General features: G+C 31.1%; 2 protein-coding genes across 2 annotated transcripts; both read right to left on the bottom strand.

Annotated features, from left to right (window-relative positions):
* Nucleotides 1-9,362: 9,362 nt before the first annotated feature.
* LOC136975713 (piggyBac transposable element-derived protein 4-like) lies at nucleotides 9,363-11,174 on the bottom strand. The gene has a single exon (XM_067270813.1). It carries the CDS (start codon nucleotides 11,172-11,174, stop codon nucleotides 9,363-9,365), a length of 1,812 nt encoding a protein of 603 aa, XP_067126914.1.
* Nucleotides 11,175-36,730: 25,556 nt separating this feature from the next.
* Nucleotides 36,731-63,636, bottom strand: LOC136975712 (nose resistant to fluoxetine protein 6-like). Its single transcript, XM_067270812.1, has 13 exons — nucleotides 63,471-63,636; nucleotides 63,312-63,399; nucleotides 61,909-62,003; nucleotides 61,190-61,357; nucleotides 58,885-58,978; nucleotides 58,236-58,319; nucleotides 51,937-52,108; nucleotides 51,779-51,858; nucleotides 48,548-48,667; nucleotides 47,253-47,376; nucleotides 39,497-39,683; nucleotides 39,246-39,388; nucleotides 36,731-37,139 (listed from the first exon to the last, which is right to left on the bottom strand). Exons 1-13 carry the CDS (start codon nucleotides 63,634-63,636, stop codon nucleotides 36,942-36,944), a joined length of 1,719 nt encoding a protein of 572 aa, XP_067126913.1. The 3' UTR covers nucleotides 36,731-36,941.
* Nucleotides 63,637-72,089: the final 8,453 nt, after the last annotated feature.

The raw sequence follows: 72,089 nt of genomic DNA, 5'->3' as shown, positions 1-72,089 counted from the left end.
GCCCTGCCGCGGGTTGGGGATTGGGTTCCATTATCGCTATTTATTTTTAAGTCCCGAATTCGAATATGGCCCTTTTTCTCCCTTATCGAACCCCACTCCTGTAAACTAATTTGTGGGTGCCGGGAGGCGGCCAAAGTCTCGTTCCTTTTTTTTGTCGGCTAACAGGTCCGTGAGACCTGCCCACGTCAAGATGGCGGTTCGGATGAGTTACGTGTTACGCGTTACGCGAGTAGAGGAAGTGAATGGGGTCGACGGTAGAGCGGCAAATGATAACATTCGAATAAAAGACATAGCCAACAGATAATAACAACAACAAGAATTTATTTAAGCTAGCAAGATAATTACAAAAAGGGGCGCGCGACGGTCGCCTCTTTCTGGATTCGCGGAGGGAGAGTTTACAAAAATTCGGGTCATACCTCGTGATCCGGGTCGGTCCTCGTAGTCGACAATATTTCGTTGATTTCGGGCGGTTCCCCTCGATTTTTGTTCGCACACGCACAGTCTAAAGGAAAACGTAACCGACCCCCCTTTTCTCTGTCGTCGCCCTTTTATTCTCTCGGTCACGAGTTCCAGTTTCGCCAACCGGCGTTTTTCGACTCTTGTTTTTCCTGATTAATTTTTTCTTTTTTTTGACTCATATCCCTTTTCCTTCTACTCGCGCAGAAAGGGATGTATCATTACCAGCTTAATTCCGGTGGGTTCGAACTCTCACAAACCAATTACACTGTAAAAGAAGTTTACTATCGATGTTATCTGCCAATAATCTGCTTTTTTACTTCTAGTTGCTGTAGAATTTTTGGGGTGTATTTTTGGAAATACTAAAATATTTTTCCCCAAGGTTTCTGACAAAGCATTTAATAGTTGGGACACTTAAAAACACACACGGGAAGACAATTCAACAATTAGATCTCAACACAACTGTTTACAGTTTGAAAAATAGACTTTTGAAGTTGACAATTTTTTTATGAAAAATTTTTGAAACGTAATACTTTTTTGTTTTCGTTGTAAACCAACAAAAAGGATATCTTTTGAGTGATTTTTTATTAATACATCAAAAACACAATCCCACAAACATCCAAACAATAAAACCGCGAAAATAACTATGATTTTTTAAAAATTGATTTTTGAAAATATGGTGCAGGTGAACCCCCGCGCTGAACTATGCGTGAAACGCTCGCGCGCTTGACAAAGGCTTAATTAGTATTAAGATATCAGAAAACCGTTTACACTCATAATAAACCTGTTAGAGTATCTATTGTATCCTAAAAATTGAAGAAACAGAATCTCAAACTGAAGAAAAAAACTGTTGATGATGAAATTATTGAACTAAAAATTTTATCTGTACCTTAATTATATAAAAATATATACCACATTTAATTAAAAAATTGAATAGAAGTTATTATGGATAGAATTTTAATGGCTAAATAACAATCGATGCTGAACCCGTTTTTGAAAATCACATAGTAGACTTAATTTTTCGTATGTAATGAGGAAAAAAATGAATTAGCTCCTGATAGCTTTAACGTATTTTTGGTCGGTTTAAAGAAAATAAAGATTCATAAAATGAGGATCTGAAACAGATGTTTAGCAATATCACTTGAAAAACTACGGTATCAACCTGCATTAATCGAGACTTTCAAAAGAAATTTTTTCTTCTAGACCAGCGTTTCTCAAAGTGGGCGATAACGTTCCTTGAGAGCTATGAGTAAATCTTGGGGGCGCTGAAGGCAGGGTACTGAACGGTGACCAAAGGCAAAAGTTGGGGTCACTGACAGCCGTTCCCTTTCCTCTGTTAAACAAATAAGAGGAAACATTGCATTTAATGGCTTCCGGATGTTGAGAACAATGTACGGTAAGGGCACAAAGTGTGAGATTCATAGAAAAATTTTCCTAAGAATATTTCCAATCCTTTCTCACACAAGAGAAAATGGGCTAGGGGCGTTGGGTATAGCTTTATGGAACAAAGGGGGCAGTGAATCGAAAAAGTTTGGGAATCACTGTTCTAGACTATTTCACCAGTAACAAATCCTAATAGTAAAATGAAGAAAAAAAATCCCGAATGAAAAACTTTTGAAATAGATATACTAGAAACCTAAATCCCTGGCATTTTTGGTGGTGTGACTAAATTAGTTAAAGAATCTAATTTACCGCGATGTGTCGTTAAACAAGCTTGGTCAGGCCGATCTGATAGCACTCTCCACAAAAGCTAATCAAATATTAATTTTGTTTAAAATAAATTTTATATATTCTTGGAATTGCATGCGCAAGGACACCGAACAGACAGGCAAACGAAAGTCATAACATAAAACAGTACAGTAGAGTGTGCTAGAAATGGTAATTTTTTCAACTGGTTTTTACGCTCTATATATCTGTAAAAATTAAATATTCACGAAGAAAAACTAAAAGTTTTTAGTTTAATGTCTTATGACAACTGATTTAAATGTACTAAAACAATTTTCTAGATTTAATAATGAACTAAAATACTTAATAAGTGTAATCGATGAGTTTCATCATTTTTTCTGAATATTCTAAAGATCGTATGCCTTAGACCTACAAGTGAAGTAACGTTTTCCATCATCCACACCTATTACATGGAATTATAATAGCAAGATTGTGAACTACGTAATGGAGTATAAACACGAATTAAAACTTTTGTTGTGGAATATGGTTGATACTACAATTGCTACAAAGGGATTAATTGTTCATCAAATATTTGCGCAGTCAGGTATCCTATTTGTAATATACCAAGGAAAGAATTTTAATATAATATATTTTATTACTAAAATAAATCAGTTTATCGATTTATTATGACAAAAAAAATTATTTTAATTTGATTCGAGACGCTTCAGGAAAGAAACAAAAATATTTCTAAAATTCAACCGAAAAAACGAATAAAACTTATTAATATTTGGTTTAAAAAGGAGTCATATAAAGTTTGTTTTATAAAATAATAGATACATTAATAACAAATTGTGTTGACAGATTTTCAGACAAAAATCTTTAGAATTTTTATCACTTTTAGACGTAAATACAGTAATTTTAAATATTACGAAAAACAATTTTTCGAAGCAAGATTAATTCTTCAGGTAAACTGCACGGAAAATTTTTTGATTTATCTAAATTACGTAATGAATTACAATATTCCTGTTCATGACCAGATTATATTGGCATGTCATTCTTAGACATAAAAAATATTATAATTAATGACGATCTGAACAAAAATGTACTAAAAAATTTTATAATGTAATATTCATTTTTACGTTACTAATTACCAGTGCGTTTGTTAAGTGCAGTTTTTCAACCATGAAGCATAGATTAATGTATGAAAATTAATACAAATGGAATATACGTTTATACATACATACGTACATACGGAATATGTCATACGTGGAATATACGTACATACGGAATATGTCATACGAAAATTGACAAGAATTTTCATATGAAAACATAAGTTATTTGTTAAATATATTACTATATTATGAATGAATTGAAAATAATAAATAATCCCACAGCAACTACCAATACTTAGTAAGTCATTTCACCAGAAGTATTTTTTGCCTGCTCAAGCTACACATACGCAATAGTAATTTCCGCCATTACCTTCGATACCGCCAATCAACACAAAGAGAATCAGTAATAAAAATTCTAATAATTATTCTACTATTGTAAAACACAACATTTAAATAAAATGATCTTATATGCAATATAATAAATTCTACGCCAGTTTTTTTTTATAAATTTACTCATATTAATATTCATATCAATCCTAAAAATTTTAAATAGCATGAAGTATTTACTTACAAGTAATTTTAATTATTTTAAATATATAATTGAAAAACTGAAAAATTATGAGCATTTAAGAAATTTATTAACTCAAAATTACTTTAAAGTTTCGTATACGAAATATACAGTATAGTCCTACGATGTTTCATTCCCGTTAGACAAAATAAAAATTTCTAAATATTCATTGTCAGTACAATGTAAATACATTTTAATATATTATATGAGGAAAGTTAATACATAAGTACTTAAAAAATCGGATACAGACATTTCAATATAATCAATAACCTCCCTTTTATAATTTCTGCATATCAATCGGATTGAAGCCGCATACTTATGGTTTTCAATTGACAATTTTCGACTGAAGCTTTCTTCTTTGATCTTGACCGTAACAATTTCAAAGCTATAAAGTCTAGAGGAGCTTGAATAAAGATGTAATAGAAGAAAGATACTATCAGCGAAAACGACACCAGCGTGAACATCATCCTCTGAAAAGTTTGAAAGTATCAAAAATAGTTAACTATTACGATTCAAATTGTTTAATTTCTGAATTACTGTATTTGCTGTACTTGTTACTTTTATAGCAAATTATCTGTCATTTTAACTTGAAATATGCAGTGTTTATTCAATAAATCCTAAACCATTGGACACTTATAATAAGAGTTTGAATTTTATTCAGCAATTTCCAATTTTTACAGCTAATTCAAGATTTTTTAAATGTTTTTTTTTTATTTGAACGAGAAAGTGTTTATCCTGATATCATCAGAATGCCGGGTTATTTATCAGCAATCTTCGAACAATTGTAAACTGTCACTTGCTTGTTTAAATGGTGTTATTTTTTTTTATTGCAAAACATAATCAATAAATATGTTATATGTTGTGAGGTATATGACTTTAAATCTACTTTCTACATAATACACTCACGCTAATCTTAGCCTTAATTATCCGTCACGCATAACATCCTGTCACAAAGACTAAGTTGGATATGTATGAAAGCTTATTTATCGGTATTATTCCATACTCGCTTATCGTGTAAACAATTTTAACATCTGTTAAAGAAAAACATTACTAATATAATTATATTTCATTTTTGATCAGTAATTTTTTTTTATACTACTTAAAACATTTGTATAACATTATGCATAATCTTAAGTCAAAATATTTTACAGATGTAATTTAAAAATATATAAGTTAATATGACAGAATAAAACATGTTTATTTATATGTAATATGTTATTATAAGTAAATTCATTAATTATTATTACTCTTACTTTAAAAAGAATATGAAATTACCATATTTATTTCATTGAACGTTATATCCTTTCTAAGCTGAACGTAAATATAAAGAATAATCAAGGGATGAAGCAGGTAAATCCATACATTCAAACTATCTAAAATGGTGAAGACTTTCAAAGACAGGAGTCTGTTAAAAAGCATTATTTACTTTCTGTAATATGTATCATAACCAGTAACTTCTTCTTTCGTCTCGTGGTTGAGTGTCAAGTGATTTATTTGTGGATAACAAATGTAAAACCACTAACGAAAATAATATGATAAAAAGTGGGGAAAGTTTGTTTGTCCTCATCTTGTAAGTGTGCAAAATCAATTAAATATTGTTTACGTAAAAGTATTCATTGTCATAAAACACAAGGAAACTTATAGGAAAAATATTAATGACGTTGATTATTAATAAGAAAAAAAAATCATATTTAGTATTTTAAACAATGGAATATTTAGACAAATTTTCGGAAATAAAAACTACTATTATATGTAAATAAGAGTGCATAAATTGCCGATAGATTAAAAAATGTTAATAATAATTATTAAATGCATTATTATGTTATACATAATAAATAGTAAAGTAGTAAATTTCTGGCATAGTTTTTAATTGTTCAGTCAAATGTATTCATATTTAAAACTTTTATTGAATTTAAGTGACAATTAAATTTTTTATTCAATTTTGAAATTATTATTAAAGAGTATTTAATTTATTTACTGTATAAATTTCGTGATTTCAGTTTGTTACAGCTAACATTAAAAAAAAAAGGTTAATGTTACCTTAGGTATCCAAGATGGCGGCGCTTCCGGTAACCTCGATGGTAAGTGCTTTTAGAAATGAAATGTAGATAGCACTGATTGTTAATGTTGGTTTCGTATGCAAATATTCATAAAAACTTCCGTTCTGGAAACATGAGTAATCTGAATTTCGAATTTAGTTATGATGTAGACGGATGAAGCAAGTTGTTAATTTTTTAAAGGTGTTCGTGTTTTTTTAAACTTTGTACAATTTTCTCTAATTTTTTAAAGGTATCGAGTAGGAAAGTTTGTCAATGGTAATTACCATGTTAAATGTGTTAAAAGTGTGTTAATGTTGTGTAAATCTGTTAAATGTGTGTTAAACCTGTTGTGTCATAACCAAGGATATTTAATCGTGATTTCCGACGCCAAGAGACAACGCGACCGACACACGGATGGCAAGGTGGGCGTGGATCGCAGGTGCCACCCTCTATGGAGACGCTGCCTCTCGTACATGAAAAGGCGACAGATGTGAATCATAAGGCTGCAGTTCTTAAGAAGAATAAAATTTTACGTAAAATCCAGGCAAATTTCGTTCGAACCACAGATGATCGAATCACGTAAATAACTACGTCAAGATATCGAATGATTTTATAGGTAGTATGATGACTTTTTTACTTTTCGTTTCTGGTCCAAGAGTAGCAAATGTAACCAAAAGCACGGGAGAAAGTAAGTAGCAAATTTACGTTTTAAAAATGTTTTAGTTTTAAAAGAAAGTTTAAATATAGAAGCGTTTAGGTTATTGTCGATGGTCGCCATCTTGTATGCACATTTGCGTGTGCAAACAAGATGGCGACCGAAAGCGCCGCCATCTTGGATACCTAGGATAACATTAACCGAAAATGATGTGTAAAGAATTTAAGATATGGTATTCTCAATTGATGTCCACTTCACCAATAAAACTGTGCAATTTTATACCATCCGAGTATTGCGATAAAAGTGACAATAAGCTGAAGTAACGAAACTACAGTAGAGAGTCGTTGTCCGAATCGATTGGGGACTGGGGTTGTTCGTATAAACCGATTATGTACGAAAAAATATATTAACCTGTCTGATGTTGAAATTTTTCTCCGTTGTGTGTCGATCGTCGATTTTAAGCCAAACGAAAATTTTTATAATAACAATCGTAACAATAGTATCGATAAAAATTATTTTTTTACTTTGTACAAACAAAATAAATATATTGAAAAATATAAAAACAAAAAAATTATACTATAGAAATTAATCTAGTATCAAAAACGTTCGATTCAGAACGACACAGTCCGACTGAAAAGCGTTCGGATAACAGGTGTCCGGATAACCAGTGTTCGGATAAATGACTCTCTACTGTATATAGTTCCGTTTTGATGTTTGTTACATTATAGTATTTAATTTACATAACTACAAACGTTATCCTGTGTACAGAATTATCAAACAGTATGACGAATCTAAAACATTTTAAATAAAAATTATTCATTCCTTTACTGTACACAATTAAATAAAACTTTTTAATGTGTTAGGTTAGTCACTTGGTGCGCCAAGTGAACAATCTAACATATTGAAAAATTTCCTTGTGATAAATTCTTATGTAAGATAACTCTTGTCATTATATAAATCAAATACTGTAATGTAATATAATAGAAGGATTAAAAGTACAAAATAACCTTAATTTTTATTGTTTTATTTACTTTGGGAAACGCCGGCTTACCTGCTAGTTTGTCTATAAAATTAAAGCATGTTATTAGTGAGTTCAAGGTCGAAGTTTTAAACGCGGAAACGTGTACGTCGGACGTTCAGCGCCACTTTCCTGTAAGCCTAGAAGTTTGACATTGGCGTTTAGAATATAGAGCATGGTTTCACTGACTTTCCAAACGCCATTCTCAAACTTCTAGGCTGACAGGAAAGCGGCGCTGAACGTCCGACATACATGTTTTCCGCGTTTAACCCTTCGTCACGCGCGCGCTCAGTCAAATCGAAATCACGCGCGCTCGGTCAATTCGGCACCAATTTAAAAAATTAATTAATAAAAATTTAACATCGGAAAACGGGTATTTTTACTTTAATCCAGTTTACTAATATGTTTGTAATCGAATTCAGTCAAAAAAGTTTTAATTTCATCATAATTTATTGATGATTTTAATTTTTTAATATTAGAAGGTAATTAGCATAAATTACAAAGTGTCGTGTTTCATCTTCGCTCCCGTTCAAGTTTATTGCTCTAGGCACGCGCCGATGTTTGTTTTTAGTTCTACTGGTGATTAGGCTTTTATTTCAACCTCGTCCGTTTTGGTTACAGAAGATGGGGAGACGGGCGTCACGTGATCGCTTACCTCACATTTTACCACAGAAATTACCTTACCTTGAAAGTTTTATTTTTTTTCTCAATTTTAATTATTATTAACTATCTTTTTTTGATGGATTCTCATACTTATATGTGTTATGAAGTTGTAGATATTTTTTTTATTAAGTTTTACAAATTTATGTTTTTTTCTTCGATTTTTATATATAAAATATACGAAAATTCAGATATTTATTAAAATTTATCAGAAATGCTAAACTATAAGTACAGTGTGTTTTACAATACTATTACGAACAGATATCGTCAATTATTTTATAAACATATTTATAATTTTAATTTTTATAAATTATTTAAATTGATGCAACGCGAAGCGCTCAGAATCAATTAATTACTGTCGCGCGTTATTAAAGATGGCGATGGGACTCGATTCAATTACTTCTTCATTTCAGATGTTAATTAAAAAGTGTTATTTTCATATAATATTAAATAGTGTATGTTTATTATAATTAATAAATCTATATAGGAATAATATATATTAATTACTGAGTGTATTTAAAAAATAAAAAAAACGGAACAAAAATATAATAGAAAAAAAATGTTTATACTATACCAAAATGTTTTTTACATCTATTCTATTAGATCTATAATAATCCTAACGATGGTGGACTTCACGCCGATCTCTGAATAAGCAAGAGACGAGAAAATTGACATCCAGGCGACACTTAACGCCTAGATGTCAATTATCTCGTCTCTTGCTTACATCTATTCTACTTTCAATACAAGAGTTATATAAATAATAATTAAGATAAACAGCATAAATTGGTAATACAGATAAAATTATATTATATATTATTTATTTATACATTTAAATATTCATTTCTATTATTCGTTTATACATTTTACATTATACAATGCTAAAATTTTATGTACATCTTGTATTGCAAGAATTATAATTAACGTATGCAAAAAAAGTTAATTTTTTATTTTCTGGGTTAGGCATAAGGGGTTGCTTTCAGTGACTTGCAAACAGGATTTTTTAGATGCAGTATTCAACAAATAAACAATTTTTATTGATATATATATCTATAAATATCGTTCATTTGTTGGACACTATTCAAAAGGTCCTGTTTGCAAGTCACTGAAAGCAACCCCTTATGCCTAACCCAGAAAATAAAAGAAATACAGAAAAATAGGTAATATAAAAAATGAATACGTTCATATAGTATTAACTTTCTAATTCTATTGTTCTTTCTGAACTTTCTATACATGACTTACATAAATTATGTGAGTGCTCACCACAAATGTATTTATTACATCGAAAACATTTATTTGTCGTCTTTCTGCCCTTTTTATAACCGCAATCAGAACAGGATGATCGCTTCCGTGATGTTGATGCTGCAGATGTGGATGCCGCAGATGTGGATGCTACTGATGTTGATGCCGGTGATGTCCCTGTTGATGCTGTTGTTGATTCTGATTCCGATTCTGATGTTTCATGTTGCAATTTAGAGAATTGAAGGGCTGCCGTTCTAATGTTTCTGGGTAAATTTTCTTTTTGTGCACGTAATTTTAATTGCGGAGTCATTAGTTCGATCGATAGCAGTTTCATGAAGTGTCTTCTGCGTTGATTTTGTGGAAGTTTATTATTCAGATAATAAATGACATGAGAATTTACGGCCGAAATATTTAGCAAACTATAAAAAATAACAAGGGGCCAGCGTCGGCAGTATCTTGCGCAATTATAACGTGACGCCAGTTTATCAACAACGTCGACGCCTCCCTTTGTAAGATTGTAAAACGTTACGATTTCGGGTTTGTTTTTTTCCTCGGTTGAAGAATCAATGCTATTGTTGTGGTGTAAAGTTGATAGTAAGAGAGTTACTTTATTTCTTTTGGGAGAATATGAAACTAAAGTACACTTTTTTTGGAATCCAAACATGCTACTGAATACAGTTCTGTTTCTCGAAGTAATGAACTCTGGCGGTATTTCTCTTTTATTTTTTTTTAAAGTACCGACTGACGTCAGCTTTATGTCTAATAATTTTAATGCAAGTTCGTAACTCGTAAACCAATTATCAAATGTTATATTCCTTCCAGAGCCTGCTACGGGTTTACATAATCTTAACACAACATCTTTAGGAGAATTACTTGTGAAATATTGGCCCTGCGGTTGCATTCCCGCATATACTTCTAAGTTGCTACTATAAAAAGTCCTTGAATCTGTCAAGGCAAAAATTTTTATCCCATATTTTGACGGCTTGCTTGGAATATATTGCCGGAATTGGCATCTGCCCTTAAATGCCTCCAACATCTCGTCTATAGTTAAATATTCCGATGGGCAATAATTCTTTTGGCAATTAGTAACAAATTTCTCAAAAAAATCTCGCACCGCAGCGAGTTTGTCAGTATTACGACGATCATTTCTAGTAGCTTTATCGTCAAATCTTAACGCTCTTATTAGAAAACTAAATCTTTTCTCTGACATCACAGGTTTTATAATTTCTATTCCGAAACCATCGGAGGTCCAAATATCTCGTAAATTTACTGTATTTAATTTCATCACCGCACATGCAAACAATATTCCTATAAAAGCTTTTATTTCACAAATATTTGTTGAGATGGCATCACGCTCGCGGCTAAATTTTTCTTTTATTCTCTCTATATACTTATTTGTATTTTCGACAATATGATTTAATATATCGTCATCAAAAAATAACTTCCAGCATTCCGAAGGTGTTTTGACGAACTTTGCTCTTCCATTTGGGCCAGGCAAATGAGTTATAATATTTTCTTTCTCTCTCCTCTGAGTTTGAAGGGGCATTTCCTTATTCCACCTAGTTACACGGTCTTTACCCATAAAAAATGAACCAGAAGTACTAACCTCGTCTAGGTCTGAACAAGATTGTTCAGATTCAGAGTCCGATTTTCGCTGCTCCAAAATATCATCCTCTTCCTCCGAAGAAAAAACATCATCATCATCTTCAATCATCTCTGTTATCTCCGAAGATGAAAGCAAGTAAAAATTACTTTTATCCATAGCGCTGTTTTAACACAATCGTAAAAAAGAAGAACTATACTCGAAACCAACAACAGCAACAAAAACAATGACGAGCTAATGCGAAAAAACTGCACTTATATAGTATCAGAGTAAAAAGTCACGTGACAGAGAAGGGAGAGGACTAAAATTTACCAAATATGGAAATATGTGAATAGGGTTCCTTATTTGGTAAATTTTTTGTAAGCTCCCTTTTCTGTCACGTGACTCAATAATTACTGCCCTAGACCAAGCCTAACCTTGTTTGGGAATCGAAGTTTTAATTTAAAAAAATACAATTTGACAGGAGATTGATTTATTTTATTTATTTGTAGTTTGGTATCATCTTACGAAGTTTTATGACAGTAGTTCCAATAAAATTTTTATTTATTTAAGTAATTATAATTATTATTTTACCTATCATTCAGTGTTTTTACGGCAAAAATTGAAAATTTTAAAACATTCCATTTCTGGATTCATCTGAAGACAGGTACTAGAGTTATACCATTTATTTGAAAGTTTATTTACATTCTTAGAACAATAATACATATTTGAAAAGACGGCAAACAAAAAAAAAACCCTCATAAAACCCATATGATCTATAAGTATTAAACCAACAGCAATAAAAGAATATTCCAATTCATGAAAGACAAAATATAGGGGAAAAAATGTATTTTATAAAACTTAACATTTTCGATGCTACATTTTTATGTGCATAGTTCATATGTATTTTACAAGCGATTTTTTATATCGTCTATTGAAATGTGTACTATTGTACATGTGAGATTCCAGACAGGGTCCAAATACCTCGCAAAACGTAAGAGAAATAGAAAAATTTCTCTAGAAAAAGGACTGTGTAACATCAATATGTCGTGAAGGTACGAAATAAACAACGTAAGTCGCAGGTGTGACTTGATCATAGGTGTTAAATGTCAAACAGAAAGATTGAACTTCGACTTGGACGCTTGTATCAACGACAAAATTTATATAAAACGCAAAAACAGCATGGCCGGGGAGAAGAAAAAACAATCGCGTGATGGTCATAAAAATGTCATTACATCCTCGATTTCTCTACTATCTAACAGAATAAAATACTCGTTGGTGTAATAAAAAATGAAATTTTTATTATATTTTCTGTAATTTGATTTGTAAATGCAAAAATTAAACTTAAAAAACATCAACTCACTATAAATAATTTTATTTATTGACATCAGATTTATTAAATTTCACGAAATTGTATTATTTTTAACCTCAGAGTAGTAAAGCTTGTTTTTTCTAGCAAAAATAATAGACTCGCTAGTCCTCAACTGTCAAAAAGAAGAAACTACTAATCGCTTTATTACTTTGTTTTCAAAAACTCCCCTTTCTATCAGCTGATAGTAAAATGGCTAACAAATTGTTTACTTTCACTTAGAAAAATGTGATGATGTCATAAAACTTTATAAAAACATTTAAAAATACCAATGGAAAAATTTAAATTATTTCTGATCAAATTTCAGTTTATTAGAAGTAATTCACTTTAAAATAACGCCATTATAAACAAAGAAGCGCGCGCGCGCGCCACCGCTGCGGCTATTTTTAGTAACAACAACTGGCGGGAAATTTGAAAATTGAAATCCGAGATAACGCGCGCCATAGTGCCGATTTGGCACCAATAATTAATTAAAAATAACGGAACGCTTTAAGCAAAAAATGAATAGCGCATCATAAAATTGAAGAAAAATTAGACAGGTAATAATTTTTTCAGATTTTTCGGACAATTAGAATTTTTTACCGACTAATCTCAAACGTCGATTGGCTGCCAGGAAAGCGGCGCTGAACGTCCGACATACATGTTTCCGCGTTTAAAACTTCGACCTCAACCTCGCTATTATTACTATTTGGCATTCTACGACAGAATTCTTACGACAGTGTTTTTGCAAAGATATTAATTCATTAAGTTTAGTTTTATTCGTAAAATAAAGCAATTAAACAAACTTTACATAAAATTTCAATAAAACATTATAAATGAGAAACCAAGCCGTTGCAGTAATTAATGTCACGGAATAATAAATAGTTTTATTGTTCGATTTATAAAATATAATTACATGCCCTTTACGAAATTTTCCCGAAATCTGAAAAGATTATATTAGTTTGATTGAACAAACAATTCTTAGAATATTATGTAAATCCATTGTCTTTTCTCTCCCAATAATTCTATACATTTTATAGATTATTTTTCTTAATTGATAATATTCATATCAGTCGTTTATACTATTGTTTGATGGTAAAATTAATTATACAAATCCAAACATATTTATGCTCATACTGTTCAGGCAAAATTTATACTTTGAGTTGTCTATCTTCAGTATTGATGTTAAATTATAATCAATCAAAAAAGTTCAGCATAATGTTGAGAGATAGGTTATTTGAGACAGATTCAAGGATGTGCTTTATCTTACAATGCAAATCCAGAAAAGTCATGTACAAAAAACAATCTCTGAACCTAAGTTATCTTATAAATGAATTACCAGCTCCTATTTCGTTGTAGATAAAAGCTGAAACAACCCCAAGATGTTATGATGGAGAATAGAAGACGTCCGTACATCACCAGTTCCTGTTTTTTAAAATGTTCGTATTTTTAATTGGATATATTCTTGTGTTTTTAAAAGACATTTTCGCGTCTAGTAGCCTAAAAAGAAAGGTCAGTCGCCAAGAGTGTAATGTCTGGAAAACAAAGTTAATAAATGGTGGTTCCTCTTTTTGGAAAGGACTTTGTCTTCAAATAATTAATTATAAATGAATTATTTTAATGAACATTTTTTAGAATATACATTTTATAAGTTGAGTGCATTTTCAACATTCTTCTTTCCATGATTTTGTAATGTCAATAGTGAAGTTTTTATTCACGATAAAAGGTTTTCTGTAAGAGTCATTTGCTACATTGTTAAAGTGTTTTTAATTATTCACAAATAACCCTTCTCAAGTCTCGTTGTATAAACTTGTCAAAATAGATAAGAAAATATCATTTATTTTTGTTATATATTTAACCGTATTTTAGATATAAATATTTTCTCATCTGCATTGTGCTAAGTGTATTGAAGTTGTGACAATTAACGTTAGGAAATTACGGTTATAATTATTACGATAAGAATATAACGGTAATTTAATAACTGCGTTAAAAACAAACATTAATTAACTCAAATCATTTAAGATGCTATAGATTAAACACATTTTACGATATAATTTTGCAGGAACACCGGGAGGTGGACCTAGGTCGTACCTCTTTATTTCGTTATACAGGTCAGTAATAGACCCGCCCACCGTCACGGATGGCTAAATTCGTCTATAATTGATCGTTCCGAGTTGTCGGGATTAATTGTTAGGAGGGTCGAGTGGAGGAGAGTGAGTGGGTTCGTCGATAAGATCGTGGCGATATTCGAATAAACAACACCATTAAAACAAAGAAACAGCGGTTTATGTAGACATAAGTAACAAATACAAGTAAGATCGCGAGTCTATTACTTCCGGTTCCTACTATAGAGGGTTAACACCGATAAAGAGTTCACAAGTCTCTGCGATCGTACCGCTTTACTAGGCTTAACGGCCGGTGAAAAAATTCGGCGGAGCGGTCTTCGGACGTTCTCGGAATTGACGATGTCGTCGGCGGGCTTGGGTGATGAACAGGTTCGGTTCCGGTCCCAGCACTCTATCGAATTTCGACGGACGCTCCCTTCGGGCCTTCAGCGACCCCGTTTTCTGCTCACACTCCATTTATATACCCTGGGTCACGTTATCTCGGTTCACCAATCGCGATTGTTGATGATTAAATCTCCGTGACTCAATATTAAGATCCAGAAAGAAAGGAAGCGTTTTCCGGCGGAGGAAGGATGAACATCCTCTAAATTGTCAAGATTTGATATAATTTCACACAGATCAACAAACGGGTCAGCAAGTTAACAAACAGGTTTATGTTTTGATTTGATCTGGTCCTCACAATTTATTTGTTAATACTTGAAAAAAACTTCCATTTTATTATTACTTTCGTATTTGTAATAAAAAGTATTTCATAATTCATTTGAAATTCCAGAAAGTAATGTATAATTGCAGCAATTTAATGTGTTTGCGTGATAACCTGCCACTCGACCAGTATATTAATGATTATTACAGGTTTCTCCATTGCTATTCATGCGTCAGATTTAAACTTTACTTATTTACTTAACTTAGACAATTTATCAAACCAGCAAATTCTCCATCGGACGAAAATTCACTGATGAAACTCTACAAATATCGTCGCCAGGGGTAAGCTGTCTAATCTACACTTTCCAGTGCCTGTTCCCACTGGATAAAAGTAGCCAAAATACCCCGAGAAAGGCAAGATAGATGTAAGCAAGACGGCTGATTTATGTCACAAGTTTTATTTTACAAACATTTTTATAATATTAATTGAAAGTGTTTTTGTGTTTTAAAGAAACTTTTTAATAACCTTCCGGCAACAAGTAACCTAAAAGAGAAGGCCAGTCGCCGAAAAGTGTTTTGTCTTGGAACACAAAAAGTAAATGGTTATCCCTTTTGGGCAGATTTGGTCTTTATTTTAATCTATCAAACCATTTAAAAACTTATAAACTCCTCTTGTTTATGTCGTAGAAACAACATATACACGAATACTGAACAATACGATTTATTTATTCATAACAAATAAAAAATTATTTATTCTGACATGGTCTCAACGCCGTGCTGAAATTTTTAATGATTTTTTTAAATTTATTTAATTTAAAATACGTGCTCTTCACCTGAAACTGATAGTGTCATGCCTCTATACATCATACTTTTCTTGATAACAACACTCGTCATGCCGGTCATGTAAAAGCTTTCAAAAAAAATTTTTGAATTAATATAACGTGAGTACCAGTGCAAACAGGAAGTTTCTGTATAGTTAATCCCAGCTTACTGCCCTGCGCTTTTCAAATCTTATCTCCTCTTTCACTTATCCGATTTTGTTTTCGAGATTAAGGAAGGACAGTCAGTAGGAGTTTATAAGTCTATGTGAGATTTAGGCGAGGATACAGTGTCAGCGAGGGGGCTTCTATACCGCTTACACGCTACAAGTCAGCGATACTCGATCTCTAACATCTAAGGAGGGCTTGAAAAATCGAGTAAGGAAGTGCATGAGAACGTGTCCGTTGATCAACTTACGACACAGTTCACTTAACAAACAACCAATTTAATAAAATAGAAAAAAAAAGAATATAAAATAAAAACATTATATACACGTTGATGTTAAGATAAAAAGATAAGATAACTAAAACTAAATAAGGAAGATAACAAAATATCATTCCTTTAAATGTCGAGATACAATTCTTAATATAAACAACATATTTTAACAGCTATAATATATTAATCTACTATTTACTAAGACATGGATACTCTAGTTAACTGTTCTACAGATTACCGAACAAGAGAGAGTTACAAAGTCACTGATTTCACATAGTACCTCTGGAGGTTGGTCCGTTTTCATCTACATATCGAAGGATCTATAATGTCTGCATAGGCGACCAATGGGCAGTAGTTTTTCTCCAGACATGGGTGGCACTTGGTTAATAAATCCATCATCAACAGCTTATTCTTCAGGGTCAGATTATGTTTTTTTTTTCAATTTTGTAGAATACAATAGCTACTCTAACAGATTTATTAGGAGCGTGAACGGTTTTCTGGTATCTTGATACTAACTAACTTGGTAACTTGACTTTACTATCGTCAGGTAAATTAGTATTCTTGAGCAGGGACAAATCCTGACCAAAATTTTTGGGCATGCTGAAAGTTATAATAAGTATAATAAGCCTATTTCTTGCCCTAAAAAATAGGCAGAAATGTTATTTGGTGTGAATAAAATAGTATGGACTATTATAAAGCCTATTGTATCTACACATGAAATATATTATAATAAAAAAGTATTAAAATTTTATGATAATATTTCAATTTTTGTGCGCCCGTAACACTGGGGCTTAGGGCATAAGTACTATTAGACCCTATGTATATTCGCCCCTGTACACAGTACATGTATGCTGACTGGCTAAGCAAGCTTTCGATACAAACTGGCCGTGTTACATGCACTGAATGACGTCATGCGCACACACTTGTTTGCCGCGGAAAACCTCCACACGAGCGACCAATTGAGTTCCCGCAAGCATGGCACTGACTTAAAAGGCTAGCCGCTAGCTCTCAATGTAAAAGCAAACACAAATGATAAAAGAGTTTAGCCGTTATTATAAACTATTATTGGCATATTTGTTCTCATATAAAAATAAGAGAAAGTTTTGACTATCAATATTAACCTCTTAACAGTGAAGGACGAGAATAGTCGTCCAAGACGATCGAGTGGCAGTGGTGAAGGACGACTATAGTCGTTAAAAAATTCTTATAAAATACCTGGACCATTTCGTGAAGTCGTAGAATTTTCACGAGTAGTTGGGTTCTCCAACTTTGTTTTGGAATATCCTTTAGTTCTCGAGAAATTACAATAAAAGAGAGAAAATTAAAATAAATATGAAATTTTAGACGGCCATCTATCGACATAAATCGAATTTAAATCTCCCGCCGTCATCTGATTGGTTAAAAAAATTAATATTCCTAATTGGCTCGCGTCAGAAAAAAGTAGGTGTGACTTCTGTAAATGACGCTATCGGGAGTGCACCGATGCGACCGGAAAAAGTAAACAGCCTACGTCATTAGTCTAACGGTCCTTGTCTGACCTACTTTTCGTAGAATCAACATTGGAGTAAGCTGTAGTATACCGTAGTAGTTTATAGTAAAACGGTCTTCTTTAATATTCATAGTAATTTGTAATGCTCGGATTTCAATTTAATAAGTATTATTTAGTTCAGAAACATTATAAATACATCATTAAGTAGGAGAATAACGAAAAACTTTATTTTTTAGTATAATACAATTTACAAAATCGAAAGTTCGTATATCGTAATATTATAAAAAACTACATCGAAACATACAAAGTCACCTAATTTACTTAAATTCAGTTCATTATACAACTGTAGATACTCTTGCCTTCCTCAGTTTCCTCAAAACAAAATTCGAAAACTTCAATTAATTCTATAAATATTTAAGCGCCATTACTATTCGAATTAACTGTAATTACAAATATAACTGAAAAATATTTTCGACATAAACCCTAGGCAATAATTATCAAAACAAAATTCTTCAAGTATAAATTTTTCTGATCGAGTAATATGTAATAATAGTTTTATCTATTAGTCTTGCCATATTCTACTTTCTATGTTCACATCCATTTAGTTTCATCTAATTACACTTTAAATGTAAAAAAATCTACCAACAAATAAGTTTTCTAATAAAGATACTACTTGCTAATTAAAGTTTGTATTCTTCTTTGACGTAGTTCTACGTTTTAGCAATAAATTGGTAGACATGTCTAAATAACACGCTTATAAACACTAAATGCCATAAATGTTTCGAAATTAGAACTAGATAATTATATGCACAAATAAATTTACATGCCTTCATTTACATCCAAACAAAGATCAGTTCTCCCAAATTGTCGAAAAATAAATTATTTTCAACTTTTCTTTCTGAATTTAGAACTAATTCACAGTAAACTTTATGCCTTAAAATATCCATTGCAATCAACGCAAAATGTATGAATCCACGTAATAAAAAATTATCGCAGTGAACTTCCAAAAAACGAGAAACAGAATTATTAAACCGCACTTTACGAAATCTGGCGCGAACTGTCGAATACAATAAACAAAACGAAAATGCTCTTGTCCAATGTCATCAGGTGACAAAAAGTTTCTAAATAAACGCTAAAAGTTTTAAAGAATTCTTTCACAAAAACCGATGAATTTAATTAATACACAATAACTAAATCTGTTTAATAAAGGTTAATAATTTTCCATTATAATTATGCAAATTAGATATAAAAAAGATCATCGCGCAAATTCTCCCGCGAACCATAAATGACTCTTACGTCATCTGGATTGAAGTTTCCTGCAAAATACTAAAAATATTTATATAATTCTTTTACTAATCCAGTCAAATTTAAATAATATAAAATGTCTAGATCTGTTTAATACAGATTATCACAAATATTATTACAAATATGCAAATTAGATATGAGATTGGTCACTAGGAAATCTCCCGCCAAGATAAAAATAGCTTTCGGTCACGTGTTCACCAAGAAATATGTTTAAAATTTAATTTTTCAGCTTACATAAACCGTACAATAAATGAGTATTTCTTCGAAAGAAGTCGATATACACGAATAAATAATAATTATTTAATAATGCTTTTATCCATTTTAAATTGATATTGTAAAAATTAAGCCATTTAATCTGTGTGGCTTTTATAATTTAGAGTTTCCGAGTATTTTACTGTGAAATTCAATTTAGTAAACAGAAACAAAGTTAGGTTATTAAGTATAAACAGCACAATACGATAATTTATACGTAAGTTGAGTGTAAATACAGAAAAAAAATCGAATTATATCAAAGATGGGAGAAACAAGCTTACATCCCCAGAACAGAGCTTATAATTCGTTGTTATTTTCAGCCTGTTTCTACTTCGACTGTTTTTTGTTGGTAAAAAGTTAATGTTTTAAGATGTTCTTAGTGAAGAAACATAAAAGTATCGAAATATAATATTCACACACACAAAAATATTCATGTATGTCGACATTAGAAATTTGAAATCAATTATAGAATGTCCTGGATAGAGATATCGTGTGATTGTCTGTTTCTTCTGTCTTATTTTGTTTTTCTACGTGAAAATAAGATATCTTTTATAACTATTGATAATATAAACATTTTGTTTCTTTATATATTACTTCAATTACAGCTGCAAACTTTAACACATGGAGCATGTGAGAAAGTATTATTGTATAGATTATTACATTTTTATGAATACACCTGAGACTCGTGACAATATAGGCCTATATTAACCTACTTTAAGTGTCAATATTTTATTTAGAATCATTTTAAACGTTATTATTACATCAAATTATGAAATGGAATGTTCCAAGTATAGGAGTAAGAGGGAGGGGAAAGAAGCCATGCGTGGGGAAAAAATGAGTTTTTATCTAAATTATAATAAAATTTACTTATATTTACGAGAAATATCGATAATTTTCTTCTGGAGAAATGTATCTTGATAAAATTAATTATCTATATGAATGAAACTTTCAATAATACATTAGATACAATGACTGACGTTCCTTTCTTACCCTTTCTGTAGTATGTCTTATTATTAAACATACTTTCCTAGATTATAATGTGTAAAAAAAAAAATGGAAAATTCTGTTAATTTGTAAACGCAGATACTATCACATAACAAGCATACTGTATCCTCTCTATATTTAAAGTCAGTTATTCGCGTTTGAATTTTTCTAAATAAACCCGTTTAATCCGTAATTTATTTGACAGAAAGAAATTGTTTATGGCCGTATTTCATTTATATAATGTTTTTCTCGTGATATTATTTCTAATATCGGAAAAAAATATACATTTCTAATATGGACATACATCAATATTTTTAATTCTGAATATTATATTTCGATACTTTTATCTTTCTTCACTAACAACAAAGTACTTTTATTTTAAAAAAATAAGTTTTTACCAACAGAAAACAGTCAAAGTAGGAACAGGCTGAAATTGACAACAAATTATAAGCTCTGTTCTAGGGATGTAAGCTTGTTTGTCCCCATCTTTGATATAATTCGTTTTTTTCTTTATTTTCACTCAATTTACGTAAAAATTATTCTATTGTCCTGTTTATAACTAATAGCTTGTCTTTGTTTCTGTTTACTAAATGGAATTTCACAGTAAAATATTCGGAAACTAAATTATAAAAGCCAAACAAATTAAATAGCTTAATTTTTACAATATCCACTTAAAATGGATAAAAGCATTATTGTATATTTATTATTTATTCGTGCATATCGACGTCTTTCGAAGAAATAATCATTTATTGTAGAGTTTTTATAAGCTGAAAATTATTCTGTTGTCTTTGATGAAATTTGTTACAATTTACTCATTTTTACAGAAACATTAAATTTTAAACGATGACATTAGTTAAAATGTATTAATTTGTACACAAACATTAAATTTAAGGCGTATTTCTTGGTGATCACGTGACCGAAAGCTATTTTTATCTTGGCGGGAATTTTCCCACAGTGATCTTTGTCATATCTAATTTGCATATTAATGATAGTACATTACTAATCTTTATTAAACAGATCTAGACATTTTATATTATTTAAATTTGACTGGATTAGTAAAATAATTATATAAAAATTTTCAGTATTTTGCAGGAAACTTCAATCCAGATGACGTAAGAGTCATCCATGGTTCGCGGGAGAATTTGCGCGATGATCTTTTTTATATCTTATTTGCATAATTATAATGGAAAATTATTAATCTTTATTAAACAGATCTAGTTATTGTGTATTAATTAAATTCATCGGATTTTATGAAAGAATTTTGAAAAACTTTTAGCTTTTATTCAAAAACTTTTCGTCATGTGATGAAATTATTCACAGGTGCATTAAAATATGAATCAGTTCGTGGGAAAATTTTGTACAGTGGAGTCTGGTGTATCTGTGTTTCTGGTTTTTTCGAAGTTCACTGCGAGAATTTTTTATTACGTGGATTCGTACATTTTGCGTTATTTTTAACGGATAAAAGGTGGAAATTTTACTCTGAATATAGAACTTGTTTTTCAGAATATGCTACTTTACAAAAAGAAAAGTTGAAAATAATTTATTTTTCAACAATTTGGGAAAACTGACTTTTGGATATAACATATGGATTTACATGAAAGTATGTATTATTGGGCTACTAATTTATTTATGTTTATGTGTATTGTTGTACTGTAACTTACTTTGTTTTACTATGTTAGAGAAAGTAGGTCACACGTTGGATTTCTGACATAAAACTGTCGGCTTTTTCAGAGTGAAGCGGACCTTCTCAATGAAGTGTGTTTTAGGGAAGTTGTGCATTTTTTTTTCTGATGCATGCCAATGATGAAAATTGTTTTTAAAATTAAATATCGATCAATGACGATAACATATGTTATAAATGTGAAAATGAATATAAAAATATTTCTACATTTCTTTATTGTTTTGTTGTTTCTTATAGATTAATTCATTTAAATTTATTATATGTGAAGTAAGTTTATTTACAAAATTCTAATATTTTAATCCGCTTTAATATTTCGGTGTAAATTTGAACAACGAATTTTAAAATTTTAAATAAAAGATATACTGAAATTTTCTTTTATTTACAATGATTACGTCACTTCTACAGAAAGTAGAACACGAGACGACCTTCACCCACATTTCAGTCTGGGGGGAAAGGCCGCCAGTTGTAGTCATAACAACCTTTACGTCTTCTATTGTTGTGGATGAAATTCGTTAACTGTCAATTACATTTTCTTGAATTTGATTCGCAGGTTGGAAAAAATCGTCATTACTTAAATGCCTAAAACTTTAAAAAATTTTATAAAATTGAAAATAAATTCAAAAGTTTTGAAAAAATCGTATCGGATGGAAAATCAAAAAAGAATTTAATATAAATTTGAAAAAAAAAATTTTAGCAAAAAATTACCGCGAAAAAAATTCATATATAAAAAAATTATGTGACAATAAAGAACGATTTTTTCTTTACAAGACGTAACTGTTTAAAAATTTTTTTTCCTAAACGGAAACGAGAAAAACGCGTGGGAAAATTCTTAAAAAAACTCCCACGGTTTATCTCCACAACTAACTGGTAGAGCCGAGTACGACTGTTCCACTGTTAAGAGGTTAAGTATGTAGCATGTGCTAAGCAGGCGCAGAGAATTCGCCCTGCTTTCGAGTAATTCTTCGATATTTGAACCAATTTTTATTTCAGACTTTTGATAAAAACTAAAGTCATATGCTTCGCCATTAGATTCTTTTTCTTATTACCTTACCAATCAAACCAACTGCTATAGACAATAATGGATCCAGCAAAAGTAAAAAAGAACAGCACCGGATTGATTAACTAAAAATTTTTTTCGTATCTAAAGTGATACGTTTCCCACTCGATTTCCTGATAATATTTTTTACTAATTTACGAACGTCAGCCGATATATGTTTCCTCTTAACAAATTATCACATATTTCACATAAAACTTTCAAGACCTGCTTCCAGTAATGCTCTTCTTTGTGACGTTATCACTTTTGGCAAAAACTACATCATGTGATAATTTTTTACGTTTTTTAGTTTTTTAATAAGTATATACAAAAAATACTTCGTTTATTAGAAAAGCACAAATTTTTCACAGAAAATTTCGTATCTGTTTTAGGATGAAAGTACAATAACCATATTCCTTTTTTTCTTGCTTTTTTATATGCATCCATGAAAAAATTAAATTTTCCTGAAAAAGCTTGATGACCCAAACGACATACTTTACTCTCTTAACGATTATTTTTAAATAAAATTAAATAATTTGAATTTTAATTTATATCTCTCAAAATCTTACTTTCGGGAAACAAATTTTGCATTGTTAAAATCACACTTACATCGCAGTGATAAGATTCGGTCTAATAAAAATACTCTTTTCAAAGCAGCTCGTGCATGATAACATTAATTGTAATTAAATGCCATCCTTCTAGAGTCTGGTTAACCATATGTAAAAATAATATATTTTTCTTTTTGAAAAATTAGTAAATATAGAGAAACACAACAAAATCTTCTTCAGAGGAATTTTATGGCAAATAATTTTTCTTCGTAATGTAGTTTTTTCAATTGTGAGTTTCCACAATTACAAAAGTACTTGGATGTTTAAAATACATATCGATCAATTTTATCAACCTTAGGAAATTTAGAAAGTTTATAGTATTTCAATCCTCTGGCTTATATCTTAAAACATTAATGAAAATTTTTGTTCATTTTCATGAAAATTCCTTCTATGTCTTTTGCATATCGTTCAAACTAACTTTAAAATCTGATACAGTGCAAATTCTTTCATTCTCCTCGACAATTATGAAACAATAATTTTTTTTCTTCCTTAAAATCTTTTTGACTTTAAAATAACGTAACATAACAGAAAAATTGTCAAGAATATCGAACGAAAAGTTATTTGCAGCAGAAATACAAGCATTCAGAGATTTGTGCAAATGAAGAGAAAAGCAATAATTTTTATTCTCGGCATGAATAATCTCAAAACAATACATCTTCCTGTTCGCAGCTTTACTATAATGGACTAATTCTCTTTTTTATTAAAAAAAGTAGTTTATATAAAATACCGATCAATCATATTTCTGAAAACAAACAAACAACCAATCGTATTTTTTAAAGTACAGAATAAATACCCGTTGATTGAAAAAAATTGTCTACTTCATAACATTTTGTAACGTTTTTCATGAAATGATTAAAAAGTTAAATAAATTTCAATGAGTGAAAATTTAAAAAATTTGAAAAGAGGAAAATTAAATAAATTCAAAGAAAAATAAAAAGAAAATTTAAAAAATATAAATGCATTTTTTCTTGAGTTGAAATAAAATCAAAGTTATGATAGAAAAATTAAATAACTTCGAAATTAATTCAAAGTAGAAAAATATAATTTCCATGCTTAAAATAAAATATACCACAAAGTGTATCGAATTACTACTACTTATAGTTGCTGGCAACTGCGTTTTAATGTTTAATATAATATACAAGTAAATTATAAAATGAACATAATTTTAAGAGTTTACTTTAAAACACTATATTTTATTTATTTTGCAATTTCGTTATAATTTTATGTATATTTTTAACAAAAACTTAAATTTTACACTGATTTATTTAGATTCACAAAAATTAACCTCTTAACGATGGAACAGTCAGACGTAGCACTACCACTTAGTTGTGGAGGTAAAGCATGAGAGAGTTTTTAAGAATTTTCCCACGCGTTTTTCTCGTTTCTGTGTAGAAAAAAAATTTTAAACAGTTACGTCTAGTAAAAAAAAAATCGTTCTTTATTGTCATATAACTTTTTTATATATAAATTTTTTTCGCGGTAATTTTTTGTTAAATTTTTTTTTCAAATTTATATTAAATTCTTTTTTGATTTTCCATTCGTTACGATTTTTTCAAAAGTTTTGAATTTATTTTCAATTTTATATAATTTTTTAAAGTTTTAGGCATTTAAGTCATGACGATTCTTTTCAACCTGCGAATCAAATTTAAGAAAATGTAATTGACAGTTAACAAATTTCATCCACAACAACAGAAGAGGTAAAGGTTGTTATGATTACAACTACATCGCCTGGCGGCCTTTCCCTCAGACTGAAATGTGGATGAAGGTCGTCTCGTGTTCTACTTTCTGTAGAAGTGACGTAACCATTGTAAATAAACAAAATTTCAGTATATCTTTTATTTAAAATTTTAAAATTCCTTGTTCAAATTTACACCGAAATATTAAAGCGAGTTAAAATATTAGCATTTTGTAAATAAACTTACTTGACATATAATAAATTTAAATAAATTAATTTTTAAGAAACAACAAAACAATAAAAAAATGTAGAAATATTTTTATATTCATCTTCACATTTATAACATACGTTATCATCATTGCCCGCTATTTAATTTTAAAAACGATTTTCATCATTGGCATGCATCAGAAACAAAAGTATAACTTCCCTAAAACACTTCACTGAGAAAGTCCGCTTCACTCTGAAAAAGCTGACAGTTTTATGTCAGAAATTCAATGTGTGACCTACTTTCTCTAACATAGTAAAATAAACTAAGTTACAGTACAACAATACACATAAACACAAATAAATTAGTAGCCCAATAATAAATACCTTCATTTATATCCATATGTTATATCCAAAGGTCAGTTCTTTCAAATTGTCGAAAATAAATTATTTTCAACTTTTCAAACTGAATTTAGAACTAATTCACAGTAAATTTTACGCCTTAAAATATCCATTACAATCAATGCAAAATGTATGGATCCACATAATAAAAAATTATCGCAGTGAACTTCGAAAAAACGAGAAACACAGAAACATTAAACCGCACTGTACGAAATCTGGCGCGAACTGATCATATACAATAGACAAAACGAAAATGCTTTTGTCCAATGTCATCAAGTGACAAAAAGTTTCTAAATAAACGCTAAAAGTTTTAAAGAATTCTTCCACAAAAACCGATGAATTTAATTAATACACAATAACTAAATCTGTTTAATAAAGATTCATAATTTTCCATTATAATTATGCAAATTAGATATAAAAAAAATCATTGCGCATATTCTCCTGCGAACCATGGATGACTCTTTCGTCACCTGGATTGAAGTTTTCCTGAAAAATACTAAAAATTTTATATAGTTATTTTACTAATCCAGTCAAATTTAAATAATATAAAATGTCTATATCTGTTTAATAAAGATTAGTAATGTACTATCACTAATATGAAAATTAGATATAACAATGCTCAATGTGGGAAAATTTTCGCCAAGATAAAAATAGCTTTCGGTCACGTGATCACCAAGAAATACGAAGAAATATGCCTAAAATTTAATGTTTGTGTACGAATTAATGAATTCTATTAACTAATATTAACTAATGTCATCGTTTAAAATTTAAGGTTTCTGTAAAAATAAGTAAATTGTAACAAATTTCATCAAAGACAACAGAATAATTTTCAGCTTATAAAACCTTTACAATAAATGATTATTTCTTCGAAAGAAGTCGACATGCAAGAATAAATAATAAATATGTAATAATGCTTTTATTCATTTTAAACGGATATTGTAAAAATTAAAATATTTAATTTGCTTGGCTTTTATAATTTAGTTTCCGAATATTTTACTGTGAAATTTCATTTCATAAACAGAAACAAAGACAAGCGATTAATTATAAACAGGACAATAGAATAATATTTACGTAAATTGAGTGTATATACAGAAAAAAAACGAATTATATCAAAGATGAGACGAATAAGCTGACATCCCTCGAACAGAGCTCATATACTCGTTGTCATTTTCAGCCTTGTACCAACTTCGACTGTTTTATCTTGGTAAAAAGTTAATTATTCAAAATAAAAGTACTTTGTTTTTAGTGAAGAAAGATATAAGTATCGAAATATAATATTCACACACAAAAATTTTCATATCTGTCCACATTAGAAATTTAAAATCAATTATAGAATGTCCTGGATTGACATATCGTGTGATTGTCTGTTTCTTCTGTCTTATTTTGTTTTTCTACGTAAAAATAAGATATCTTTTATAACTATTGATAATATAAACATTTTGTTCCGTTATATATTACCTTGAATTACAGATTCAAACTTTAATACATGAAGCATGTGAGAAAGTGTTATTGTATCATTATTACATTTTTATGAATACATCTGAGACTCATGACAGTATATACTAACCTACTTTAAGTGTCAATATTTTATTTAGAATTATTTTAAATGTTATTATTACATCAAATTATGAAATGGAATGTTCAAAGTATAGGAGTAAGAGGTGGGGAAAAATGAGTTTTTATCTAAATTATAATAGAATTTACTTATATTTACGAGAAATATCGATAATTTTTTTTGGAGAAATGTATCTTGATAAAATTAATTATCTATATAAATGAAACTTTCAATAATACATTAGTTACAATTACTGACATTCCTTTCTTACCTTTTCTGTAGTATGTCTTGTGTATTTAACATAGTTTCCTAGATTATAGCATAATAATGTGTAAAAAAACGGAAAATTCTGTTAATTTGTAAACGGAAATATTATCACATAACAAGCATACTGTATCCTCTGTATATTTAAAGTCAGTTATTCGCGATTAAATTTGACTAAATAAACCTGTTTAATCCGTAATTTATTTGACAGAAAGAAATTGTTTATGTCCGTATTTCATACATCTGATGTTTTTCTCGTGATAATATTTTAAATATCAGAAAAAATATACATTTTTAATATGGACATACCTATATATTTTTAATTCTGAATATTATATTTGGATATTTTTATCTTTCTTCACTAAGAACAAAGTTCTTTTATTTTGAAAAATTCACTTTTTTCCAAGATAAAACAGTCGAAGTTGGAACAAGGCTGAAAATGACAACGAGTATATGAGCTCTGTTCGAGGGATGTCAGCTTATTCGTCCCATTTTTGATATAATTCGTTTTTTTTTTGTATTTACACTCAACTTACGTAAAAATTATTCTATTGTCTTGTTTATAATTAATAGCTTGTCTTTGTTTCTGTTTACTAAATGGAATTTCACAATAAAATACTCGGGAAACTAAATTATAAAAGCCAAACAAATTAAATAGCTTAATTTTCACAATATCCAATTAAAATGGATAAAAGCATATTTATTATTTATTCTTGCATATCGACTTCTTTCGAAGAAATAATCATTTATTGTAAAGTTTTTATAAGCTGAAAATTATTCTGTCGTCTTTGATGAAATTTGTTACAATTTACTTATTTTTACAGAAACATTAAATTTTAAACGATGATGATAGTTAAAATTTATTAATTCGTACACAAACATTAAATTTTAGGCATATTTCTTCGTATTTCTTGGTGATCACGTGACCGAAAGCTATTTTTATCTTGGCGAAAAATTTTCCCACATTGAGCTTTGTCATATCTAATTTGCATATTAATCATAGTACATTACTAATCTTTATTACACAGATATAGACATTTTATATTATTTAATTTTGACTGGATTAGTAAAATTACTATATAAAATTTTTAGTATTTTGCAGGAAAACTTCAATCCAGGTGACGTAAGAGTCATCCATGGTTCGCGGAAGAATTTGCGCAATGATCTTTTTTATATCTAATTTGCATAATTATAATGGAAAATTATGAATTTTTATTAAACAGATTTAGTTATTGTGTATTAATTAAATTCATCGGTTTTTGTGGAAGAATTCTTTAAAACTTTTAGCGTTTATTTAGAAACTTTTTGTCACCTGATGACATTGGACAAGAGCATTTTCATTTTGTCTATTGTATATGATCAGTTCGCGCCAGATTTCGTACAGTGCGGTTTAATGTTTCTGTGTTTTTCATTTCTTCGAAGTTCACTGCGATAATTTTTTATTACGTGGATCCATACATTTTGCGTTGTTTTTAACGGATAAAAGATAGAAATTTTACTCTGAATATAGAACTTGTTTTTCAGAATATGCTACTTTACAAAAAGAAAAGTTGAAAGTAATTTATTTTCAACAATTTGTGAGAACTGATCTTTGTTTGGATGTAAATGAAAGCATTTATTATAGGATTCCTATTTTATTAGTGCATATAATTATCTAGTTTTAATTTCAAAACATTTATGGTATTTAGTGTTTATAAGCGTGTTATTTAGACATGTCTATCAATTTAGTGCTAAAACGTAGAACTACGTCAAAGAAGAATACAAAGTTTAATTAGCAAGTAGTTTCTTTATTAGCAAACTAATTTGTTGGAAGATGTTTGTACATTTAAAGTGTAACTAGATAAAACTAAATGGATGTGAACATAGAAAGTAGAATTTGGCAAGAGTAATAGATAAAACTATTATTACATATTACTCGATCAAAAAAATTTATACTTGAAATATTTTGTTTTGATAATTATGGCCTAGGGTTTATGTCGAAAATATTTTTCAGTTATATTTGTAATTACAGTTACAAATTATGTAAAATTCAGCTTGATATAATAATAAATCATTCGAATAGTAATGGCACTTAAATATTTATAAAATTAATTGAAGTTTTCGAATATTGTTTGAGGAAACTGAGGAAGCCAAGAGTATCGACAGTTGTATAATGAATTGAATTTAAGTAAATTAGGTGACTTTATATGTTTCGATGTAGTTTTTTATAATATTACGATATACGAACTTTCGATTTTGTAAATTGTATTATACTAAAAAATAAAGTTTCTCGTTATTCTCCTATTTAATGATGTATTTATAATGTTTCTGAACTAAATAATACTTATTAAATCGAAATCCAAGATTTACAAAGTACTATGAATATTAGAGAAGACCGTTTTACTATAAACTACTATGTCTTACTACAGCTTACTCTAATGTTGATTTTACAAAAAGTAGGTCAGACAAGGATTGTTAGACTAATGACGTAGGCTGTTTACGTTTTCGGGTTGCAACGGTGCTCTCCTGATAGCGTCATTTACAGAAGTCACACCTACTTTTTTCTGACGCGAGCCAATTAGGAATATTAATTATTCTAACCAATCAGATGATGGTGAGAAATTTAAATTCGATTTATGTCGATAGATGGCCGTCTAAAATTTCATATTTATTTTAATTTTTTCTCTTTTATTGTAATTTCTCGTGAACTAAAAAATATTCCAAAACAAAGTTGGAGAACCTGACTACTTGTGAAAATTCTATGACTTCACAAAAGGGTCCAGGTATTTTATAAGAATTTTTTAACGACTATAATCGTCCCTCACCACTTCCACTCAATCGCCTTAAACAACTATAGTCATCCCTCACTGTTAAGAGGTTAAATAAACATTGATGAAAGAAATAGTGTTCGAAATTCATATCCTCTAGTGTACGTGCGCCTGGAGGTAGACAGAGTCGCACCTCCCTTTTTGTCGGCTAACAGGTCAGTGAGATCTCCCAATGTCAAGATGGCGGTTCGGATGTTCTGTGTGACGCGTTTGTCGCGACTGGAGCAGTTGATGGGTTCGACAATAGAGTGGCAGTGAAGATACTTGAATAAATGACATGAACAACGAATAAAACAACAACAATTTATTAATGCTAAGGCTACAGTAACAATAGGAGCAAGCTATCATCGCCTAGAATTCGGATACGTGGAGGGAGAGTGTACACGAATTTGGGGAGTTATACCTCGTAATTCGGGTTGATCTTGGTCTCAGTTCAACGTATCCTCAGTGCATTCGGTATCAGTATCGACGTTGGGTTCCCTCGGGGCTTGGGTCACACACACATGGTCTAATCGACACTACGTAACCAGCCCCCCTTTCCTTGCGCGTCGCCTTTTCATCATCTCGATCACGTTCCCCTCTTTCTCCAACCAGCATTATTTGCATTTAGTTCCTTCTGATTCATATTTTCTCCGTGGGAACCAAGCAATAAAAAGATGTTTTATCGCTAGCATTTGGTTCTGGCTGGTTTGAATTTTCACACCAGCTTGGGCTTTCTAAAATCATACCTGTCCCTGAAGGGCAGATTCGATTTTTCTGGGGAGGATGGCTAGATTTCCTGCACTCTCTCTCTTTACTTAGTCATTTACATGACGATTTGAACAATTTATTTTTTCGCGACAATGATTTGCCTGGCGAATTTAACAAATTTCTTCCATGACAAAACAGCTTATTCAGGTGCGCGTTACACCAATTGGTTATGTTTGAACCGACACTTTGAGTTCAATAAACAATAACAGCGTTCCCGGAAGTAACGTCATTCTCCTCACCGGCCCGTGGTGTCAACGTAGCTTCCTTTTGTTGCTGGGGTACGAGAGTGGAAGTTCAAGGTCTTGAGGGTTTGTTATGTTTTCTTTGTTGACCTGAGTTCCTGGGATGGTGTTACTTTGCTGGCTTGTCCGTTGGAGATGAGAACAGGAACTTTAAGGCTGGAGGATTCAGATAAGTAGTGACGGTTCGTAGTTTGTTGTAGGGTAGTCTTAGTCCGTAGAGGCAAGTATTTCGTCCTATTTGGTACTCACAAAAGTTAATTATAAACAGTCAATTGGAAGGCGAATTCTATGGGTTCTCAGATAGAGGTATGCAATTTACATATATACGTGGGGTTACTCTCTCTCAGGCTGACAGAATGATGAAATCTAACTTAATTCTAGTGGGAAAAAATAATACTGGTACTTGTAATTCGAACCGTTAGTTAAAATAGCAAATTAAAATTTGAATAAACGAAATATTTAAGATAATATATGATATATATGGTTATATGATTATGTTAAGGTCGAACTTCGAGAGAGAGAGAAGTTCGAACAAAAGGCCTAAAAATGGCGGTGTTAATAAGATTGAACAATGGACTGTTGGTGAGGTCGGGTGGTATCGCTCTAGAGAGTTTCCTGGACAGGTGTGTCACTTCCTGGAAGCGGGTTAGCTTCTCGTTCTTAGTCTACTTCCCCTGGCTCCGAAGACAACAGTCCCCGGAGCCAGGCGAAGGGGAAGGGGAAGGGCTCCCGGCCTGTCACGAAAGGGACGAACCGCGGGATGCGACTACGATTTCGGCTCGTTTGTGGCATAAGCCATAGGTGCTCAGAAACAGGGCTGTGGCTTCGAAGAGCGTATGGAGGCGTACTTTCTTGTTCCTCAGTTATTTCGGTCTCCGATTGTTTGTGTTCGGATTCCCCGTGCTCAGTATCCTCTTCACTCTCAATTTTCACTATTTCTCCTGTAGGGAGTTGAGTCGGGATAGAGGCTAAGATGAATTCGTCCCATGGCTTGAAATATGAGGGTTGATCGAGCACAGTGGTTGAGGGTAATGTAGTGAGTTCATCATTACCTTGGGGTTGCTGCAGGTGGGCTTTTTTGCGGATGGTCGTTGGTTTTATTCGATCCGCATGGACGTGCATTCTTTGTTTGGTTTCCATGTGTTCAATTTTAAAATTAACAGGACCGAGAGCTTTAATAATTCGATAAGGTTCAGACCATCAAGGTGCTAATTTTCGTTTTAAAACTCGGGAAGTGACAACTTCCTTTAATAACACTCGGTCTCCCACCCAATATTGGGGAGGGTTATTTTGTCGCCGATGCCGTTTTTGTCGAGCTTCGGCTGCCTGTTCAACCACTTCTTGAGCCGTTTGATGCACCAGTTTTATCAGTTGTTGTAATTCTGAGGCAAAATTGTCTTTGATATCATAGCAAACCTCCGCTGGCTTAGTAACTATATCAAACGAATAGGTCAGGTCTCTTCCATACAAAAAAAAGAATGGACTTTCATTCGTAAAATGAAACCAACGCAGATGGTTGATGATCCATGAGTATTGTAAACTTTCGCCCGTACAAATACGGTTTAAAATATCTTATAGCCTAGACAGTAGCTAAACATTTTTTTTCAATAGTACTGTAATTAAGTTCGGGTTTCCTTAATAATCGATTTGCATAAGCATAAGCAATTGGTTTTTCAGTGCCATTTTCCTCTTGGGACAATATGGCTCCTACAACAACATTTGAAGCATTCGTAGCAAGTATGAAAGGCTTAGAAAAATATGGCGATTTTAATGAGGGAGTCAAGGTTATAATTTGTTTTACAGTTTCAAAGCTTTTCCTGTTAAGCCGGGCCCCATTCGAAGGGTGTATCTTTCTTTAATAAATCTGTCAGTGGTTTAGCGATTTTTGCGTACTGGTCTACATGTCTACGATAATAGCCAGTTAACCCCAAAAAAGATCGAATTTCTCGTTTTTGTTTTCGGGTCTAGGAAATCTAAGACGCACTTTACTTTATTGCCATCCGGTTTTATACCCTGTTCGGAAAGTCCATGGCCTAAAAATTTTATCTGCTGCTGCAGGAAATGATATTTCTTTGGCTTTAATTTAATTCCGGCTTCGCCTAATCTTTGGTTGTTTAAGATGAGTAGGGAAGTTGGGACTGAAAGTCAAGATGTCATCCATGTAAACGAGATATGTCTTTCCCTTAAGACCAACATGGACAAAGTTCATTGTCCTTTCAAATGCTGCAGGTGAGGTGCGTAATCCCATCGTGCACCTGTTCTATTGATGGTGTCCATCAGGTGTGGAGAAGGCAGTTTTCTCCTTATCGCATACGCTTAGTTGCCAAAAACCCAAAACTGTATCCATTGTGGAAAAGTACTTCGCTTGTTCCATCAAACTGAAGGACTCCTGCACTAAAAGCAGTTGATAGGGATCTACCTTGGTGATTTTATTTAATTTGCGGTAATCAATTACTAATCGTAATCTGCCTAATTTCTTCTTAACGAGTAGCGCCGCTGAGCTCCATGGTGACGTAGAATGTTCGATGATATTATTCGCTAAAAGTCCATCGATTATTTCATTCAATTGCTGACATTGAGCATACGGAATTCGATAAGGGGGGAGTAAACAGGCGCCGCATTGCCAGTATCAATTTTATGTTGCACAATATCGCAATACCCTAAGTCATAATCATGTACAGTAAAAACGTGACGATATTGATATAATAAGGCTGAAAGCTCTTGTTGTTTGTCTTCCAGAATATTGGTTACAGTCAAATAGCTGATTAAATTCGGCCTTTGATAATTTTTCGCCGTTTTTCCTTCTCAGATAACCCCTACTGAGTCTGTTTTCTGGTTTGCCTCGAAATACATGCCCACCTTCTCTTCTTTCTTTAAAGTTATCGTGTGGTGGGTCGAGTTACAAAGACAGATAGGTACCTGTCCTTTTTTGTTTGGTGTCTGTCACCCGCTCGCTATCTCTAACTGTTCGCATAATTCCCCAAACATGTGCGGTAAGCTGTTTAATGGTCTCTTCGCTGATGGCAGCTTTGAGCGCCTCGTTAAAGGTATCAGCCTCACGGCTCATTACCCTTCTGCAGATCCTTATGTCTATTCCGTTAAGAAATTGCACTTTTAACTGTTCATCTAACTTCTTCCTTTGAATGCGCTGAATAATAGGAGCTTCCGTGGCATTTGCTCCTGGCTTCGGCGTGATCTCAATTTCCATGGCTAGCGCTCGAAGCCAGGCGGCATATGCCTGTACGTCCTCGTCCCGTCTTTGAACGCAGGTATATAATTTACTAAACCTACACGAATAAGGTTTCCGCTTAAACCGCACGATCATTAAACACTTGAATTCATCAAAGTCGTCGACCTCTTTAATTCGTTGGTTTTTCCGGACAAATTCCCAAGCTATTCCGGTGAGTTTGAGCTTGGCTACGGCCAGCAGTAAGTCCTTTGACCATGCCGCAACTTTCATCACGTCCGCTAAAGAGTCAAAAAAATCCGTAACTCTGATGCCTTTCGTTTCTCCGGATAACACGGGCAGCAACGAAATTATTCCGCCCAACCCTCCTAGCATGAGGGGAATTGGGTTCGGGTTCGAATGGGCGGGTCCTGCCGTGGGTTGCGAATCGCTCTCCATTCTTCCTAATAGTTTTGCTTAGATTGAAATAACCTCCGATAATATTCCTAGTCTTTCGGCTTATGATTTAGGCCCTTACTTCGACTGGAATTGTCCTTATTATTCGAATATGGTCTTTTCCGCTCTATTGATATTCGAAGGAGTCAAACCCCACTCCTGAAAAACCAATTTGTGGGTGTGTCGGGAGATGGACAGAGTCGCACCTCCCTTTTGTCGGCTAATAGGTCACTGAAACCTCCCCACGTCAAAATGGCGGTTCAGATGTTACACGTGACGCGTTCGTCACAGCTGGAGCCGTTGATGGGTTCGACGATAAAGCAACGGTGACAATACTCAAATAAATGACATGAACAACGAATAAAACAACAACAATTTATTAATGCTAAAGCTACAGTGACAATAGGGGCAAACTATTATCGCCTAGGGTTCGGATATGTGGAGGGAAAGTGTACACGCATTTGGGAAGTCATACCTTGTATTCCGGGTTGATCTTAGTTCCAGTTGTACGTATCCTCGGTATCGGTTTCGATGTCGGGGTTCCCTCAAGGCTCAGGTCACACACACACACTCTAATCGACACTACGTAACCGACCCCCTTTCCTCGCGCGTCACCTTTTTATCATCTTGGTAACGTTGCCCTCTTTCTCCAACCAGCATTATTTGCATTTAGTTCCTTCTCATTCATGTTTTCTTACTGAAAACCAAGCAATAAAAAGAGGTTTTATCGCTAGCGTTTGGTTCCGGCGAGTTCGAATTTTCACACTAGCATCAATAAAGCCTGTTTATATAATCTTCGTTCTGTTTTCCTGTACAATTCGTTTTTTCAAAGAATTTTATGCTTATTCCAAACAATTATAACGAGAACAAAAAGAAACTATGTTACGATGTTAACCAAATTTTTCATTCAGAAATTTACGGAATGGTTTTAAAGCTTTGTCTTATTGTGAGTGTATATCTGAAGCCATCATAAGTATGACTAAAAACACTCATAAAATGAAACAAGTGAAAAAAATGCAAAAATTTCAAAATAACTGCAGAAAAACTAATCTTTTTCATATTTTTGCAGCATGGACAAATTTTCACTTTGAATGGTATTTTAATTTAGATAAAGAACTTCTAAAAACGTCTTTCAGCAATTTTCTTGTACGTGTGGATATATACAAGGTCGTTCTTATCAATGAAAGTTAAAGTGACTAAACTTTAAAATTAGAATAAAGAGTGAACATGACAAGAGGTGCTATACACTAGTAATTTGTAGAAATACAAATAATTATTTGTATACAAATTATAATTTGTATATTTGGCTACTTGAATTCTACTTCTGCTTTTCGTATTATCATTAAGAAAATATTTATTTTATTTATCTTACTTTATTGTTTAATGAAAAAGAATATTTTTCACTTGTATATTTTTGAATATACTCTTGTAATAAACTGTAAAACAAGCAGATAATATATTTTCGTTAATTCGAAAAAGTTACTACAAAGAAGTTAATATGGAATGTCAAGAGATTTATTTTCAAATTTTAAGTTGACATCATATTGCAATTATTATTATAAATCACTTTAATTTTATTTCAACTGAATACAATTACCCCTATGTTATTGAATACATTTGAATACATTGAATAAAGGAATACATTCAGCCAATATTGTTACAAATCAGTTTAATTATATAATCAAATAAAGATAATTCATATTATTAAACGTTACTGTTGTCTTCAGTTTGATTTTCATGCAAATTATCAATTCCGTTTTCTTCCTGTTTGTCCACTCTTCCTTTTGTACAGAGAACATCGATTATTTTATCAATAAGACAACTTAACGGCGTTTCCACAAATAAATGCATGAGTAATGACGCTATCAAGGATACGCACATCACCATTAGGAACAACATCCACTATCCGAGAATAAGCATGTATTAATTAAACATAAATAAATTTTCCTATTTATTAAATAACAATATTTCTCTTCTTATTCTTAATTGTGTACTTGGACTTTACTTATTAATAGTACTTTATACTGATGTTTAAAGGATAACTAAAGTATTAATAGGATAGTTATACTATAGATTAGTAATAGCATATCTATCCTATTAATAAGTAATGTTTAAGTAGAAAATTAACAATAATAATAGAATTAAAGACAGTAAGGCTTTTACAATAACAATATTTCTCGTTTATAAACAATTTTAATAATCTAAATGTTTAAAATGTTTGCTTATATTCCTTGATAAACTCTTCTGTATAAAATGCCAAAAATTACATTTGAATTTAGAATTATTTCTATGTTATATATTTTTATCAGATTACATCAGAAAATAGAAAAGTTCACAAATTACTCTTATCACCTAACTACTGTGCATAGGTGCATCACCTCTATTTTATTTTATTACAAGGGTGTTTAACATGTAAGTTTCTCAACTCTAGTAAGTTACTAAATTTTACTCACTCGTGATATATTACAGGAAAATTTTCTCACCTATTTAAGTTAGTTTTCCACATATCTTTAATTGTTATACATTCATTTTTCTGTCTCATTAATTTATCAAACCTTGTTTTGTATAGAATAAAGAAAGGTTTCTGAAATGAATTAAGCCTGTATGGTAGCTAATTAAAATCTGTAATTTTTCAAACTGGTCATTGGGCAATATGAGGACCAGCATTGTCTTCGAGAAGAATTACACTTTTTGTAACGAATTCAGAAAACTTTAGAGAAGTGATTTCTAAACCCTTTCCATGCACTGCCCTTGTTGTTTCATAAAGTTATACCCAACGTTTCCAATCATACGCCAATGTCCCCTAACCCATTTTCAGTTGTGTGAAAAAAGCTTGGAAATATTCTTAAGAAAACTTTTCTATGAACTTCACACTTTGTATCTTTACTATATGCTGTTCTCCAAATCTGAAAAACTATTAAACACAATATTTCTTCTCACTCGTTTTAAAAGAAGACAGAAAAAGATTGTCAGTGACCCCAACGTTTATCTATAGTAACAGTTCAGTTCCCTGCCTCTAGCTTCTTTCGCCCACACGGCATCAATAGCGCCCATTATGGAAACCATTGCTTCAAATTATAACAAAACAAAAATTTACTCAATGCCTCACAATAATGGATAGCATTCAGCGTTTATTTTTCTTTTAAATACATTCGATCTTTGTGTCCGTTTTATCTTAAACAACACCATATTATAGCCATACATTTCTATGAGCCTACCATGAATTTCGCTTTTCGATGAACTACGTGTCTGATCGTATCATATAACTGATCTGATCTATAGAATACTAAGACATTCATATATTAAAACCTGCCATTTTTAATTTGTCGGTAGTGTAAGCCAACTTTCTATCCTAAAGCGCAAAAACGAGAAGTTATCTTTTGTATTGGTTAACAAAATTTCACTATAATATTGTAATTTTTGCATTATCCGTTCTGTTATGTATGACAGAGGAAAATCTATGGCGATCGGTCAAACAGAGCGCTTGCAAGATTTTAACGTTCCTGGAAAAGGGGGATTTCGAAACGTCGAGAAACATAAATTATTCAAGGGATTTTCTGTATGTATGAATGTTAGTGTGTGTCTGTGTCTGTGTATTCGGAAGGCACCATTTTTATCACCCTTTTTAATAATCAATAACTCTTGTGCTTTAAGTCGAAATTTTTAAAAATTTTTAAAGAGAGGATTATTATTTTAAGATTCATGTTATTCAATGCCGGTGGTTAAAGTTCCCGAAGGTGAGGAAATAAAGACAGATTGTATGTCATGTCTCGAGTAGGATCGAATATTATGACGATTTCATTTCTTACTAGCACTGAAAATTTTTTTTATAAAGCCCATCCTTATCTTTAAAAGTATGTTTCTTGCCATTTTATAATATTTTAAAGTATAAAGATTATTAGTAATAAAACACAATGAGATGAGCCACATGCGTTATTTTTGAATGTTTCTGGAAAAGTTAAGCAACTCTTTAGTTTAATAATAATAAAATAAGTTAAGCATTCTTACCAGAGTTATTGCTGATGCGTAAAGACCTTTCCGTAAATCATAATAAATGTACATTAAAACTGGTACATGAAGCATGTAGATCCAAATAATTAATTTATCCAACGTACAAAATATTCGCAATGAAAAAACTCGATTACAGATACCTGTAATGAAATCAGGCTCTTAATATAAATTAAAAAGAAATCTACGAATAAAGTGTTTAAACAATTACTGAATTTTACGTGAAATTGCTTCAAAACTCATTTACTTACCACCATATCCCGTAATGCACGCAACAGAAATCCATGTCGTAGCCACAGTAATAGCAAATGGAGATAGTGTAAAATGTAAATTTACTACAGTGTTGTTTGGTGACGTTTCTCTTTTATAACCGTGCAACCCAAATATTGCCAACATTATCAATATAATACTTCCAATCCAAAATATAAGAAGGGTTTTCTGTAATATGGTTTAAAAATATATTTAACTATCAAAATTTTTTTGTTAAATTAAAAATTGAGGCATTTAGGATTTTTATTAAAGGAGTATGAATATACAAGGAGTAGATATAAAGGCAAGCTGCACGTTAAGAAATGTAAATACAGGTATCTCTTGATTAACTCAAAATTTAATAATGGTGCGAAATTAATTGCAGCAATCCCTTTACGCGGTAGAAGTATTTATTTATTCAGCTTTACCAGCTATCTTTACCTAGCATAAAAACCGTATTTCGATTAACGCGATTTTAGGCTCGATGGATTATTTGACTACGTAAATCAAGGATACCTGTAATTATTATAAACGTATTTTGTTTTCAGGTTTTAAAAAGATCTATTAAAGGAAAAGCATTTTGCAATATAAATTGATTTTAATAGTCGTTGCGCTGAAGTTATCGATACTGAATCTTGTGTGATCGCGTATTAAGTAACGATAACAGTAAAAATACACGGAAACTTTTTTCTAACCAGACATAATTTTTACGTGTTATTAATGGCATCTGAAAAGTGTGTGAAAACAAGAAAGTTTAAAAAAAGAATTGTAATATTCACTTTTAGATGAGCAACACATTTACCATGGAGCATGAAAACGTTGCACATTTGGCAGATGTACGGCCGTGTTTACATTCGGATGTGGACGGTGTGAGACAAGTAAATGCAATTTTCATTTTATTATACAGTATTTAGGTAATCGATTTACTGTTTGTGTATTAATTTATTATTAGGGTGTTTAATAGTGTTATTTTTTATCCTATATGATGTATACGTTTCTGTATGTACTCGAATATTAGATATTTAAAAGACGTATGCAGTTTTCGATATTTTTGTTTCTTTATTGAAGAGGTTTAAGTCTTTATAATAATATGCGTTAAAACTAATAAATGTTGAAGAAATTTAAACGTAATGAAAAAAGAATGAAACTGTAAACAGTCATACCTCGGTACTCGAACGTTTCGAAGCCCGAACAAATTGGTACCCGACCAAAAATTTCGAAAAAAAAAATGCCCTTTCCCGAACAAAATTTTGGTACTCGAACGGGAAAGCCCGCCAAGCCGACATCGACGCCACGGCGGGGGCGTCAGTTACGAGACAGTCATTGTTTCGCATGCACATTAACTTACGCTGCGCTATATTTTTTGGATTAGCATCCTTTTTTTTTCTTTTCTTAGCTTTTGTTGAAAAATTTCATCCTGATACCATGGTAGTCAATAGGGATGTACATTTTTTTAACTCCTTAATTCCCCTATTTTCCCCGTTAAAATTGAAATTAATGATTAAGAATAATTAAAAATAATTAAAAAATAATAAAAACGAAAAAAAAACGAAAGAAATGTGTTAATTTTGAAGAAAAAGCTTCAAAGTACAATTTCCTTTTTCTCGCCTATCCGCGAAATCTGACACTGATGAGTCATTGTTTACACAGCTGGATGACCTTGAGAACAGCTGGTGTCGTCTTTCGCGGGACATTCTCATGAAACTCTCGGGAGGAGAAGGGTAAAAAGTAGGGTGAATACTAGATGGTGGTATATTTCTAAATATTTTTTTTTAATTACGATTTTAATTGATATTTCCGACCCCCCCGACTTAATTAAACGTAATTATAAAAAAATCTATTAATTAAAAAAATTAAAAAACTATTGGATGTTGTTTTTGACATCAGAAAATAGCTTTAAATAACTTTACCGAAGTAAAATCGACGCACTAGAAGTTTAGAAGGATGAATGAAGTTCCATAAAAAAATCCCATAAAAAAACAATTAAGCGTTAATTACGGTCATTAAAGGTTAATTAAAATCGCAATAAAATTTTTTCGCGCGGGTAAAAATTTTTCAAAAAATTTGGAGACTTAGAAAACATTCCAAAGATCAAAAAATTTTTTTTCGGGTCCCAAAGTACCGTTTTTTTGTAACGCTATAAAATTTTGTCCGAGTTATCTCGGATTTGGACGTCTATGCACGTCAATGGTCGTTAAGGGATTAATGAAAATGTCATGTCTCATTTCCGTAAAATTCTCCAAAAAAGGCATAAGCAGCAGACAATGGATTAGTTTTTAATTAAAGATTTACCTGCCCAAAAGCGACAGAAAAGGGAAGCAACCCCGAAGTTCCATTACCAGATGTTTTTATGGAAAGAGATTCCCCTTCTCAGCAGTAACTTCCACTCTTCCTCCTCACACCTCCATCCACTTACGCCATCATATCGCAAACAAAAAGGTAAATTTTCGTATGTTAAAATGACTTAATAAATAGTAAAAACATTAAAGGAGTTATATATATGTTATTTACTGCTTGCCTAAAATCTAAATATCATTTATACTGTAATCTGTTATGTTACTAGCGAATAAACTGGAGATTGAAACGCATTAATCCATTTTACATTATTTGTAATGGGAAAAAATGATTTGGAGTCCGAACATATTGGTACTCGAACCTCTTTCTGGAACGGATTATGTTCGAGTACCAAGGTACCACTGTATTATATTACTAAAATTAATAATTTTATAGGTAAAGTAAGATTAATTATTATTAAAGTTTAAAGACTAATTGGTAACATTTGAATTAACATTGGGTAATCAAAATTAAAGTACGTTATTCAATGATCTCTAGAAAGAAATTTAACACTGGAATACTATTGTTTGTTGTAGTAATCATTAATTATATGCAAAAGACATCTTTATAAAAACAATTCAAATCAAAACTTTTCACTATGCAATTTAGGTGCTACATGCAAGTGGAAAACAGCTACATTTGTGGAATCACCAAAGTATACTTTAGTAATTTAATGCATTATGTCACCACACTAATAATGCACAATCTCACTGCATATGTACCCATGTGAACCTGGACTGTTTGTTTAAGCTGACCGAACAAGTAGAAACGGATGACAAATTTTAGAAATAACAATACTTATTACTCAGCAAGAAAATGCATTACACATACGCCAAGTATAAATAACTGCATAGTCAAAGCACTATAGTACATTACAAAAAAAATATATATATATATATCCAATTCCTCTCATAACTCGCATACAAAATTTAATACTAAGTTATAAATTACATGTTATGTTTCTTTATGCTACAGGTTATATTTTTTAATACACTTCTTTTTTAATAAAAAATGTTTCAAGCAGCCTGAAACTGGTAACATTTTTGTTACTGAACTCATTTAGTTTAACAGACACTAAAAATGACAGAGTTCTGAGCTTACCAGTCACTCTCTAAATTCAGTTTTGTTTTAACGGATTTTAAACACTCACTCTCAATTAGCATTGTTTTCTGGCATTAAGAGAACCAGTTTTGCAACTCTCGTGAGCAATAAAAACCTGTGGACTCCATTGACAGCTTTCATTTTAGAAAGAGCATTCCATTCTCTATTCAATCGACATCTTTTACCCAATACTATTATCTCACTAGATATAGAATCCTTAAAAAAATGATATTCGTCATATGCTGTGAAGCAAATTTTATCACTTTCTTATACCTGTAACAAAAAGTCGAACTGCAATTAACTACAGTCGAGTCCGCAAAATACGATAGTCCAAGGGGAAGTGGAAATGTGTCGAGATATCAGATGTGATGACTAAAGCAAAGTTTAAAAATAAACCACAAAACTACAATTAATAAAATACAGTAGTGCGCTATACACTAGTATAGGCTTACAATACATTGTGTCTTCCATATACAATTACTCTAGATGAAAAACTGAAAAATTCGTTTAGTGTTGTTTGTTTTGAGCACTTAACTGGCTCGACATTCTTTTTGAACGATTACGAACGCCTTGAAAACATCATCTTTGCAATTGTCAATTGTTGGCAAGTAACGTCTATCGATTCTTAATGCCTTTAGGGTAACAAAATGCAAAATTGGATTCTGGTGTGACGTTGATGTAGATTGTATATTTTCATTTTGTTTATCTGTTATTATTTTATACATAAAAATACATAAAATGTTAAGGCATTCTTATTAATATGAAAATATATTAACAACATTAATATATTTTTATATTATTAAATATATTAATAAATAAATCGACTCCCCTTCTGAAAAAAATGAGTTTGCACCACACGTGTGGAGTGAATTCATATCTTATCATAGTGTGCGACAGCAAAGGTATGTCGACTTATCCAGTAGTGACGAGTTAAATGGTGTCGAGTAAACTAGAGTTTTTTTTAACATTAATGCCTATGTAAGTCGGCCGGGACTACAGAAAACTGACTTAACCGATGGTGTCGAGTTATCCGGGAGACGACTTATGCAGAGTCGACTGTATATTCTTGTCAGAACTTAAAAATGCATTACTTTATATAACAGCCTCCGCAAAAGGTATTTTATACAGTCGAAACTTTTTTGCAAAAAGCTATGTACACTTTTAGAAAAACTAGAAACTCTGGTAAAATAACTTTTCAGATTGTGAATTGCTAATGCATCCGACTTTGTTTTTTGAATTTAGCTTCTGTTGACTCACGTTCATTCAAACACATATGAAAGAATTTCTTCGTTGCCATTTTTTTTCTTATTGTGAAAGATTCTAACAGACATTTGATACAAATTATTAACGTCTGTAAGGTTACTTTTATTTACTGACATTGAAAACATTGATTTTCATGAGAGTTACAAGGAAAGGCAATGAGCATTTAGCATATTAATCATTGATTATGTATAATGTTTTGGTTGCACTACACTAATACTTAGATGCTATTATACTGTCTGGAAACATTTCCTCGAACAACGCTCCTATACACGATTCTGAAATCGTTGGTAAATTATGCTCAAATAAATGACAGGTGAATTGAACTTCCGCCTTTTTTACCTGACAGAAGTTTAACAAAATTAAAGTATTGAATTTCCGTCGGATGAATAAGTATAAGTACATTTTTACAAATACAAGACAATGTTGCTACAAATTTTTAGACGATCACCATTTATTTTTTCTAGTGATCCAGTACAAAATTATCGATACTTATACTTATTCTTTTATACTTATTCTAATTACAGATAAATATACTTATATTTATTCATCTGATAGAAATTGAAACTTAGGCCGCGACTCCACTAGCCGTAAAACAGCCGTAAAACCCCTTGCCATAAAAGCTTTTAATCACGTGACCTATTTGCGTTTGCGCTCAGATTGCGGTAGAGGTCCAGCTAGCGAAGCTTTTTACGGCGACAGTACTATTACGGTGTACACGTGATATATCGATATAAAGACAATAATTATATTTTACGAGTTTTCTCTATACTATAATTACAAATATAGTAAAAGTAATATCTTTACTTTCTTATATTGACTTTTATTATTATATTATTAAGATAATATACATCATTTATAAGCTTAGCTTTTTTATTATATACTCCTCTAAATTGAAGGATTTTCCTTTGGCCGTTCATATCGCGTGTTTTAGGCATCCATTATTATAATCGGGATACCTCTTGTCATAGATACATGAATACTTTCGGATGTTTTCGATAAATCTTTCCAGATCTTCTGGAGTAGCCACGAGAGAACGTACACAAAAGCTCGTTTTCCGCCATTTTCGCACCGTGTCACGATGACCTAGATTTAACTGACTTCTGATTAATGGATGGTACCGGTTTACGGTCGAATTCACTTCGAAAGTTGAACACTGCTCAACTCGCTTTTACGTTGGTTTTACGACCTGCTCAGGCGTAAAATATCATGGTCACGTGATTAAAAGCTTTTACGGCGAAGGGTTTTACGGCCCTTTTACGGCTAGTGGAGTCGCGGTCTTATTCGTAAAATTCGTCACCAGAGGGATGTCTCGGTGTAATCTACATTAAACAGCGGTAACTCTCAGTGGATAAAAGGAGCCGAAATCCCGAAAGGACAAGGATGTATTAAAAAAGCCGCCGTAAGATTTACCATACAGAATTTAAATATTTTTTAATTTTATTGGTTTTTCTGTGTTTTTTAAGGAACTTTTTAAAGAGTAGGCAGTTGCCTAGCCTATAATAGAAGGTCCAGCTGTCTATAAATTTTGTTCTGGAACACTAGAAAAATTAAATGGTGACCATGTAAAAATTTGCAGCGACTTTGTCTTCCATTTGTAAAAATTGAAGTGGTAATTTTCGTAATATTTCTACATCATAGAGAAAAAGATTCATATTTATTCTGCATAATCAAAAGCTGACTAAAAGAATAATGAAAAAGATAATTTTGGTTCTATCTTGAGGAAACCGTGTTTTGTATTTTCTTTTCGTTTCTTTTCTTTCGAAGACACAATGTAGTGACATAAACTTAAACACTGGGCGAATTTTATTTCCGTTATAATAAATTTATTTTATTTCATAGAAATATAAGAATAAAACCAACCGAATGACAAGGATGAAAAATTCGCCAAGTGTTTAAGTTTACGTCACTACATTGTGTCTTCGAAAGAAAAGAAACAAAAAGATAATTTTTTTTTTAGTTTTTATTTTAGCAGCAGCATGTTTTTCTGATTCAGCAAACCTTTACAAATAAATACATTTTCTTGCGTCAATAATATTGCGCTTCGGCAAACAACATTTGATATAAAAATGTCCTCGAGATGAGCTTTTAGCGTATTGAAAATCATGACAGTAATTCCTTTCATTCTATTTCACTTACTTTGTGAATACAGTCACATACTTTGATTTTTTCATTTGCGGTATCGCAGGTAAAGCATTGGATTGGCATTTAGAGCAAGACTTACTAATACTACAATCAGTCATTGTAAGCTACCTTCGACAGAAATTGGAAGGGAAGGGTGTTAATCCTGTATAATTTCAAATCTTCAGGCACTTTAAAACGTTTTAAAATGTTAATTTTTGTCAAATACAACCGAAAATATTGTACTAACACATTAATAATAGCATATTTCAATAATATATATGTGTTATATGTCAGTAATAGAAAAAATATAAAATATGTCGATTAATCAAACAATCTAACCTAACCGCGATTTACAGTTTCACGCCCTTCTATGGCTGTTTAGCCTAGTCATGGACCTTCCCCAGCTTTGTGTTAAGGGATGCATGCAATTATTACTGTCACGTCTGTGGTTAACCGTTTTGATCCACGGAAAATTGAAAGGGGGCATTTCTGTGGATCATCTACTAGGGCGGGCAGAGGATGAAATAACAGACTGTCTGGCTAAAAGAAGGGCAGTTAAAATTTCTGCATATGAGAAAAACATCGGAGAGGATCATCTTGACTGTGGGATACCGTTCATATCTCATCGGCTTTATACTTTCGGGTGACGCCCATATTGAGAATTAACTCCCATATCGCTAAGATTTCTGTATAGCATAAATATCTTGTACAAATAAAACGCTTCTGCTTGCAGCGTGAAACGTGCCATACAGGCAAGTTTTTGTACTAGTTTCTTACGGGAATTCGTCTGCATTTCCTGAAACCCTACAAATTTAGACTAGTAACGCTGTTTGTACAGAGCATTATTATTGGTGGTTTTAATAATTATAAATACTTGGCTATTTGATTAAATGAAATTTGTAAAATTGTATACATTTCTTTAAAAATACTGATACTTACGTATCCAAATTTAATTTCTTTTTTCTTTGACAGAAAGCATCCAAACAAAAATCCAGTAAAAAATGAGTTGAGATGTGAATAATAAGGTTCGCAGTAATTGTAATAATAATAATTCATTAATTTTCTGAAAATAATGAGAAGAAAACAATATAAAAATATTAATAAAGTAGCATTACAAACATAATTAATACAAATTTGAAAATTTCTTACATTAAAAAACAACAAATTATAGCAAGAAATTTATAACTTTAAAGCACACATTAAACTACAGCTGATTTATATTTTGCACATTATGAAGATTAATTCGTTTCAGAGACAATTAACAACGATGAAGAACGGGAAACCATACTAATATCTTATGCCCGATTTCTTCTTAGACTGGTCGAAACTTATGAAGTTTTCGGAGATCAATACTTTTAAATATGTGTACTAGAATATGTGTACTGGAATACTGTTCAGGTGGACTTCCTTAGTGTGAGCCTGCCAAAGCTATAATCGGCCTTTGTGCCCACAGGAAAAAAAGATATTGAAAATTAATGTTTTCTCATTATACAAGAGAATATTTATCTTATTATGAATGGAAACATTTGTCCATTTTGCAGATTATGTGTTCATGCATATTATTCCATTACATCATGCTGTGAAACAATTGAACTCTTCGTAGTGCATTAATAATAATAATGTGTGATGGTAAAATATGAACTCTTATTCAACGTTATTTACGGTAATACTGAAAAAATATTATAGTCTAATATTTTGTACTAAATCTTACCACTATGGTGATTTTGACGCAGCAAGCAAGATGTGTTTTTGCTTGCCCCCAACTAAAAGACTTATTAATTAAGATTCGGCTCGTTTTTCTTTGTTTAGAGAGCTATTTCTTTGCCGTAGTAAAAAATTTTGATATCATATTTTCATGGAAATTTATTTTGTTTGTACATTATTTAGGATTTAGTTGCATGTGGATTGATAAATATTCCCTGGACAGCGTTGAAGAAGAAAATTCTAGTAAACGTCACCCGATATGTCCAACATCTGTACATCATCCTTTAATCTTGCGGTTATAACAATTAATGTCTTAAAATGTTTGTAGATATCTAAAACACTTTGTTGAAACCTATTACGACTTTTGCAAATGTTACTAGTAGTGTCTTAATTGAAAATATTTATATTGTTTTTCTCCATGTAATAATGACATTCTAATATTTTCAGTTCTTTCTGGGCAATGTATATTTTATTATGACTTTATCCTGTGGTGTCCCGTAAATAAATTTATATGAAACTTAGGTACTTACCTAAAATCCACAGAATATCCAAACATTGTGTAATTTTTGTATACAATTGTATTAATAACGTGTGATACAACTCCTGCCGCAATTAACATCACTGAAATAATCTTTCCATACTTTGGCCATCTAAAATTAAAAAATATATATACATTTCTGTTTTTTATAGCATACATATTACACAGAATTAAACAGAAAACTTTTTGATATATATGGAATTAATTGTTATTTTTATTACGCATGTAATCTAAGCTTAATATTGTCCCTACTAAGGTACTATTTGAGTCTACTTGACCCCAGCCAACTTTGGACCGTGTTTTTTAGGAAACTGTCACGATTAGTGACTTTGCTTGCCACGAATTTTGTCGTAAAGGTATATAACACATGTTCAATAGGTACAGTCTTTTCGCTTACTTTTTATTTATGTTTATTTTTGCATGTGGTCAAATTGACTTCATAGTACCTTCAATGTGTTATAGTTTTTTTTTCATATTTCAAGGTTGTGTCACGTGCATGGCATAACAATATGGCGACACAACAGCAGCTTCCTTATGAAGATTTTCTGCAATGTTTAGTTGAGCTAACTGACATCGACAGTAAAAATGTGCCCAAGTTTGGAGAACATAAGAAAGTCAAACGTTTAATGTTCTTGAAGAAATTAGCCCTTGCTTTAATTATTCCACATGTGCATCAACGATTGGGATTGCAGCAGACGCCGAAAGATGTCAAACAAGACATCCGCAGTTGCAGCATTGTACCAGAGGCATTCACATCAGCCGCAAGCACCACAGAGTTTCATTCTGGTCAACACAAAAAATAGTATATTTGTTTCAAATCAAGTGACATCAAAACCAAATTAATCTGTAACGAGTGCAATACGTTTGTGTGGAAAGAGCACACAAATGGTTGTGCAACCAATGCTGACAATAACATTTTGCCTACAGCATATGAAGCCTTGTGCAATATCATTTTGTTTTTATAATACATTGTCATACCATATTATTTTATGAAAAAAATTTATAATAAAATGTTGTTATTCTGGTCATATAGCATAATTTTCGCTTGGGTCAATTTGACCCCTTTGTACTAAAAATAGTTTTTCATTGTACGAGAACAGTATTAAACTTTCCTAATCACATTAAGTAGTTAGTAGCTAGTTAAAGCGCCTGATTATCGAGCAAATGAATAGCTAATGACGTCACGTTTCCAGTGTTTTCATTATGTATTTACACCAAAATAAAGGCTAGTTTTCCAGAGAAATTTCTCACGAAAGGATGTTTCATTTGAAATCGTTTAAGTGTTGCATTTAGTTTTTTTGAAATTGCTTTACGTAACTAAGAATGTGTGTTCTACATCGATACAATGTATTGCATATTTGCAAATTTAACTTAAAGTTATTTAGTAATAAGGATAGGGTGTCTTGGTGCTTAAAAAGATTAAAATGAGGGTGCAGTGAACTAAAAAACCAAAACAGCGTAAAAAGTGGAACAAAAATCATATTAAAGAACTATCTTGAGTAAACATTTTTAGTTTTTATTAGAGTTAACTTTTTATGACTAATTTATTTTTACGTATGTTTCCATATATATAAAAATAAATCACGATTATTTGTCGAAGAAATGAACTAATTTCGGTAATAGTAATCATTACTAAATTTTCAAATGTGAATTTCCTGTGTTTTATTAAAAAAAATATATATCTTTCTGGTTAAAAAAAGTTCATACAAAATTTACTAATGTCAGAAGAAGTATAGGAAGTTCACCGTCTGTGAACGGTTAACTTCCTATATTCCAATAGGGTCAGATTTAATGACAGTTTTACTTGTTATAATCATTTACTATATTTTTGTTATAACCATTTCAATCTTCAAAATTAAACTTTATGCCATTTTATAATAATTAAAAATATAAAGAGATTATAAAATTAAATATCATGACAGATGGAGACCCCAAATATTTACTGAGCACATTCTGAAAAATCAACATATTGCTGGATATTTCAGAATGTTAAGTTAATAGATGATACTAAGTGTTTATTTCTTGTACGGACAAAAAAAAATCTACTAACATAAATAATGGTCCACAAGAAAATATATTTCAATATAATAAATCTATAGGCTATGTATGCAGCTCATTACGGAAAATGTATTAACTTTTTATATACAAACGTAAATCCTATTAGAAGTATACATACATACATGTATATATATATATATGTGTGTGTGTGTGTGTGAGTAAAAACGCATTCTATTTTGCATTGCTTTAAAATACAATAAAAAGCTCACTAACGAGCGTCAAATTATTTAGTGTAATCCACTGATAATAGTATTCTTCGTGAATAACTACTAGAAATTTATGTGCATGACACGTATCAAGAAAGTAAAGTAGGTAAAGTGTAGTTTGCAACGTAGATGTGCATATTGTGTCTTAGTTTTGACCATTTATATCTATTTGCCCTTAGTGGGAATTACATGTTGCATATGTATTTCCACTCAGATTAATTAGTATGACTGAAGATGCCTTCTAGTCAAAGTACAAGTGAAAAATCTTCAGCTAATTATAATACATCCTGAATTTTTTACTTACCGAATAATACTAGTTTTTGTTTGTAAACGATTTTATTGTTAAAAGGTATTAAAAAAGTAAAGTATTTCTTTAAAAGCATATTTACTGGAAAAAATGTTTGCATAAAATACATGTAGATATTGCATATGAATACTGCTGATAACATATGTATTGTATATGTAGACACTTTATACATACTCAATATAATCAATAGTTTACTGACTATTTCCGTATAAACAATTTTGCCAATAATACAGTGAATACCAAAAATTGTTATTGTAAACACCGCCAATGAATACTTCAATCGAACTTTCTCTGTAAAGATTAAACAAAAGTATTGTTATTGGTGAAAATTAATGTGTAATATAGAACACAAGTAGTTACAGTCTATTCATATGAAGAAAACTTTTCATAACAAACAAATCGCGTGAGCGACAAACAGATTCTTCGTTATATTACAAGGTATAAACTTTTCTCCAAATTCTCAAACTATTAAAAGCGAATTTTTAAATGAAGACTTTACCAAAAATAATATTAAATAAATGCTAAATAAATTAATGATATCATCTAAATATTTTATATATATTTTATAAATTAAGTTCAAACAAAAAATGAACACTATTAAAAAGTCACAATGAGAAAGTGTCAAAATTAAGAATAAAAACGAAAAACATACCTGTTATTTATGTAGAGTAAAGGTATAGCCACAAGAATTAGCTGAAACAAGGCGCTTATAAACCATAAATGTTGAAATTTCTGTAAATGTAAATAATATTTAGTTAATAAATTATATATTTTAAAATACTACAGAATTCATAATATTTTTATTTTTACATGAGCAAATGCATCATTGTATTTTATGAAATTATTGTAACGAAAAATATATTCGGGCCAATTCTTTACAATTTCGTGTACATCGCTTAATAAATCATTCCAATGAGGACCATCTCCTAGAAGAGGTAAAATAATCGTTGCTGCTATAAGACAAAGTACTGCCACCATTAATCTGCAAGAGAAAATTGTATGCTGAATAAATTAATCCAAAAATCTTCATCAAAACTACATTAATAAGTTCTGCAGTAGTAAAACTCTGAAATCATAATTAAGCTTATTAAAATTATTAAGATTACAACCATCATTACTAGAACAAATTGCTCGAGGCCTATTTGTAGCTGAATGGATAACTGGTGGTGGCTAGCAACAAGTGGTAGTTGCTCGCAAGTTCATGTCTAACGATATGGGATACTCTAGTTAGGATGGCCAGGTGGAATATTTCATGTTCAGTTCTGGTACACACAAAAATGAGCGCATAGAAAGTCAATGCAGGACGCAAACGGCTATTGCCCATGTGTTTTGTCGCGGAATCCCACCAAACCGATCCACGCATTGCTGGACAGAATGTAGTGTCAAGAAGTGATACAGGGAATAAGAATTTTGAAATATATTATTTTATACTATATGAAAACCACTCAACTGCTAATCAAAACTTTCCAACAAGATCGAAATTGACCATAAAGGGTCGGTATAAGTTTCACAGAGAGTCAATAAATCTTATCTTAAAAATATGAAAATTGTTATATAGAAGTGCTGTTGCATATATATATGAATAGGTAAAATACATAATGAAGATAATATTCTAGTAATCGATTCATGAAAAAGTTTGTTAAAAGAAATTAACATTCCGAAAAGCATTCAAAACCGCGCGAAATAAACAACACGTGTTTTGCAGACCATTTGACTAATGCTTCGGAAATGGTCCCTTTACACGTTGCTTAAATTCATAAATAAAATGGGAACGATACAGCTAATCATTGTAATCAGAATGACGGATAATAAAATTTTCTTTTGCTAGTAGCATTTTGTGATAAAACAACTAATCACGAAAATTTTCTGGTTTTACTAATATAATAGACTAGCAGACCCGGCCACACATTGTTGTGACTCAAAATGTATCTATTGTAAATGTATAACACTTCTCTGTGGGGGAAATTTTAAAAAATCCCTTCTAAGTATACATTTTGTTGACGTACCCTATAAAAACGCAATCAAAAACGCAAAACACCGCATCTAAAATAGTATAAATGGAAGCCGAGTTCTTCAGGTAAGCCTTAATTCTGTCCATCTCCCCCCAGTCAAGAGAATTTCGACATGTATATTATACAAAAACACCGTACGTATCCGAATGCAATGTTGTATCAAAATTTCAAATGAATTGGTAGGAACAAACGAACATTACATTTTTATTTATACAGATAGATAGATGATCTGCTTTAGTTCATCCTCACAGAAAAGCATAATTCCTCACAGAAAATTTTGATAAATATTGGAAAAAATACTGAAATCTATACTTAAACGACCGTTCTGTGAATGCAACAAATTGCAGATAAACAAAAATACCGTGTTTTATTGCAAATCTATTGTACTGTACTCTATAGATACACAATGTACAGCTATACACTCTAGTCAGCACTCATCCGGTCAGCACTCACCCAACTCACCAAACGAAAGCGCATAATTTCTCCTTCTCTAGGTGGGAAAATCTCACCCCGCATTCTTAAGTCTACGGTTACACCTGACAGGTGTTAAAATTTGGTAAGGATTGGTTCAGTAGTTTTCACGGTTATTGAAAATGTTGTAAAATGATGTAAAATGTTCCTGTTTACACGGTCTATAAACAGTACACAGATTTATATAATCATTTTACAATTTTTTAAATTATTTTCTATAATGTCGTGAATATTTTTCAGATTAATATACTACTATATAAAGAGAACGTATTTTACGTGTAACCATAGACTTAAGAATGCGAAGTAAGATTTTCCCGCCTAGAGAGGGAGAAATTGTGCGTTTCCCTTTGGTGTGTCAGGTGAGTGAGAATCTGTGTATTCTTTTTAGACCGTGTAATAACTGTTTTGAATATTTTGTACAATTTATGTGTCGCCATCTAGTAAAGAGAAAGACAAATAGACAGACAAAAATCTGTTGCAGTTTTATTTAATTAATAAAAAATATGTAGGTTTGATTAGTGGTAAACATTCCGGGGATCATAAAGATGCTACATTTAAAATTTGGTAACGATTGGTTCAGTAGTTTTCACGGTTAGTGGTCACAAACGAAAAATACGTTCTCTCTTTATATAGTAGTATAGATATAGATATAGATATATACACAACAAAGCGCATTCTAATGTATTAAAAATGTCAAATATTTCAATGAGGTTTAAACGTTTGACTTCCCGAATAAAAATTAATTCTTTTTAATTTTAATCCGTTAATATATTCAATCAGCATTAGTTGAAACATGTCAATTTATTATCTGATTTATTGCATTATTAAATTACTTGGTACCGTAACTGTAAAGAAACACCGTATTGTTCTAAATACAGTAAGACCTCGTTTAACGCAACCTCGATTAACGCTGATTTAGATATAACGAAACCTAAAAACAAGCTCAAAATTTACGCCGATTCAAATTATCGAGGCATTTAATAGATTCGTATATAACACGATTACTCCCAAACATGAACCAATCGGCAAAAGCTGACAATTTGTCGCAGCGCTGTACTTTCCTTAAATCTACGTTTGTTAGCTGAAATTTTAGAAAAAATATAACATCACGGATTCCAAAGGCAATATCGACTGCTCTTGGCTAGAATTAACTGATAAATGCATGAAAAGAGTAAAATAAGTTATGGCTGAAGGTATCCAAGATTTCTCAACGAACAGAGCCTATCGCTGTATCGTTAGATCGACCAAATTGTCAACCTAATCGATACCGCAGGAATAGGAAATTAGACGAATATGGTGGTGTTACTACAGATTTCTGGTGAGAGCCTTATCAACAACGACTTTCAAGAACTGTGAAAAACAAGGAATTTAAGTAGAACTGAAAAATAGTGATTCTGGAAACGAAGACCACAAAGAATTTCTCTACAAATTTCCTTAGTAAAAGTTTGGTAACGATAACCGAAATCGTTGATTAAACTGTAGCGAACGATCCAAATTCTGGAATAAGTGCAAAACCGAGGCCAAGCATTTTCGATGCGATCTCCCGATGTTTGCTTAAAAAACGAAACAGAAAGCGACAAATCACACAAGACGATTTCATCGTAGAAAACAAGAATCTCAGAAGAGCCAGGAGCTTTGTCAGTCGTCATCAAAGTCGAGATCTTATTAAACTTAGTATCGAGTGAAAGATGACTTAGAAAGTAAGAATGAAAAAGAAACGACCAATCGGAATGCGGGTTCAGAAACAGAAAATAATAAATCTAAATTTCAAAAACAGGAGAGCCTCAAATACACCAAAAACATCTTTTTTTGTAAACCTTTTTAGTTCTAATAAATCGAGACTATTTTTTGTAACTGTTAAATCTGTCTCTATCTTCAAAATGTATAAAAATTTTTTGAATTGTACACATAGTAATAAATCATATCTGTATTTAAAAGAGGTATTTGAATAAAAGATAATTTATACTTAATCAGATGCGAATCATTACAGAAAGTATCTCAATAAATAATCGAAAGTATAATAATTTATAAGTAAAACATCATTTGACACAAGATGAGAGTAAATACAGCATGTGAGAAATGTTCATCATTGCAAGTAATCTTCATTCTTATTTATATTTCAAGTTCGTGCACTTAAAATATCAATATTAAATATTTGTATTAATGTTATATGCTTTTTTACTCCTGTTATATAATATTTTAATTAACTAAAATGGATTTTAGGTTTTCAATATAAATTGATGCTGTAAACTAAGTGCTATTAAAAGATTAAAATTAAAATCGAACTACTCATTACTTTCCTTGTTATCTATCTATATTAGTCAAATTATAACCCTTTCTAAGATTTTTACAATTTTCGACTTTGGACATATTGAAACGTCAAGAAATACAAAACAAAAAAATTTATCGGAAGAAACTTTTGTATGTATACATGTCAGTGTGTGTATATGGCCTGACGCTGTTCACCCTATTTGAAGCTTAACTTCTGTGCTTTTAATCGAAAATGTCTGACATTTTCCAGCGGGTTTGTGTATAAAAAAGAATCCCCCTAGATTTGATCCCAGTTTCACCCCCAGTTTGACCTTGATCCATTATATCAAAAAATTCAGCATGGACAAAAATACTGTTCCCGACTTACAATTATCACCCCTCCCATCAGTTTGCCCCTGATGTTTACTTCGAAGATGCTGGTGATCGTCCCATGTTTAAACTTTACACTGACAGTTCGAAGGAAGGTAACAATGTGGATTTGTACAGAGCCTATCGCTGTCAGAGTTTACTTCGACTTAGGCCCCGAGCTTCACAACGCTTCCTTCTGTCTAGGCACACACTGCTCAATAGCACAGGCAGAAACTTTAGCTATTTATATGAGCTTAATACACATTAGGCATAGGAAGGACAAAAGACACTACTTACACTAGCGCATTTATTTTCACAGTAGGGTAACATTACACAGGATTTCGAAGTCTGATAGCCGATTAAAACTCACCCATCTCATACACCACATTCTTCTCACTTAGAAATCTATTCTGATGTTGTTGTCTAATGGGTCACGGGTCAAGAGAGGGTTTTCGGCAAAGAGACCGCTGACCATCTTGCCAAACATGATGCAAAGTCATCAGTCACTAGTGCTTTCAGTTACAATCACGTCAAGAAGCAAATCTTCATTCCCTGTCAAGACAGCTCGGACCAAGGCATAACTGGTAGGCTCACCTACACTTTCATTCCCAAAGGAGACACTACTGCGAATCTTCGCGACTTTTACCCTAGTTACACCCCCACTCAGCTACTTATAAAAGACGACAACTTTAAGCAATACTTGCATAGATTAACTTTAGGAACAATCCACAATGCGATTGTGGTATTCAAAAAAACCAAACACCACTTTACTTAGTTTTTTCTGCAACAGGTACAATCACATTAGGGATAGTTTAATTAATGAGAGCTGCTATTGTTGAAGGGTACAACTGGCTATGCAGTCCGCACCAACTCATACACATGCATACAATGTTCCACCATCTATTCGCATTCATATCCATTAGTGGGGCTCTTGAGTGCACTCACTCCGGAAAAAAAAATGGCAATCAGCTTTCCCTTGCTTGTTTCAACTGTCAGATTATAGCTGCCTTTCAACTTTTTATTTTCCGTTTTATTTTCAGTCTAAATTCGGTTAATTTAATTTAGTCCTAGTTGTAAGTTAGATTAGGGACTCTTAGCTGGATTTCTGGTTACGATATGATAGGTTAGAATAAATTAGATTAGGGTTTGTTAGCTTTAGTCGTCTGATTAGGTTTGCCTTAGGATATGGTGGCTTAGTTTAGTTAGTTAGTAAGTTAACGTTTCAAAAAAATAAATAAATAAATAAATAATTTTTTGGGCTACTACTCGTTTGTCTTTGTTGTCCATTCGTCTCGTCTAGTTTGTCATTGTGTTCGTTTGCTTTTCGCGCTGTTGTCTAGCTGTTAAGTAGTGTTAAGATTCGCGCTCGTATTCAGTTTTATTAATATTAAGTAAATATATGTCTTCCTACTAACAGCCACTTGGCACTAACTTCTACACTTAGCCATTCGTGGCGGCACTCAATTATTGGTGTTCCCTACACGCAGGTTTTTTTTCAGACCCTTTGGGGGACTGCGATCTTGCAGCCTAAAAACTGCACGCCAACATCAAACATAGAGAGTACTGTAGCCTCTATGTTTGATGTTGACGTCCAGTACCGAGAATAAAGTATAAATTACAGTTTCATAATTAAAAAACATTGATATTATCAGAAATTCACACATCAACATCACAACTAAGAAACTATGTTTGCACCAAACCACCAACCACTGCAAATAATAGGAATTATGAAAGTTTTAAGATATCGTGCAAATTTTACTTTTAATTTTTTTGTTTAATTTTACTCTCTATTGCTTTGCATATATCACTCATTGGAAATGTACTATAAACTCATAAAGTTTGATAAAAATCGGTTATACAACGTGACGCCGTCCCCTTTTTCGAGTCTGAGTAAATTCTGAGTTTAAAACAATGTATTTTCAACTTTTACAGCATTATATATTTGAAAAAATTATCAATATATATAAATAATTATTAAATTTTGAAATAAATATAAAATTTTCTCACTTGATTATTCTCTTTGTCAAAAAGACGAAAATATCCTTTACAGATTTTATACTGTTCTGATAAGAATACGATAGAAGAAAAGCACTGAAAATTGTTAGAAAACCTTCTGGTTATTCAAAGTGTAATTATTTTAATCAAATTTATAAGTAAATACAAATAATAAATTAATATCTTATTGAATTCTGCCGTATAAAATTATTTATTATGCAAAATATAGTCAATAATAATTGTGCCTTCCACAATAAAGCTTCTGCTTACAATTCGGAAAATAATTTAGATGGACCATTTCGTTGCGTGAAAACTTTTTTGTTTAAGCGTAACCACTACTAAAACTTATATTATTATATAATATCATCCAAAAATGTAATTGCCCTTCGTTGACGTTTCTACCAAATGCAAATTGTTGTAAGAATCTTGTAGATTAATTCAGTATTTGAAAAAATTTATCAAACTTTTAGAAAGTTTAAAATTCGTCATAAACAGTTTTGACGTATATTTAGACACCATTACATAAATATCGCAGTAAATATAAGTTTTTTATAATTATGAACGTCATATATAAAATTAAACAATTTACATGATTTTATAAGAAAATAGAAACTAGTATCGAAGTATTAATTTCAGTGAAAGAAAATTTGAACGTATTTACCTTATAAAGAAAAAAATCTCTATCATTGCCGGACAAGCACTAGCTATTTCCACGGGAATATAATCAACCAACTCTAGAATATTCTTGTATTTTTCTAAAAATAATATTTTTAATTAAAACCAATTTAAATCAGAAAATAAATATTTTTGTGTTAACGATGATTTTTCCAGCGTAAATCGATAATATTTTTCTACTACTGTGTAGACAGAGCAGTGTTAATATTTTTCATTTCTCTTTCACAGAGCTATCAACTTTTTTTACTTAACATTTCTTCAGCTTATGCGATCATTTTTTCCAACCTTGTCGATCATGCAAAATATCTCGTACATCAGTGAATCCTGGTATAAGTCAGTTTTTATTTTTAATTAGAATTTTCGTACTTTCCTGTATTTATCAATTTAATAATATAATTCGAATACTCTTATTGCACTTTTAAGTACATTTATATATTTTCAAAAAAATATGCAATATACTTGCAATACAAACAGATTTTATACAAAGTTAAGTCAATAGAAAAGCGAAGTACAGTAATTTACTATACTTTTTGTAATGGCATGTTGTCATCTGTGTAGTCATCCGTACAATTTGCATATTGCAGAGCACCCAGAAAGTACATATAGGAAAAAAATACCTATTGGGGACACTATTAACTTTAATATAATAATTTAGTTTACTATAAAGTAAATGAAAATAATCATGTTATAGTTATACTTATACTTCATCGGTGTTCAGGGTAATTCCCTCGTTTTACTACCTATTGGCTGCATGGTGAGAACTCTCAACACAGTTATGGATATAAACAATGAAGTTCTGCTGCCTTCCTTCAATAACTACGCTTTTATTCAAATAAATTTTTAATATTTTTAGAAGTCTCGAACACAAATTCGTGTTAATAACAACCACATGGCTTTTTTCCACCTTTATTTAGTTGATGCGATACACGTTTCGGGCCTTATGCCCCTCATCAATCAACTAAAAAAATATAAAATAATGTATACAGCGTTTTTACCGACAAGTTATATAAACGTTTAAACGTATATAACATACCAGTTCTTCCCCAGTATGGCACTTGTACACGGTAAGTTTGGACATTACAAACTCGAGAATAAAAGTTATAAAATTCTTGTACATCTATTTTGAGTTAAAAAGTACAAATATTTAATACAACAATAAATTTAAATTAACTATGGATAAAATCGGGACAAGTTCTTACTATTTGTTCTCTTGTACTTCTTAGTAGAGATGGTTAATGCACAGTACATTTTCAAAGGTCGTTCGAGCACTTTGGGCTCGTTTATGTTGAAACGGATTCCAGAAAATTTCCTTAAAGACAAAATTGTAGACAAACCTTTGGTATAAGTTTTAGTCTGAACATTCCCTGTTGAACGTTGTTTAGGTTATGTGACAGTTAAAATTTGCATACCTACATGTAGGGGGTTGAAACAAAGTAAGCCCCCTTGTGGTATTTTTTGGTGAAATATTAAGATTTATTGTATTTTTAAATAAATATTAAGATTTATTGTATTTTTAAATAAATATCAAAATTTATAATATATTTAACCAGTTTTTGTTTATATTTATACTTGTATTTTTATTTCAACCCCCCTTTGTTTCAACCACCTACATGTAGTTATGCAAATTTTAACTGTCACATAACCTAAACAACGTTCAACAGGGGAAAGTTCAGACTAAAACTTATACCAAAGGTTTGTCTACAATTTTGTCTTTAAGGAAATTTTCTGGAATCCGTTTCAACATAAACGAGCCCAAAGTGCTCGAACGACCTTTGAAAATGTACTGTGCATTAACCATCTCTACTAAGAAGTACAAGAGAACAAATAGTAAGAACTTGTCCCGATTTTATCCATAGTTAATTTAAATTTATTGTTATATTAAATATTTGTACTTTTTAACTCAAAATAGATGTACAAGAATTTTATAACTTTTATTCTCGAGTTTGTAATGTCCAAACTTACCGTGTACAAGTGCCATACTGGGGAAGAACTGGTATGTTATATACGTTTAAACGTTTATACAACTTGTCGGTAAAAACGCTGTATATATTATTTTATATTTATTTAGTTGACTGATGAGGGGCATAAGGCCCGAAACGTGTATCGTATCAACTAAATAAAGGAGGAAAAAAGCAATGTGGTTGTTATTAACACGAATTTGTGTTCGAGACTTCTAAGCAAAATACAACACGGTTTCACAAAAATCAACAATTTTTAATATTTTCTTAAAGTACTCTCTACTTACTAAGCAAGTTTCAAAATAAGTCAAGAAGAAGCAACACAAAACTTACCTACTGTTTTATTAGAAAGCGTCGTACAAATGTGCCCAAAAACTACTATGCACACTGTAAAAAATTTAATTCCACAGAAAGCAGCTGTTCTTTTTCCTGTACAGTGAGAACTTAGTTTACGAATTGACTGATAGAAGAAATTTAACCTTTGTTTCGTTGTGTCAGTATCTAAATAAAAAATATTCAAAATTAGTTGAAATACAATTTTCAGAAATAATTAAAAATTATCTGAAGTTAATATATACAGTAAAAATGTTAGAAATAAATTTCTAGTATACATATTCACTGAAAATAGACACTTTAATGTAAGATATTTGAGATTAAAAAACTAAAAAATAACAATAGTTTTTTCAGTATTATTCTTCACACATCTTCTTTTAAATTCTATTTGTCTAGCTTAGTTTATGTCTCTTAAAGCAGATACTTAAATGCGAATCGTAATTCAGTGAATATGCATTTACTTCCGAATTTAAAATGGCCACTTTTACTTCATGTGAGTAAGATTTTCATAATTCACGATAAACTTCAAATATCAGATAGATATTTCAGGAAATTTCTTTTAAAGAATAAATTCAGAAATAAAGTTACACAGAGTCCTGTTTAAACATCGTCATTACTATGTATAAAAAATATTATTTCGTTTTTTATAATAAAATAAACAGTTGTATACTATTATAAAACGAATAAATTGTAAGTAATATTTACGATTTTACTCTAACCTCTTTTACCACTTGAGGAAATAATGCCTAATTCCATCAAAGTTTCGACAAAGGTTGCGAGGACAACCCAACTCGAGCAGAAAGCGAAGAACGACCTGTAAAAAAATTTAAAAACTTTATATTATATAACCGGAGAAACACTTGAAAATGCTCGTGTCTGCGGTATCGAATACTTATTTATTTTCTTGTAATTCAATAAATTTTCGTCGTGAAATATTATGCAATTAACTTTTTCTTTGAATAACGATAGTATAATTTGGCAATTGCTTTTAATTACCTTGATTTCCATCTGATATCCCACGAGCTATCTCTGTTTAAAAGTCAATTTCAAAAGCACAGACACAATATGCAAGATGTGAATTATTTGTATATCTCAAACTTGAATTACGAATCGATGCAACAAATTCTTCTTTGTCTAAATGTTTTCAGTAATTTTATTCATAAACAATTAGCATTGTTTTTGTATTACGAGTTCTACACGAGTTAGTTCAATTTGAAAACAGTTTAATATAAGTTAATGTCATTTAATAGTCTGTTAACACTGCTATACTTAATTAAAATGCGTACCTTTGTGATGGAGATTCTCAATGATGGTAACATATTTTACACAAAAATGTGTTTATTAAAAAAGATGTGTAATTGTTATCCATTGCTCTCATCCTAATAATAGTTTATTTACTTTCTGCACTTTGTATTTTAAAATTTTAGATACATGTACTATTGTATGATTTAATATTTTCATATACAATATAAAAAATTTAAATTCTTTTGATGTAAGTGTCATGTTTTTATCTTTCTAATCGTGCCAGGATTATCATTTCGAAATTATGGTAACCCTAACTACGTGTCATGTTTCTTATGCCACTTTGAAGGGCATTATACAATACACGTGTTTAAGGGTTGTACAAAGTTGTCATTTTCCGTTTTCTCAATTTTTTGCGTTTATACGCAGAAAGTTACGGTATTCTTCTAAACTGACATACGTGTGTATTCTTAGTAATAGTTTATAAAATAATAATAACAAAAATGGCTTGACAATTGAATCCATGCAGAAAATTCAGAAAATTTGTTAATACTAACTCAAGAACTGTTTCTTATCATATTCTACCATTATTATTTGCTTATCTGAACACACGATCAGTGTAAAAAAGTGTATTTTGTGGAGCAATAAGAGTTATGAATAAAATGCAATTATGGCAGATAGAACTGAAAATACAGTTGACTGTGTGGCCAAGTGGTCAAGATATCAACCTACGAAATATTTATAAATTTACTTCATGGGCGTAAAACTTTTAATCCAACACTGGTTCGATCAACACCTTAGTGCAAAGCTGTCATAAATTCACATTAAGTTTAATTATTAAAAGCAAATTCTAATTTATAAATCATAAAGTATAACTTACAAACATATTATTTGAGCAGTGGAATTAACAACTTTCTGCTTTTTCTCTTCGCAATAATCAACTCTAGCTGATAGTTCACTATCCAGCACTAAAAGGTATATTTGTGATTAATAAACTAACTTATGTATTTAAGATACCACATGTTACGAAAATACTTACACCAATTTAAAATACTTCTTAAATCATCTTCGTGACAATCACTTGGAATACAAATATCGAAACGTAGTTCGAATTGAACCAAACTTAAACTTTTTAAGAGATTCAATATTGACACAGGTTTCTGTAAATGAAATAATGATATGTGAAAAATATACGCATTTTTCATGTGGTTAACATTAACTAATGTTTGTTTCGGAAAATTATGTTGTACACTGCGCCGTTATACGCCGACTAAACAGCTCTCATAATAGTTGTATGAGGCCGGATGGCCGAGCGGTAAAGGTGGCAGCCTACCGCTCTGGGAACCCGGGATCGAATCCGAACGGGTCGAATAATCCCCAGGAATTTTTCGGGGGGTGGTCCGTTCGGATATATCGGGCCCCGTTCCTCACCACCCGGTCGCCCCATTGTGGGCCTGGCCGAACCCATAATAGGCCTACTAAAAAGGCCCTCTTAGTGCCCACAGGGCGGAAAAGAGTAAAAAAAAAAAAAAAAAATAGTTGTATGAGTTGACTAATAACATAGCCTGTATGTTATTTTAAAATGCCATGTCACTGGTATTAGGGTTTCTTAAACGGGATGCCGGGATCTCGGTAGTTGTTTTTTTAATTTGGGAAATTTTTCTCATTTCGAGAAATTCCTGTAAATTTCTTAAAGTTCACTTTTTTCTTATTTCGTGTTAAGGTTGAGGAACTTTTGCAGATAGTTTATGAATTAATTATACTTTCTGTCAGAATACATTTGTATTTATTCATTTTAAGCCTGCTTATTAATTTTTTAAATGTTTGCTTTTTATGACATATCAGAAGTCAATATGTATTTGTGGCAAGTTATGAAAATTTTTACTTGTTAAAACCTGCAATATCTTAAATAATTGTGCCGATACTGTCTTAAATGTAAAGATATGTAGACTTTTTTAAATGTGTAGTTGTACTTTTTTATTTTATCATTGTAGCATGTACTGAAGAGGGGCTAGAGCACGAAATATACAGTGGAACCTAGCTTAACTAGCATAATTCGTTCCAGAGGCTTACTCGTAATGCGAAACACTCGATAAGCGAAACAATTTTTCTACATAAATTAATGTAAAATACGATAATGCGTTTCACGCCTAAAAAAATATTCAAATATTTTATGTTTAATGTTTAGTCGAAGAAAGTTATACAATGAACATTGTTAAGAAGCGTCAATCATCATTATCTTTTCTTCTAGCGCGGAATGAACCAACGTGAAATGCGAATTCGATTTGCAGAAAACAAAAAAAAACAATCATAATTTGTCAGATAAACACACCAAATGATATGCCAAATTCTTGGGCTATGTAAAAAATATGATTAAATATTAGAAATTAATTAATTTGACTGAAGGTGGGTAGTTATGTTTTTATCTCGTATTAAATTTTATAATTATAAATAATTAGTTTTTAATTTAGACATTTCTGTAATTTAGTTTGGAATCGGTCATTAAATTTAATACGAGATGGAAGCATAACTGCCTACCTCTAGTCAATTTAATTGATTTCTAATATGTAATTATAGCCTTTACGTAGCCCAAGAATTTGGTATATAGTTTGGCGTATTTATTATATAACGGGGTATGGTTGTTGATGTTTATACGTAAGATGTGTAAACACAAATTTGGAAAAATGTATGATTACAAGCGACACTATGATGCTAGCTGAACGAGTCGTTTCCACAATTTATTTTGCTCGTTATGCGAGGTGCTCGTTAAATGAGGTTCTACTGTATATGTGTTCACGGCCAAACCCGATTTCAGGCCAAACTAGTTTGTCCTACCGTGTGAGGCAAAACTAGTTTGGCCTAGGACACACTAGTTGGTATTGATTAGAAGTGACATAACACTTCTACAAAACTATAAAATAAAAATAAGCTAATCAGTACTTATCAGTTTGTATTCTTTTTATTAAGCCATGCACTTTTAAGGTAATTCGAAAATATTTTCAAAACTAAAAACGAAATAATAAAAATAACTTTAAGAGTCAAACTAAAATTAAAAATGAACTTATTTCTGCTTCTTAGTGTAACATATAAAATATTTAATCTTTTATTCATTTTTACAGGGTGGGTTAATGTTACCCTAGATATCGAAGATGGCGGCTCGTCTCCGATTCCAGCAATCAGAAGACAGGGAACAGTGGGATGCACGTTCTAACCTAACATGACCTGTTTTAATAATTTGGTTGCTAATAATTATGGTAATTTATTAGAATAGGTTAGGTTAAGTTAGAACGTGCATCCCACTGTTCCCTCTCTTCTGATTGCTGGAATCGGAGACGAGTCACCACCTTCGATACCTAGGATGAAATTAATCGTTAATTTTTTATAATTAAGTAAACTATGTTTGAATAAATATTGTTCATTTAATTGTTTGCTTTATAATTTTATTTTAACCATTAATATACTTGAATAATAATTCTAACTCAGTTCGGCCTAAGACAAACTAGTTTGGCCGGTAACATATACATTAAGACTTGTAATGAAATGTATTGGTTGATATCTTTGTCCGGTTACTTTGTCATTCGAAACAATTGGAACTTTTTAATGTAAAATTGGCAAATATGTTATTTAGGTTTCTGAATTTAAAAAATATTTTTGAATTAATCAAAATAATTACAGTAGTTTCATACTGTTCTTATTTATTCATGTTTAGTTCATTAAATATTACAGAGTGCAAGAGATAAATTTTGAGTTAAAGCTTCTTCTAGTATTAATAGTAATATTTAATATGGCTGAAAATAAGACCAAAGTACAAGAAGAAAATCGAGAATTTTTAGAAGTGAATGGACAGAATCCTATGTAGCTGATTAAGATTTAACAGGATTGTGTATTTGAAATGTCAAGAAAAGTTTAAAAAATTGGATAAAATCAAGTAACAATACAGTTGCTGCTACTTCTGTTACTGCTGTATAAATAGTGAATCGGGGAGAGCCATTTACAAATGGCGATTTTGTGAAAGATTGTTTTATTAAAATGTCTGAGTATCTTTTTTGCGATTTTAAAAATAAAACAGAAATAAGTGCTAAAATAATAGACATGCCATTGTCTTCTGAGACTGTAAGGGTAAACAAAATAATGGCAAAATTAATATATCATCTACAGTTTTGTGAACTAATTAACGAAGTTAATAGCCAATATTCTAATCTTCTTTTACACAATAAAAGAAAGTAGCTTATCACAGGAGAAATATTGATGAGATTTTCTGCTTGCATTTAAAGAGTGAAAATATTTTTAAAGCAAAAAGATTTTTAATGAGTTGAGCTCAATAATCACGATTGGTTACAAAAAATTTACGTTATGGCAGACATTTCCTCATACTTAAACACTCTAAACAAGAAATTGCAAAGGAAGAGACATACAGCTATTTTGCTTTTAGAAGGAGTGCTTGCTTTTGAACAAAAATTATGTTTGTGTATTACAGACTTACAGAAGGGCACATTGGTACATTTTCTTATGTTGAAGAAACATCAACAGGATTATATTTCAATAGATTTAACATTTTTCACGTAAATAGTGGTAAATATGAATTCGGAACTTGGTCAGGGATTTAAAGAGATTAGAAAAGAAAAGGCAACCTTATCGTTTTATTGAGACTACTCGACATCACTTTTATCGATGTGAATATTACACCTTTTAGTAATATCGATCTTCATTTAAACAAGCATATGCCTAAATCTTTCAGGCCTGCCAATGGCTAAGTGGTTTCGTTTCCTGAACACCGGTATTTCGGTTCTGGCTCGCGCCTGTCCAGGACAGGCTAGTTGTGTGAAGTTTTCCGAGTTTTTAGAAAAGCCTTACTGTTCTTAAAATTTATTATTATTATTGATAGTCGTCTACGTGGACGTTATTTATTAATAGGACCTTGCTACTACAGGTAATAAAATAAAGTAATTTTCCTGAATTAACTCTCATTACTGTGCCAATACACCAGTACAAGATCCTATTAATAAATTTTCCGAGTTTTCTCTACGTCTGTAATGCCTGAATTGGGGCCAGTAACCCTTAAAAATTCCTCCCAATAGGCATCCCCCTAAGCAGATCGCCTAAGTGTAGCGTTGTCGTAAAATAATAAAAGTAAATTTTTGAAGTATTTTAAGGTTTTATTTATTTTTCAAAACATAATAAATAAATTGGAAGTAGGTTAAGAAAATATTGTATTAGTGTTAACACTAACTAGTTTTATATTTAAATAAAAAAGTAGTTTAAAATATTTGGTATACTTACAAAAAGATTTTCCAATAAGTGAAGAAGTGTATTATTTCTAAAATTTAAAATTAATTCTACAGTTTCAAGGTTTATTTTACGAACTTCAAACTTGATTGCGCAGTACATTCCATTAATATTTTTAGAATTCTTGAGATTAGAACTGTGACCGCTATCGATGTTCAGACACTGATCATAATCACCCCTGATCCACTGAGTTAGACCTAACATACCAGCTGAAGGTTTCCCCATAGAATCCAACACTGAAATAGAATATATTGTAAATATATCAATTAGAATTTTATTTATATAATGTTTTTCTCGTGATATTATTTCTAATATCGGAAAAAAATATACATTTCTAATATGGACATACATCAATATTTTTAATTTTGAATATTATATTTCGATACTTTTATCTTTCTTCACTAACAACAAAGTACTTTTATTTTAAAAAAATAACTTTTTACCAACATAAAACAGTCAAAGTAGGAACAGGCTGAAATTGACAACAAATTATAAGCTCTGTTCTGGGGATGTAAGCTTGTTTGTCCCCATCTTTGATATAATTTGTTTTTTTCTGTATTTTCACTCAATTTACGTAAAAATTATTCTATTGTCCTGTTTATAATTAATAGCTTGTCTTTGTTTCTGTTTACTAAATGGAATTTCACAGTAAAATATTCGGAAACTAAATTATAAAAGCCAAACAAATTAAATAGCTTAATTTTTACAATATCCACTTAAAATGGATAAAAGCATTATTGTATATTTATTATTTATTCGTGCATATCGACGTCTTTCGAAGAAATAATCATTTATTGTAGAGTTTCTATGAGCTGAAAATTATTCTGTTGTCTTTGATGAAATTTGTAACAATTTACTAATTTTTACAGAAACATTAAATTTTAAACGATGATATTAGTTAAAATGTATTAATTTGTACACAAACATTAAATTTAAGGCGTATTTTTTGGTGATCACGTGACCGAAAGCTATTTTTATCTTGGCGGGAAATTTTCCACAGTGATCTTTGTCATATCTAATTTGCATATTAATGATAGTACATTACTAATCTTTATTAAACAGATCTAGACATTTTATATTATTTAAATTTGGCTGGATTAGTAAAATAATTATATAAAAATTTTCACTATTTTGCAGGAAACTTCAATCCAGATGACATAAGAGTCATCCATGGTTTGCGGGAGAATTTGCGCGATGATCTTTTTTATATCTAATTTGCATAATTATAATGGAAAATTATTAATCTTTATTAAACAGATCTAGTTATTGTGTATTAATTAAATTCATCGGATTTTATGAAAGAATTTTTAAAAACTTTTAGCTTTTATTCAAAAACTTTTCGTCATGTGATGAAATTATTCACAGGTGCATTAAAATATGAATCAGTTCGTGGCAAAATTTTGTACAGTGCAGTCTGGTGTATCTGTGTTTCTGGTTTTTTCGAAGTTCACTGCGATAATTTTTTATTACGTGGATCCATACATTTTGCGTTGTTTTTAACGGATAAAAGGTGGAAATTTTACGCTGAATATAGAACTTGTTTTTCAGAATATGCTACTTTACAAAAAGAAAAGTTGAAAATAATTTATTTTTCGACAATTTGGGAGAACTGACTTTTGGATATAACATATGGATATAAATGAAAGTATGTATTATTGAGCTACTAATTTATTTGTGTTTATGTGTATTGTTGTACTGCAACTTACTTTGTTTTACTACGTTAGAGAAAGTAGGTCACACATTGGATTTCTGACATAAAACTGTCAGCTTTTTCAGAGTGAAGCGGACCTTCTCAATGAAGTGTGTTTTAGGGAAGTTATGCTTTCTTTTTCTGATGCATGCCAATTGTGAAAATTGTTTTTAAAATTAAATATCGGTCAATGACGATAACATATGTTATAAATGTGAAGATGAATATAAAAATATTTCTACATTTTTTTATTGTTTTGTTGTTTCTTAAAGATTAATTTATTTAAATTTATTATATGTCAAGTAAGTTTATTTACAAAATGCTAATATTTTAATTCGCTTTAATATTTCGGTGTAAATTTTAAATAAACTATATACTGAAATTTTCTTTTATTTACAATGATTACGTCACTTCTACAGAAAGTAGAACACGAGACGACCTTCACCCACATTTCAGTCTGGGGGAAAGGCCGCCAGGCGTCGTAGTTGTAAACGTAACAACTTTTACGTCATCTATTGTTGTGGATGAAATTTGTTAACTGTCAATTACATTTTCTTGAATTTGATTCGAAGGTTGAAAAAAATCGTCATAACTTAAATGCCTAAAAGTTTAAAAAATTATAGAAAATTGAAAATAAATTAAAAACTTTTGAAAAAATCGTATCGGATAGAAAATCAAAAAAGAATTTAATATAAATTTGAAAAAAAAAATTTTAGCAAAAAATTACCGCGAAAAAAATTCACATATAAAAAAATTATGTGACAATAAAGAACGATTTTTTCTTTACAAGACGTAACTGTTTATAATTTTTTTTTCCTAAACGGAAAAAAGAAAAACGCGTGGGAAAATTCTTAAAAATTTTCCCACGGTTTACCTCCACAACTAACTCGTAGCGCGGAGTCCGACTGTTCCACTGTTAAGAGGTTAAGTGAACATATCAGAGCAATCAAAGGAAAATATGCAAATTCAGCAGTGGCTGAACATTGTAATACAGAAGGTTGCGAAATTGATCTAAATACGGTAAAAATCAGAAAAAAGGAAAAAAAACAATTATAAAAGACAACTGTATGAGAATTTAAATATAAATAAGCAAAATAATAAAATGAACAACAACAACGGTAGAGAGATCCACCAATCAAAGATAAGCATTATAAAAGGGGAAGGAAGAAGTATAAAAAGAAGAGATGGGAAAAAATTAGAATAAAAATTAAGTAGAAAAAAATAAACAAAAAAAAGTCAATTGAAGTAAAAATATTTTAAAAACTATAAATTTAATTTTTATCTAACTGATTTTATTGTATAAAAATTAGGAATGCGTCAGATTGTATTGTTTCTGTGGATCCTAGTTTTAATTGGAAATGTAAAGAAGATCAGAAATACAAAATTTGTAAAAATTTTCAATTTATTGTCGGGAAATGACTGTGTTTTAATTGATTTTAGTTATAATTATACCAAGAAATGTTTTATTGTTAATTGTAGAAAGTGTCGTTTAAAGACCTGCTGAGGAGGGACGAACAAGTCCGAAACACAAGTTTAAAGTGTATGTGTTCAAGTGAACTAAATAAAAAACATTATTTTTGATCTATAAGACTAAATATCTGCATCAATATTTTCCGGTGTAATAAGACCTGTTAATATATAAAAAGTACTAGTATACAAATTAAATCCTTTACACATTCTTCTAACACTGTACGTTAAACACCTAAATTAGGTCAGTTGCTCATTGAAAGTTTTCTCTGAAACAATTTCCCACGTGTTGCCTTGCCTTATCCCATCACCATCACCCAATCATTTATATATAAAACAATAAAAATGACTTAAAAATTTTCAGCAGAAAAGTAAAAAAGTAAAATATTTGGTTAGAAGCTTTCTTACTTCTATAGCTTCAAAGAAATACAAAAGCATTTTGAGTGTTGCTACTAGTAAAAAAGTATAGCCTTTTCATCATAAGAGCGAATGAAATTCTGTGCAATAACAGATCTGTCTTAAACCTGTTTGTGGCCTCGGCCTAATTTTTTAGAAGCATTCCACAGACACATATAAAATACAAATATTAATAAGGCCATGGAGAAGGAGAGGCTTTCAACCACGCCTGACTATTCCCATGCAACGTTATACATTTAACTGTGAACAATTCCGGTTTAAATTTCTTCTCAACCGAATGAGTATCATTAATTTCAGTGACTAATTCTATATTAAAAAAAAGGCGAAAACTATAAGGAGATTATTAAGTCCGATGACAATGAATTGTAATTATATTTTGGGGACGGTTTCGCCTTTTATAAATATATCAACCTCACGAAACTCTCTAAATATAATCAAATGTAAAATTTAATCACTATGTGCTGGGGAAGCTCCAATCATACCAGCCATCCGCATTCTCGAAAAATACCACCACTACTACAGTTTTTTTTAAAACTTATTGAAATTGTATTATTTCTTATTTTTAAGCATTTCATTATATGCATTTTGTATTCAACTAAATAAATAAATAAATTTTAAGTAATTCTATTTATAACAATCAAAGTATAAGCAATAAGTTCTTACTTTGTAATGGCCATTCCTTCAACTGTGTTAAATCTTTCATAAACATGACTCCACTCTTAACACATGACGACGTTAAATTCGTTTCTTCGGAAAGTTTCATTAGATACGGAAGAGCGAATTTGACTACAGATTTTG

The sequence above is a fragment of the Centruroides vittatus genome, unplaced genomic scaffold (genome assembly GCF_030686945.1).
Source record: "Centruroides vittatus isolate TY-2023 unplaced genomic scaffold, ASM3068694v2 contig_378, whole genome shotgun sequence".
Lineage (NCBI taxonomy): Eukaryota > Metazoa > Arthropoda > Arachnida > Scorpiones > Buthidae > Centruroides > Centruroides vittatus.
This window is presented reverse-complemented; position numbering and strand designations above follow the sequence as displayed.

Excerpts from the sequence above, each read along its gene's own strand:
- LOC136975713 (XM_067270813.1), bottom strand. The coding sequence starts at position 11,174 with ATGGATAAAAGTAATTTTTACTTGCTTTCATCTTCGGAGATAACAGAG.
- LOC136975712 (XM_067270812.1), bottom strand. The coding sequence starts at position 63,636 with ATGAAAAATGCGTATATTTTTCACATATCATTATTTCATTTACAGAAA. Across the intron at positions 51,859-51,936 it reads ACAATGATGCATTTGCTCAT|AAATTTCAACATTTATGGTT; the intron begins GTAAAAATAAAA and ends TTACATTTACAG. Across the intron at positions 47,377-48,547 it reads GGATATTCTGTGGATTTTAG|AAAATTAATGAATTATTATT; the intron begins GTAAGTACCTAA and ends CATTATTTTCAG.